This window comes from Cucumis melo, chromosome 9 (genome assembly GCF_025177605.1).
Source record: "Cucumis melo cultivar AY chromosome 9, USDA_Cmelo_AY_1.0, whole genome shotgun sequence".
NCBI lineage: Eukaryota > Viridiplantae > Streptophyta > Magnoliopsida > Cucurbitales > Cucurbitaceae > Cucumis > Cucumis melo.
Window position 1 is genome coordinate 550895 of NC_066865.1, and position 63316 is coordinate 614210.

At 33.1% G+C, this 63316-nt stretch overlaps 6 protein-coding genes across 25 annotated transcripts; 2 read left to right on the plus strand and 4 right to left on the minus strand.

The window, feature by feature from the left end:
- Positions 1–1735: 1735 nt before the first annotated feature.
- On the minus strand, positions 1736–3673 carry LOC103498689 (F-box/LRR-repeat protein At3g26922-like). 2 transcript variants are annotated; one of them, XM_008461396.3, is made up of 4 exons: positions 2830–3635; positions 2602–2739; positions 2261–2392; positions 1736–2149 (listed from the first exon to the last, which is right to left on the minus strand). In XM_008461396.3, the coding sequence occupies exons 1-4, from the start codon at positions 3553–3555 to the stop codon at positions 2135–2137; spliced, it is 1011 nt and encodes a 336-aa protein (XP_008459618.1). In that variant the 5' UTR covers positions 3556–3635; the 3' UTR covers positions 1736–2134. The 2 variants fall into 2 exon arrangements, with proteins under 2 accessions (XP_008459618.1, XP_008459617.1); XM_008461395.3 differs by having other exon boundaries at positions 2602–3673.
- Positions 3674–4720: 1047 nt separating this feature from the next.
- On the minus strand, positions 4721–13921 carry LOC103498688 (RNA polymerase II C-terminal domain phosphatase-like 4). Of its 12 annotated transcripts, XM_017046951.2 has the most exons (14): positions 13611–13913; positions 13447–13507; positions 13307–13360; positions 13128–13195; positions 12095–12167; positions 10396–10445; positions 10208–10281; positions 9442–9514; positions 9200–9315; positions 8557–8737; positions 7016–7308; positions 6175–6360; positions 6052–6090; positions 4721–5477 (listed from the first exon to the last, which is right to left on the minus strand). In XM_017046951.2, exons 9-14 carry the CDS (start codon positions 9263–9265, stop codon positions 5151–5153), a joined length of 1092 nt encoding a protein of 363 aa, XP_016902440.1. In that variant the 5' UTR covers positions 9266–9315; positions 9442–9514; positions 10208–10281; positions 10396–10445; positions 12095–12167; positions 13128–13195; positions 13307–13360; positions 13447–13507; positions 13611–13913; the 3' UTR covers positions 4721–5150. The 12 variants fall into 12 exon arrangements, with proteins under 12 accessions (XP_016902440.1, XP_050946062.1, XP_008459615.1 ...); XM_051090105.1 differs by lacking the exon at positions 10396–10445; XM_008461393.2 differs by lacking the exon at positions 9442–9514.
- An 815-nt stretch (positions 13922–14736) lies between these two features.
- Positions 14737–23714, minus strand: LOC103498687 (mediator of RNA polymerase II transcription subunit 17). Of its 4 annotated transcripts, none has more exons than XM_008461387.3 (11): positions 23273–23714; positions 20661–20790; positions 20514–20548; positions 19773–19917; positions 19263–19461; positions 18173–18286; positions 17895–17980; positions 16374–16758; positions 15818–16279; positions 15364–15687; positions 14737–15281 (listed from the first exon to the last, which is right to left on the minus strand). In XM_008461387.3, the coding sequence occupies exons 4-11, from the start codon at positions 19859–19861 to the stop codon at positions 14952–14954; spliced, it is 1989 nt and encodes a 662-aa protein (XP_008459609.1). In that variant the 5' UTR covers positions 19862–19917; positions 20514–20548; positions 20661–20790; positions 23273–23714; the 3' UTR covers positions 14737–14951. The 4 variants fall into 4 exon arrangements, with proteins under 4 accessions (XP_008459609.1, XP_050946064.1, XP_050946063.1 ...); XM_051090107.1 differs by having other exon boundaries at positions 20514–20539; positions 20657–20790; positions 23273–23697; XM_051090106.1 differs by lacking the exon at positions 20661–20790 and having other exon boundaries at positions 23273–23697.
- Positions 23715–24590: 876 nt separating this feature from the next.
- On the plus strand, positions 24591–28749 carry LOC103498686 (uncharacterized). Its single transcript, XM_008461386.2, has 4 exons — positions 24591–24774; positions 26849–27117; positions 27216–27427; positions 27979–28749. The coding sequence occupies exons 1-4, from the start codon at positions 24591–24593 to the stop codon at positions 28547–28549; spliced, it is 1236 nt and encodes a 411-aa protein (XP_008459608.2). The 3' UTR covers positions 28550–28749.
- Positions 28750–31181: 2432 nt separating this feature from the next.
- Positions 31182–34324, plus strand: LOC103498762 (uncharacterized). The gene is made up of 5 exons (XM_008461498.2): positions 31182–31238; positions 32263–32538; positions 32651–32862; positions 33071–33320; positions 33947–34324. Exons 1-5 carry the CDS (start codon positions 31182–31184, stop codon positions 34238–34240), a joined length of 1089 nt encoding a protein of 362 aa, XP_008459720.1. The 3' UTR covers positions 34241–34324.
- Positions 34325–36108: 1784 nt separating this feature from the next.
- On the minus strand, positions 36109–53492 carry LOC103498684 (1-(5-phosphoribosyl)-5-[(5-phosphoribosylamino)methylideneamino] imidazole-4-carboxamide isomerase, chloroplastic). 5 transcript variants are annotated; one of them, XM_051090109.1, is made up of 11 exons: positions 53335–53445; positions 52044–52104; positions 47046–47207; positions 46344–46402; positions 45155–45362; positions 44386–44471; positions 44054–44155; positions 40531–40664; positions 40403–40451; positions 40085–40246; positions 36109–36766 (listed from the first exon to the last, which is right to left on the minus strand). In XM_051090109.1, the coding sequence occupies exons 3-11, from the start codon at positions 47170–47172 to the stop codon at positions 36758–36760; spliced, it is 936 nt and encodes a 311-aa protein (XP_050946066.1). In that variant the 5' UTR covers positions 47173–47207; positions 52044–52104; positions 53335–53445; the 3' UTR covers positions 36109–36757. The 5 variants fall into 5 exon arrangements, 4 of the variants coding, with proteins under 4 accessions (XP_050946066.1, XP_008459605.1, XP_008459606.1 ...); XR_007823652.1 differs by lacking the exon at positions 52044–52104 and having other exon boundaries at positions 40085–40227; positions 53335–53492; XM_008461383.3 differs by lacking the exon at positions 52044–52104 and having other exon boundaries at positions 53335–53491.
- Positions 53493–63316: the final 9824 nt, after the last annotated feature.

Consider the following 63316-nt stretch of genomic DNA (forward strand, 5'->3'; position numbering starts at 1 on the left):
ACTCTATCCTCTTTGGACACAAAACAAGTTCAAACTTGTGTTTTATCAAAGCGATGGCAAACCCTGTGAACTCACATTCCCACACTCAACTTTGATTTCGACTCCTCCTAGATAGAGTGAAAATTGAAAACGCTCTTCAGAATGGTGAAGAGTTTGACGTCAAAAGAGTCATCTAGAATCCAAAGAAACATCGTTTAATTAAGCATTTTATCTCCCAAGTCTTATCTAGACATCATAGCAAATCTGTTACAAAATTGTGTTACTCTTTCCCCTGCCGTAATGAAGAGGGTTTTGTGACCAAATTCTTTTGCTATGAGCAATGCCAAGGGGCTCAACATCTTTACATTGCCACCTCCTAGCAGATGAATCCATTTTTTTGAGAATTTAATTTAGAGATTAAAACGGTATTCTTTGAGCTCAATGCCATCCTATTCTGACAACATGATTACAGTTACCATTCTATGATTGATAACATGCCTCATAAGTACTACATATGGAGAACTGAAATTGAATGAAAACACATTCGTCTCTGGTTGTCCAAATTAGGAATGTTTAGCTCTAATCGATTGTCTTTTATTTATGACAAACTACTGCGGTTTACCCTTCCTTTAATTGCTATTATCAGAAGCTTGAGTTTGGAGTAAGGTTTTGACATTGAAAAGTTAAATGTTCTGCGATGAGGATGAGATGCACAGAGAAAGATATTTACATTTTGAAATTATGCTTTCTTTATATTAAATTTCTTTCCATTACAACTTCAGAGTGGTACAAAACACCTTCCTCCCTGCTGTTTCCCTTTCATATACTACAAACTCAAGAGTCTATTTGTAATGAACAAGTGCGACGCAAATGAAAATGACAACTACAATTCCAGGCAGTCTTACTCTACGAGGAGCTAGGATTGAATCTAAGCACATCAAATTAATTTGGGATGTTTAATTTTGATTGACTGCATTTTTATATGATGATTGTATTTGTGTTCTAAAACTTAGAGAATTTTGGAGCCATTTTCTTTACTCTGTCCATTTACTTTTTCAGAAGTTGAGTTATGTAGACCAAATCTCTAAGTGTCAAGTTTGGTAGTTATACTATGTGAACTCAAGTCTTGTTTTGACCTTTTGAACATACAAAGTGAGTAGCATTTTTTTATGGCTGTGACCTTGAAAGTGAATTATGCAATAAAGAGTGGTGAAAGATATAGCTGTGAGCTGCTTAAAGTTTTTCATAACTAAAGTCTCTTATTCTGCCTCCAAGTTCAACACGGGTATTTATCTTACATCCATATATTTTCTTGTTTATCTTACATTGTTTAACTCCAGTCATCTTTTTGAATCTCTGCTTATAAGGCCGTCTTCAAATGGGCTGCTTCAAGTGAATTGTCATTTCAAATTTTGAGGCATTTGAAGGAGTTTCAAGCAAAATGGACTTGTAACTAAGCAGTATTGTCTCATTATTAATCTTATGACTAACCATTACTATATTACAAGATGTCTTGCACTGTGCTAGATGACGTTAGTATTGGTGATCACTATACTTATCATCTTCTTACTATATAGAATATGATTTGTTGGTTTGTCGTAGATGGTTTTAGAACACATGAGGCACCATTGTTAAGAAATAGGAACAGTTGAAGAAGGTAATTGGAACTAAATAGATTACTAATAATCTCAAGGATGTTGAAATGAGAGAGAAATCGAGGACAAAACGAAAATGAGATCGTGAAACGTGAAAACAGTGATCGAAAAAGAGAAAATTGAGTTGAGAATTAGAATTACACTCCATTACATACGTCCAAACTATGATAGTGAAGGAGTAAACACACACAAAACAGACACATGCATAGCCAATCCAATCCAACACGTAGTGTATAGATATTCACACACACACATACACAATGAAAGAAAGAGAGGAGAAGCCTTGGATTAGTTCTTTTGCCATATATATATATATATATATATATAAACCCATAGTTGAAAATAATTAAATATTAAAACAAACATAACATAAGCCTAAGTAGAAAATCACCAAAAATCCCACCAAAAGAAAGCGTAAAATTAAAGGGTATATTATCCTCCATGGCAAGCCATTTGACAACGTCTCAACAAAAAGAAGCATCCCACATGCAATAATGTTTCTACATATATATATCCTGAAAAATCATGTGAACACAAATGTAACGATTATAAGACTAAAATTGAGTTGAGCTAGATGCCCTTAATTTCATATATAACAAAAAGAAAAAAAGACATGATTTTATAACCTCATTGAGAACAACAATGGTCTCCAATTTGGGGGCTTTTAGTAAATGCTTCAATAGTAAGTCAGACTCCTTTGTTTTCAACCTCAAATGTCTCATATTGTGAAAAGATAGTTCTTTATACGACGAAATGACCTTGTCAAAAACAAACAAGTTCAAAGTTAACTAAGAAAGATGTTGGTCATGATCAGATAATATTAATCACTAAACACAGACCCAATCAATGGAAATAGAACCTCCTGGACCACATTATTAAATCAAATGGGTGAAGTAAACTTAATGTATTATATCATCTAAGAAATAATATGATAAATATGGAAAGAAGATAAAGTTTGAAGATGTACCTGTGTTGCCTTCATAGGTAATGTGAATGAGCTTGCATTATGCAACACACTGAGTAAATCTATGAATTTTGATTTTAACTCTTGTGTTTGTGAGCCATCCGTTGTAAAAACAGAATCTTTAAGTTGTATATCTACTTTCTGTATGCATGAAAATTCTGAATCAGACTCGAGAACAGGCAACACATTGACAAAATTGACAGCTTTGAGAGTGGGTGTAAGCAATTCAACTTGGGGAAAAGTTAATTCCATGTCATGAGAAGCACATAGTTTAAAGTTCTCAAGTCTAGGAGCAGAAATAGTAGCACTCTCGAAAAGATAGTCAACCAAAACCAAAGATTCCAAATTTGGACATCCAGAAAACATTGTAATTCCATCGTAATTTGCTCTCTCATCCCGTGCAGACCAATCACATTGGATTTCTAATATTTTCAAGGATGGTAAGGCCAAGACTCCCCAATCATCCACAAACCCACAGACCATCTTCAATTCAATGAGTGATGAACATATGGGAAAACAGTAATCCCACTCATAGATACCAATATTGTAAGTATTTACGCAAAGTTGTTGGACATTGTGGGAGCCAGCATAGCATATCAACAATTCAACTAAAACAGATTCATCTCCGTTTGGAGAGGAAGTGTAGGTGAGTTTTTGAATGTCAGTGGCGCAGTGTTTTGATAGAACTCGAAAGATGAAGAACTTGAAGGATCTTCGTTTGGATTCCTCGTCGTCATAATTGAATGATGACGAGGAGGAGAAAGAGTTGTAATCAAAGTTGAGAGTGGGGATGAGAGTCCAAAGGGTTTTCCATCGTTTGGAGAGAAGACAAGTTTGGACAACGAATTTTGTGTTGAAGGTGGAGAGAATGTGATGAAGAAGAGAGTCTGGAAGAAGGCTAATTCTGTCGTCTTCCATAATTCTTAAGTTCTTCAAGTTAGTATTGGAGATGACCATTGGAGAGGGTGGTTAAGATCGTCATCTAAGGATAGAAACCGCTTCCAATATCAACGAAATGGGCGGCGTTGAAAAGAAGTTCAGATTTCTATTCTCCTATTATATACATATTGTACGTGACATTGCGTTAGATTTACATGTTTTTTTCACGATTTAATTTATAGAAAAGAGTTAATTCAACCACGAGAGAAATATATAAATTAAATTACAAATTCTCTAAGTTTTAAATTATTCAAAATTCAAGATTTGTGTTGGCTGTGAATTTGAAAATGCTATAGATATACACACACACTTGTATCTCATGTTTACAATATTTTTGGAAACAAAATCTAAAAACAAAAAAAATGACAATTTATTGTTTTCAAAAATGAGTTTTTTTGGAAATCGTATTTAAAGATAAGTATACTAGACATTTTTTAATTATTTTCTTTGTAATTTTTATTTTTGAAAATATAAAAATAAACTATTTCAAAAGCAAAAATGAATCATAAACTAAGCAATTGGGCCCATAATTTCTAAAAATATAAGGATGGTTGCAAATGTAACAATTATATTCAAAATAATTAAGTATATAGCAACATTTTTAAAAAATTGCAAATATAGTAAAATTTGTCAAAATTTATCAATAATAAAAGTCTATCACCGATAGATCATGTGGCAAATGTTGGTCTATCAGTGATAAATCATAGGAGTCTATCGTCGATAGAAGTCTATCATCGATAGATTTTGCTATATTTGCAATTTTTTTAAAACGTTGCTACATAGTTAATAATTATTCTAACAATTGCTATCCACTCTAATTACCCTAATACAAAATGGAGAGGGTAGAAGTCGAACAGTCATCCAGTTACAAATATATAAAAGAAAAAGCATATAATTATCACACAAGAGATTTGATGTAGAACAACTACACCACACAACAGAGATATAAAATATCCTCCCACAAGGTATGAAAGTATAGCTTTTATCAGCAATATAGCTCTAATCGTTATCTATTCACATTCTGTAACAACTTTAGAGTTTTGAATTTTTTTTCCTGCTGTTTTTATAAACTAAGTTATTTGATATTTATTTTATTAGAAAAAGATTTGATGAGTGCTTATACAGACAGATGACACATTCAATTAATTGAGGAATGAGAATCAAAACAATATATGCACGATAGTGATAAAAATTCTAACACTGATCTTTCCGTCGTGAAACTTATCAACTAATGCTGTCTTTGATATGAGACAAATACATTAGCAGAATTACAAATACAGAATCATAGTTGTTAGGGCTTGAAATTTTTTTTTAAAATGAATTACAAGCCAAAAATAACACACCCTATGATTATAACCCAACCCAAAATGGTTACAAAGCAACGCATCTACACATCTACAGAGACCAAAAGAGCTTGAATTTCAATCAACCCTTGAAGTTGATTTTAAGGGTTACTTCAAAAATGAGACGCTGACCTACAAATAAGGTGAGAGAGTCCTAAGTAATATTTATGGGGGAAACACTAAGAGCACAGAATGCAAACCCCACCCCAACATGTCCATGATCCATTTAAGTGATATGTGGAACTACTACAGTAATAAACAGAAACGGTGTCATTGTTTCTTGGTTTGCTCGACTTTGGTTTGCTCAACGGTAAAGTTCTCTTCCACTTGTCGTTTCCAGAAGTAGTTTGATGCTTCTATCCACCGTGGATGGACCAGAAACTTCTTCTCCTTCAAAGCCCAACGTGACTTTTCAGTTCCAGCATCCGTCGAGACCACGTGTGTGACGGATTGGTCGAGTTCGGTTGAGCAAGTGCCTCCTAACTGCTCTACCATCTTCCAGAGATGATGGTTCTCAGCCTGAAATTTGGTAGGAAAAACACGGCTGAAGACGACTTTGCATCCCTCGAGAACTTTAGCACGAACAGTCTTTAGTACCTGTTTAGTTGAAGGGAATTTGAATATTAAGTCCATGCTATAATACCACGATGCCATTGAATTTCTATTTCATGCAAATTGTCAATTTTTATCTCTTAGTACTTTGATATATTAAAATAAAAATAAAAATTAATTAATCCATTAGACATAAATAAACTTTTCTAATAAATCCATGAACTTCTAATAATTTAGTAAAATGATTTTAAATGACAAAACTTCTAAAAATATTTAGAAATATAACAAAATATCACAAACTATTTACGATATAATAGATAGACCAATATAAACTACCATAAGATGCATCTAGCTTGGTCTATTGCAATCCATTATAGATAGACTATCATATTACTATATTTTGTAAATATTTTGGTTTATTTTGCTACATTTAAAAATAAACCGTATAAATTAATTAATGTTTAGTTCATGAACAAATGTAGGAATCAATTAGAAATGATAGTCATCACAAGAAGTATTATAGATTATCGACAAGATAGAACTGTAGGAATCAACTAGAAATGATAGTCATCACAAGAAGCATTAGATAACGAACTTCAAGTTGGGAACAAACTTTTACCTGTCTCACATCTCTATCAACCAAATCACCCGAGACTTCCTACAAAAGAAAGTCTAACGATGAGATTGAGGTTAAAAAGATGGAAAAACAAGAGTGTAACAATAGAGAGGGAGAGGAAAATACATTAAAGAATATATGATGGACTTGTTTCAGAACTTTCAGGATGGTTGTCAGTGCCCCATCAGTTTCGCTCTCATCATTCTTCAACTCAGATAGAGATTTACAGTTGAAGCCAAATTGACGACAACTTGAAGCAAAAAAGTGATATCTCTCCATCAATATTAAGTTTTCTTTATGTTTTGTCCATGCCTATCGTAAAAATTGATCATGTTTAGCTCCACATGTGTATAAAGAATAGGTAGTTCAGCAACCCAAAAATGAGAAAATCAATGTTCCAAGACGCAGAAAAAAATAACTAAAACTGAATCACAAAGAATATAAAACAAGGCTTATGGGATGTTTTTCTTGAGGAATAAAGACACTCACTAAGTATTCACAAGCAATCCCTTTGCAAGATTCTATTGTTTAATAAGAGGACCATGTTGCATTAAATAATCCACAGGAGTAACGGCGGGAGTTCCTTGAAAAGTTTAAAACACACACACACACACAAAAGAAAAGAAAGAGAAACTAAAGATTATAGAAAACATCCGTAACAATCATCAGCAATGAACTAAAAGTAAAATAAAATAAGTTTTGGAATTAGGGAACCAAACTGTTGAATTAAATTTTAGAATTTCAATCCTTCTTTTGCATTACATAGTCGTCTTAATCTTCTTATCCATCAAATGTATTTAACCTTCCTCTCAAATGTGGAAGAAAATTTTCCACCGAGTGAACTACGCAATTTATCAGCCTTTTCTTAATGCATGATGGGAATCACCGTTACCATTTAATTATGATAACTAGGTAGCAACAATAGATCAAGTATACGGAAGTATTATCTAATTCTAGATGCACTTACATTTTCAGTATCATCGAGGATCAGAACAGCACTTTCCTTACCCAGCACCACATCAAGACCTTTCTGATGCTTTTGAGTGCCATCATCCCGAGAAATAACTTTGGAACTGAAGTACTCCTTCTTGGGGTCCAACAACTTTGCCATTTCAAAGGCATATCTTCGCTCCCCCATAGTGTATATATACATCTCAAACAACTTACTAGCTTCTTTCAAAAATGAATGGACAAATGGCCTCAACTTTGTCATTGTATGAACGGAGTTCAATAGGAAAAGGCTTCCTCCTTTCGTGACATCTATTCAAAAATTTTACCACAGCATCAAAAACAAAACGTCACAAATTTTTAGGAAGCTTAGATAATTAAGCCAAATCTTCAAGGTTAATTACTTGACACTATATAAGAAGGCAAGCAAATTTTAAATTAAACACTACCGAACTGTTTAGACCCAAGAAAGGGTGCAATTCAGCTTCATGGTTCAACAGAGCGAGGAAAAAGATCGTCAGATGCAAATTCCAGAATTAATAAAAAGAAATATATGTCAGAACCCTCATCCCATAACGGCCCATTCAAACTCAAACTCTTGCAGATCTCTCAAGGGGTGTTTGGCAAGGGAGTAGGAGTTGAGGATAGTGAAGCTAAAAAACTCAACTCTTTGTTTTGGTCCAATGAATTTGTAAGCCCCACAACTAAAAAACATCAATTTAAAACTAAACTACCCCCAGGCTTGAGAACTCCACCCCTTGCCTCAAACCACCCCTCAGAGACCTTTGTAAGTCAAGTTGTGGAGATAGTTTCATGCATCATGCTTATGAAGTGCTTATACATAATAAAGTACTTATCTTTATTTTTCTAAAGAATATAAAATAAATTTGAGAAATTCTTATGGATAGCAAAAAAAAAAAAAAAAAAAAAAAAAAAAAAAGAAACTATTTACAAAATATAACAAAAATTTTAAGTGAACTATGGAGAATTTGATAGTTTTTCCTATAATTTGTAAATAGTTTCGACACCAATAAATTATAAAATAACATTCATTCATATAGTGAAAAGATCGGCAAAACCTACGTTTTTCACTTTTACTTTACTAGTCGAGCAAAAGAAATATCCCAACCTTTTTTTTCTACGTTTCTTGATATTCGGAAAGTTTCAAAGTAATTCCAACGTTCCAAAAGACTAAATTACCAACAAAGAGCCCCTCAACATAAATACACAAAAAAAAAAAATCCAAATTTGAATTAAGTTCACAAAAATATCGAACTCCATGTTTGCAACTTATCCAATCTGAATTTAAAGTATTTAGTTTTAAATAAGAGAAGACTGTCATAGCTGCTCAAAAAGCAACTAATCTAAAGCAGCAAATACAAAAGCTTAGGATTAGGGGAATGTACTTATTTGTGTCCTATATATAAAAGAAAAAAGAACACAGCAGACACAAAACAGCAATGGTGAAAGCAAAAACACAATGAGAATGAAATAACAGTCAATAACATACCGAAGTTACTTAAGAAAGTAGAACTATGTACAGATGAGAGGACAATCTACCTTCAAGAGAATCTGTTTGACTCCTTAAATACTCCTCTTCAACTGTCAAATACCGTAGCTCAGTTGAGTTCAATAGTGTGTGATCCAGATCAAGAACCAAGATAAGCTTTTTACGCTGCAACAACTCCTTCATTTCTTTGTTACGCATCCGGTTAATTTCATCATTATTAAGCCTCAGCTCCTACAAGATTATCAGATGGTCCATATTTTTATCCCATCATTTGATATACCAGCAAACTACTAGTTATTGGTACTTCTCCAGGCATGCTAAGTTAAAATCCAAAGCTAATGTAGTGTCTATTTTGCCAACAGTGAACAAATATAACTGAAGGGAAAATATATATATTAGCAACATCTCAAGCTTCATGGAGATTTTTTCACTTTTTCTTTTTTCTTTATTTTTTAAGAAACTGATAGCTTATTAAGAAATGGAGGGCCTCCATAGATTGAGATTATGTCTCCTTTTTTACCACTAGGTCAACTCAAGATCTCATTCCTTCTAATTACTGGTATGTCATTCTAACCACTGGTGCCCATTTTGTAAACTCCCACTCCTTCTAACCCACCCCCACTGCAACAAAACATTCTATAAATGACAACAAAGAATAGAAGACAAACAAATATTCATATAAAGAAAACATACCTTATGTATATACCCAAATGTCACGCCTGATTCCTCATCCAACCTCTGCCCACATATGATACACATATTTCCAAATGAACCAGGATGACTGCATAATTGTTGCTTTGATAATACTTCTGCATTAGATCAATATTTTCAAAACATAACAATTCAGAAATTAGAGAATTAAAAACCAACGCAAAGATACAAGGAGTCAGATGGTAATAAGTTATTTCAATGGTAATAAGTTACATTACACGAACCTGAATAGGTTACGTTGGTAGGGGAAGAAAGGAACCGAAATAAAGAATATATGAGGAGCAGAAGACCGCTAGACTGAAATAGTTCACAAAATCAGATGCCACAAAATTTCAGGTACATATCCATCAGGCTTCCCTATAACTATTAGTTTTAAAGGAAACTAAGAATGACTATTTTCATTTAGACCAAAGATTATGAATCATATATAAGAGCAAGTCCCATACTATGTACTTTATTTTTTATCCACTGGCATTTGGACCAATTTAAACATACAGCAGAGAAATGTTATTTCACTTTTGGTTGTACAAGGATGTAGTATGCTTCGTTCCCTGCCCTTTTGATTTCATAGTTTCTAGGGAATATTTTCTTACTCAATAACACTAATAGGGAGGTGTTTATATATAGACCATTTTGGGGCCAATTTGATATGGTTCTTAAAGTTCATATGATTCAAATAAAAGATGGATAAAAAGGATGGAAAACCTCCAATCAGATTCCCATATAAGAAGGATAGAGGAGGCAACCACCAAAAACAATATGTGACAGAAGATTAGCCAAGAGAAAAGCTCTATGAATATGCAGAGTGAGCGGGAAAAAGGACAAACACAGCAAGCACGTTGTATAGCTGTCTAAGAAGTAAGAAAGTCGTTCAGTATAGACTGTATAGTACAGCTCACAGCCACATATAGGCTACATTGAAAGTAAAGGGTTGAACAATAGTTTAAAATATGGACAACAAAAGGGATTAGTACCAAAAGTTTAACTCACCTAAACTTTGCTCTTCAACTTCATGCACAATATCCTCTGAGTTTTCCAGTTTCTCTACCTTACGACGCTTTATCCTAAAAAAATTGAACGAATTGAATAAAAAGTATTTGATATGTTAAATTGAGAAAACAAGGATGAACTACCACAATTTAGTTATATGGTTATAACTTATAACCAATCCTACAAACCCCTGTTATTATGCGCAGAAATCATAGTCGCCATTTGCCACAACTCAATGCTGTTATTCATGCAAAAGGAAAAATAATACAAATTACAAACATAGAAATCACCAAATGACTCTTATTGAATAGCAGCATCCTGTTTACGGTAGTCTTATACTTTTAATACAAAATAATAATTACACTTATGGTAGCCTAAAAACTTACATGAACTAGACCATTTGAAATATCTATAAAAGAAAATGATTAGATGAAAGTGAAACTAAATGACAGAAAAACTCATTACCTGTGAACTTAAATAATTATGACTGCTGTAAATGTCTAATTTTTTTTATTTTATATTAGTCTTTTTTGTGCTACTTTGCAGTTTGCTCTTATTCTTTCATTCAGCATGGAAATTTGGCTTTTCTTAAAAAAAATCATTTAAAAAGAATAACCAATAGTTTGAGATTAGAAGCTTAGAATCTATAAATTGCTATAAACTATCACAAGAAAGTGAGATGGGGAAATCTGAACTGTTAAACCAATCATGAAATCCTGTTTCAACAAGCATTTTCAAATGTCGTACAATACCAAACACAATCTATTTTTTAGAAAATACCGTCCAGAAATTGAAAAAGGAACCCATAATCTTAATCATGATAAAACTTATTTCATATTTTTATCCATAAGAAAATTCAAAAGAGAGCCAGAAACTACAAAATACTTTCCATTTTATTCTAAATTACGTAATAAAAACATTAATTTTTTTATGAGAACATCTTTCAAGGAGAAAAAATAAAGAATACACGAACATATAAAAGTCAAGCCCACAAAAAAAGGAGATTCCCTTTACAAGGGACTCCCATCTAATACCTATATAACAATGATAAAAAAAACTTCGGCATCCAAGCCACTGGAAAACATGAAAGCAAGTAAGGGACCATAACTCCATAGGATCTCTCTCAACACCCCAAAACACCCTAGTATTTGGTTTGCCCCACAATACCCATAAAACCGCACACAAACTAGCAAGACAATCAAACAGCCTTTCACCCTAAACGGAAAATTGAGGAGGAACTCCTCGATAATACCCTGACATCTCTACCACGAGCGCACATCAACCAAATGTCTAAACAAAAGAATCCCAGACTCCACTCACAAAGTCACAATGCCGGAGAATACAGTCCAACTCTTCCTCTGCCCTGTGACAAAAAATACAACAAAAATGCCCAACCAATGGAGGCAACTTCCTAACAAGCCTGTTCAATATGCTAGCTCAGTCGTGAAGAACCTGCCAAGTAAAGAATCTCACCTTTCTAGGGACCTTAATCCTCCAAAGCACCAAAAAGACTGAAACACCTAAAGGAGAAGGATCAACAAAACACTCAAAGAAAGATTTGCACCAGAACCCTTCCAAAGGATTACGGCTCCAAACTCTAATTTCCTTTCTCCTGATTCTAAAGGGTTGACACTCAGGTAAAGAAAGAAAGAGCTACCACTGCCATTGTTTCTCTATCGGACAGAAAATGACGAAACCCAAAGGAAAGGGAACAAGAACTCTCAGACTACACCAAAAAGTTGGCAAGAAAATGATTTTTGAGGGATGAAAAATAAAATAGCATAACGACATTAAATTAACAAAAATTAGAACCCTAAACCACTGTGTTTATGCATTACTAGCTTCAAAGAACAACGGAAGTTTATTGATCTTAAAAATTAACCGTACCTCTCGCTTTCAGCATTATTGTCACCCTCGGTCTCTTCATCAGGTGATGAGTCAGACGAATGGGAATCAAGATCTACAGCAAGAAATGCAGCAAAATCGTCACTACTTGATGAGTGAGCCGGAGAATTGGTTGCAAGGCTCATCTGAAAAATCCACAAAATAGAAAGGGGAAAGTAAATGACCTTAGTAGACTTTAGCATTAATATGCAATACCAAGATTAAAAACAATAGAGCCAAATTCAGAAGGGAAAAGATCTTATAAAAAATATTATGCATGTAATCTTATGAAACATTTAGAAGTGGAAAGAAAAAGATAAAATAAATGCTGTGTATAGCAGATGGACAAAGAATTCTAGGATAATATTAATTTCAACTCTTAAATAAGCCGACTTCAATAAGTAGGCCACGCTTCTTTATTTTTCTAATCATTTCCAAATAAACTCAGGCGTGACTTCAACTAATTTCACATACAAAACACCTACGGCTACAACATTTGGGGTTCAAAAATTCATAGAATATATAATATACTATAATTGTTACATGAACTTATAACCTCAAAACAATCCAAAATTTTTAGTACCAAACTCTCATACCTAATTAATCTCAGGTTCAACATCAAAACAATTAAAAGAAACTAACACTCTAATATTTGCTCGGAGCAACTAAACAACACTAGAAATTCAACACTTATAACATTAAATAGGTCACCTGAAAGAACCAATGTGATCCAAACTTAATTTATGAAACAATCACTTTGATAAACCACTAAGGACAACTTAACTTCAAAATAACATTAACAACTCCAACACTAAATTTCCAACCCCAAACTTAACAATAACAACCAGATAAATTAACAGCAAGCTTACAACACGAACTAAACTATAAAAGGTAAATAAGCTAGGCTAAGCACAATAGACGCTTGCATGAAAACATATCATGTAAGCTTTTCTAAAAACTATTTGGCAAAGCGAAAAACAACGTTTTAAACTTAGTTCGCCTGGCCCAAAAGTGTTCCAATAGGAATGATACTTACCTCAAAATTGAGCTGAATAACAAGCAATTATCTTCTTCTTGTTTTTGAGTAATCTTGGATCAAAGCCCCTAATACAAACCATAATCAAACCTAAACTTTAGGGGCCAAGTCCAAAACACAAATTTGACTAAAAAACTCAAAAAAAAAAAAAAAAAAAAAAAAAGGAAAGATAAACTTACCCAATACGTGGCTTAATCCAAAACCACCTCACAACATCAGCAAAAACTTCCTACCTATGCATAAACCACAAATAAGAATTATATACCCAGTTTACAACGATTATTCCTAATCCAAAATGGTTCCAAAATCTGATACTAACCAAAAAATCAAACAATACGGTCCTTAACACTTGCTGGACAGCAAGCTAACGTCTTCCAAATCTTGAATCGAAAATCCGAACATTATGGGAAATCAAATTTAGGCCAAAATCTTAGTGGGTACTCAAAGAATACTAAAAAAAAACCATAAAACACCAAATCTTACCCAAAACCAAGAATCCCGTAAAAGACCGATGGTAGCGGCAGTGTTCGACGAAGAATCGGCGGAAATGCTCGACTATGTCGGCGAGGACTGCTGGAACTCATAAAACAGAGGAGATGGATCGTTAGAGGGAGGGAGAGAACGGAAGAGAGAGAAAGCGGAAGATAGAAAGAGGCTTGGCGCTTTCAGACCATGCGGCAACGTAGGCGATGGGAAGGCGAGGTGGCAGTGGCCGGAGAGTGGGGGGGGCGGAGTTTCATTGTTGCGTGAGAGAAGGTGTGAGAGAGTTTGGGTAATGGTGGAATTTTGGTTTCGGTTTTCATTTTTGTTTACTATCTTCTCTATATATAAACTTATGGGCTAATCGCGGTAAATTGTAGATACCATCGTAACCACATTATACTAATTTATATCTCTAAATAATATTTCTAAATCTACTGTGAAATATTTTATTGAAAATTTGTCATTAATATTTTTTATAATATTTTAATTCAACTCGTTATATATTTTTTTTTTTTTAAAAAAAAGTAGTTTTTGTCGAGAATAATAAAAAAATCAATTATTTAGTAAAAAACCACTCAAGAAAAATATTGATTTTACTAGAGACTATAAATATTATATCTATTTTTCATCTTTTTAATAATTCTCGAATGTAACTTTCAAATGTAGCAAAATTTGGATAGTGGACAAAATTATATCTAAAAATATCTATCAAATGAATTCAAAAAACTCCTTATTCCTTCTAATTAACTCAAGTTTATTTTCAGTAAGAATTAAAGGAAGAAAAATCTAATTGTTGAAAATAAATTAAATTAAATTTTTGTGAAGCTTGAAATGTTACAAGAACAAAAAAGACTTGGTAAAAGTCTTTAAAAATAAAAATCAGATTTTATTGATATTAAATAAAAATAAATATTTACAAAATATAAGACTATTATTTGTGTATCATGATAATACAAATAGCAATTAATCTTGGTTTATTGTTGTCTATCACAAATAGATTCTAGTATTTTGCTATATTTACAAATATTTTCAACAGTTTTGATATTTAAAATAATTTTCCTAAACTTTTTTTTTTTTTTTTGCTTAATTTTCAAAAACAATAATAATTAAAATAAAAAACTAAATATCACTAAACAGTTTCTTCCTCTTGAAGTCAGCTTCCAGCCATCCGTTGCTTTAGATTCACTATTTTTGCATGGTCTATAAGTAATACATGATGTTGAGTAAGCAATGAGGACAAAAAACTGAAGATACCATTAGATTCAAAAATCTAGAGGCAGAATTACAATTACTAGACAACGATGCAATTTCTAATTGTAATTCCAGACAAGAAAATCATGGTTATAGGCTACCACCAACCCCACTGCACAAACTAACCAAATCCATTAATGTTGAATGCAAAACTTCTAGAGATAAATTCCCCAAAAACTTCCTGTATTCAGGCACAACATCTGAAGTCTCAAAGTTAAGTTTCCTGTCCTCCATCAACCCATCGTCCATTACCAACCACCATGAAAGACATCCTTGAGGATCTTCTGGGTCCACATGGGCTACCAGCCGGAGTGTTTCACCTTGTTCAAGCTCAAATGACAGACTTAGGAAGTCGCGGTTGGCCTTTATTCCCCAGGTTAGAGCCTCCTCATGAAGCCAAAGAATAATCTGGCTCGCAACCTGTGGAAACACAATGACGCTTATACTTCTACTTTCCAGTGATAAAGAAGCTCAAAAGCAAGGAAATCTACTTTGAATTCACCTGCAACAGAATTATAACAGGAAGATCGGCCAAGTCACAGCTGTATCTGTTCGTCAAATAGATATCCTTGGAATTTCCGTTGAACAAGCCAACAACATTTGGTGCACCTTCTCCTTCGATAGTAATGCAATCATCATTTACAACAACTTTAGTCAAAAACTGTGTTTTGGTTACATTATTCATTTGATAACTGTCTGATGTACGAGCCTGGATGCTATTAGGATGAAGTATGGACCGAGGAACTTCCATGAAAAACGTCCAAGATGATTTTCGAGAATTCCAAGTGGGATGAGATATCAATTGAAGAAATGGGACTTTCCAGACCTGAGAACAAACCAAAGTTAAACTTCAAGATTAATCTGCTAGCAACATCAAATGCATAAAGCATAATTCTTATGAAGAAAGTGTGCTCCCACCGAAAATTGATTAATTATCAAGTAAACTACGACTTTACCACATTTTCAAGCTCCATGAGAACATTGTTTGCGAACATTCTGTGAGCCAGAGACAAACAGAAATGACCAAGAAGTCCAGACCCATCATTAGAAACTTGACCCGATTGCCTGCTTAATGATGAAATGGGTCTATCATTTGATTTTACAAATACTAGCTCATGGAAAATTTGTTGCAGATATATCTCAAAAGTTATATGATTTGGATTCCGCAATTTCTTTTCAAGTGGATCACTTCTATCTGGTAATTCAATCCCATCAAGCGAATCAAAAGGCAAATTTGCATTATCCAGGATCTCGGAATTGGCACCTTCAACTGTTTGGCAACTTTGACCAGATGGCACTAGAGAGATAAAGACCGAGGTACCCTGATCTATACTTAATTGCAAGTAATTTTCTCGTATGCCAGTCACGTTGATACCTACGGATGGATTGAATGCTTCATGATTCACCAAATCAAACACCTGAAACCAGAAAACAAAAATGGCATATCATGTGATGGGGAACAAAAGTAGGAAGAACTTCAAATGAGCAAGATCAAAGTATTAAAGAAACTACCTGCTCGCAGAAAATGGCATGGTGAACTTGACGGAGAAGTGAGTTTGTTTCCTTAATGTACTCATCGTCATTTGTAAATTCCTTTTCCCTTTTTACCGAAGTCTGATTGGAAGGATTTGTAGTGTCATTTTTATCATGTTCCAAAGGATTTTCCACATTACATCCACTGAGAAATCCAAAACGAAGGGAGTGGCATGAATTTGGAGGCAAATTAATTGCCAGCATTCCAGACGAATCATGATCAACACGAATAGTAGATGAAGATGGTCGAAACACAGATGAAGGATCACATGATGAATTGTCAAATAAATCAATGGTAAAGCCTTCATTTGCAGGAGCTGGAGCAGCCACTCGCTGCCTTTTAACCTTCCAGTTTTGCTGCAATCTGATATACATCATCAGCAAATACTGAAAATATATGAAATTGGAAAGCATTGAGAGCATCAAAAGGTTCACGATTGCTTCAATATATATTGCACTATGATATATACTTGTATTTATGTGGTTCATTTGATTCCAAATAAAGTTAACCCTCAAAGTAAAAAAGATGCTAAATCTCAAACGGTGGACAATTTCCATTTCTAAATTAAACAATATGAAAGAATTTAAAAACAAGCTCATCATATTAAGAAGGCTAAACCTCAGATAATCCAAACGCTGTTTTATATTTGGCAAGGAATGAGGCATTATTACAAAAAGAAAGAGAAAAAAAAAAGAAAAAAAAAAAAAGAAGGAACCATATTTAAAAAAACAATAAAAAAAAAATAATATGAGAAGGTGCAGGGGAATAAACTAAGTTAGCAGGCTAAACAAAAAGCTACACAAAAGGAAAACTGGAGCAACCGCCCTAGAGGTTGTTTGGAGAGTCGGAATGTAAGATTACTAAGAATCAAAGTGTTGGAAAGCATGAGTAATCGAAGACGGAACAAAAATGAGATTGTGAAACGTAAAAACAGTGAGAAAGAGAGTTTGATTCAAAACTATCTAATAGAGTGAATTTTGTATTACAAATCAAGTCCAGAACATTCATTCCACACATAGGTTTTGGATTATGATACATTACACATCCATCCCCTTATGGGCCACCAAACACCCCTAAGCAATTTTATTTTCTAGATCAGGGCTAGGAATGCACAGAGGCATACAAATAACGAGCCCACAAAATGGGAATTAAACTCTATTCAGCAGACACACATAGAGAACCAGTCTGGCAATCTCATACAAACACAACATCATGCTCCACTTAGATGAAAATACTCATTCTCAGTGCTCACTGCTCACACACCCTTCCATGAGAAGTCTCTCTCATGAGCTTTTTTTGGTTATGGCAAAAAGAACGTAGAAAATATTAAAAATCAAAGCATATTTATCTTTTATGAGAAAAATATTTTAATTTAAGGATACTTCATGGATTCTAAAGAATATTACTGTGTACGTACTGCTAGATTTAACAATGGCATACAATTTTGAGCATAGATTCAGTGCACAAGGGTCGTTGGATAAATGAAGAGAATTGATTACCGAATTAAAGCACCATAAAATCTTGCTTCCCTTGCAACCTGTCGTTCCAAACCTTTAGCTGACTGCTTGAAATATTTACCAAGATGCTGTAGATGAAGGGGTAAATGAAAAAATCAGGCACTTTCAAAATGATAGTACAAATAATAACATAAAATTTGAATTACATAATACTGGCAATTGATCTGCCCAATCAAAGTAAGGTAATCAAATAAGGAAATAAGGGCGTAAGTCAAGCTCAAGCATCACTTCTGAGAAGAAAAGAAGGATAAAAATAGTACTCGAAAGCATTGTAGTTTCGTTGCTACAGAAACTCCAAGATCTGCTAGAACTTCATTAGGTAATGGTTTTGGCCTTGTCATTCCAGCCACAGTTACTGCATCATTAGCTTCCACCTACAGTTATATCAAGACAGATAATACTTATAATGGCACAATGTTTCTAAATATAATATTCCCAAGAAACCATTTTATTAGAACTAATTCACAACAACAAGCAAGCAGAGAAAAATAATCACAATTCTAAATCCTGACAATTAGGAGTTCAATCCTATCTACTCCCTAATGAAACCGACAGAACCTGGTTCTCCCAACCAATTCTTGGGGGAGAAGAATGAAAAAAGACATAAAGCATCAAAATCTTCCTCTAGGAGAGATGAAATGGTGATTTACAGAGACCTTAGTATAAGAGAACTCAAGTCAACATTATGATTTTGTCAGACACATTGTCAATGGATATCCACAAAGCTAATAAAAATTAAAAATCAGTTTGTAGGTTTATGAATCCTCCGTACATGACTGTGTATAGAAAACTACACCTACATGCACTTTCCAGAAAAGGCACCATTAATAAAGCGCACTTGAGATAAGCCCAATATTCTTTTTCTATTACTTTTAAAGAAGAAACTAAGAAATATTCTATTATAATGTTTATTTATTTTCCGACGGTCTTCAATAAAATCTCTATATTTTACACTTAATCATGTATAAAAAAATTATTACCATTTTCTCGACGATCTTCAATAAAATCTCTTCTTTTTTTTTTTTTTCTTTTTCGCTGTCTTTACTGCACCTTGCACTTAAGTTCAAAAGGACTATTGCACTTTATTGCCACGCTTTCCAAAAAAAAAAAAATATGCCAAGACATATATGTAATGTAAAATCGAAGGCAGTTTGCCTATACATTTGCATGCACCTTTTTTCTTTAGAACAAAGAAAAATTTGCATGCACATTTATTGATTGAAACTAATACAAGCAACGTTTTCCCATTATTTATTCAAAGAACGTTATGCTAAAAAATGTCTAGCAAGTTAAAGGCATTGTATGGTAAAAGAATCTAGCAAATTAGAGGCATATGATATATAAACTCACGGTGTTGATAAGGTCTATGATAACAGAGAGCTCTTGATGAGCCAACTGCAAGTTTTCTATCATGTTCTGCCATTGCCACGGTGTTGAACTCTCCTTGGAGCTCTTCTTCTGCTTCTTTTTTTCATCGTCCTTCTCTATTGCCCAAGCAAAGTCAATTCTCCGAATAAGCGACAACCGTTTCTCTTCATAACCAACATCTCTAACAATATAACACAAATCAATCTCAATTAATTAAAGAAATTGAGCATAAACTTTCACCAAGAAAATTAAAAAATACATTTAAAGATCAGATGCAAGTCAATTTAGCAGAATGGGATCAATTATGTAGAGTTCACTCCAAGCAATCACCAACATACAGACACAAATGTAAACAAAATTAACAATGTTGAAGCACAAGCAGATATTCATCAACTAAGACATATCTTCTTCTACCGTAACGCACATACAAACTAATTAATGTTTCATCTCAGGATTTAAAATGGGGAGAAAACCAGGGAAGAAGGAACATACGTTGGAAATCGTTCGAGACCATTCTCTTCTATGGCCTCCAAGCGCTTGATGGGAAGCTTGTCAAGAGAAACTTTCAGGTCTTCATCCATATTCACACCTTACTTTCCCAGAATAACCTTGGGAGGGAAAAGGTTTGGAGCAAGCCCTAGAATGGAAGACAAGTCCGTGATTAGTGAGAGTCCAACAGAAGGCAAATCTGTATCTGATGACCACAAAAAAACAAAAATTACAGAATTGTCCCTGAAATTTTGTATATACATAAAGGGGTTTATATGGGTTGAGTTGAGGAGTTTTTTGGACCACTCAACATTTTCAGTCATCTACCATAAAGACCCAAACAAGGTCTCCAACCTAACCAAATCCTTTAAATTTAGGTAAGCTTGGGAGGGAAAAGGTTTGAAGCAAGCCCTAGAATGGAAGACAAGTCCGTGATCAACATGAGAGTCCAACCGAGGGCAAATCAGTCTCAGCTGATGACCACAAAAAAACAAAAATAACAAAATTGTCCCTGAAATTTTTGGATATGCATAAGGGGTGTATATAGGTTGAGTTGAGGAATTTTTTGGACTGCTCAAAATTTGGAGTCATCTATCTACCATAAAGACCCAAACAAGGTCTCCAACCTAACCCAACCCTTTAAATTTGGGTACCACTTCAAAACACAATTGACAATACAAACACAACACTACATCAAAACCCATATATATATATATATAAAGAAAGAAATTTAAGCGTACATACCTCACACTAAATAATAGTTGAGAGGCCTGAATGTGCTGAGAGAGAAATTGAGTTATGAGAAATTTAATGTAAGAGTATGTATTTTCCAATACAACTATTGTGAAAAAAATGCAAAAAACATTACAGTTAGAAACATTTATAACTTACACAATTCAGCAGAAGAAACTTATTACAAACAATTTCTAAGTCAAGCTATCAAATCTTAAGAGATATCCTTTGATGTCCTGCACCAAAATGACCAACTTCACTTCCTTCCGAACTATCACCTGATCCTTATCTGAAAGGATTTCGGAGAGACAAAAATGAGTACCAAAGGTAATTCCCATATAAAACTATGAAATTTTCTTAGAAAACTTTCTTAACTAAAAGCATATAAATCATTGTAGAACTTTCGGTCAAAACAAAATGTTGAAAGCTGAAACTTTCTACTAGTCTTTCAACAATACCAAAACCTTCAAATACTTTCAACACCTTTAATAAACAAAACTTTCATACTTTTTAAAATAATAATCTTTCAATACTGATTACAAAGCTTTCAATCGGTCAAAACTTTCATACAATAGAGCTTTGAGTCAATATAGAGCTTTCAATCGGTCAATACTTTCGTACAACAGTGCTTTGATTCATTCAATACTATCAACTACAGGATAGAAAAGATGCATATTTGCACCATCCTAATATATATGGTTCCCCGTTGATAAAGCTAGTTATTTATTTAGTCAGTCAGAGATGTCGATTAACAATTAAATTGACAAAATAACACTCAAATAACTAATTGTGAGGGTAACACACACATGAATCTTCATTCCGAAGGAATGCAAACCACTATATTGTGTCGTCTCATAGATGTGGCTACACAAAAATAAGCATACAATATCCAAGAACAGAGACTTGATAAATCAAGATACCTTATCGAATTGTTAATAAGCATTTGCAACAACACATGCAGTCATGTAGTTTAAATAGCAATTTTAATAAAAGAAATCATCAAATCAACCATTCAAACTTCCAAGAGTTTACAAGTAACAAAACCAAAACAGAAACACATTAAGTTCAAAATCAATGAAATACTTGCATCTATCATTCAAAACAGTCACATACTTTCATTTGACAAAATGAACAAAAAATATACAAAACACTTCAGTCAATCCTCAAACCAATTTTTCATTTTTTAATGAAAACAACAACTTTCATTGAAAAAGAATGAAAGAATACAAGGGCATACATAAAAATCAGCCCACAAAACCACTCTTTTAAAGGAAAGGGGACCAACTAAGTAAAATGTTGCCTACAGAATAGTTGCAAAAGTTCTTCGAAATCAAAGTCCAAAGAGACAAGTGAAATCTAACCAAAGACCAAATCTCACTATACCCCCTCTCTCTACCCTTAAACACTCTGCCATTCCATAAAAAGTCAAATAATTGTGCACACCCCAACATGCCATAAAGAGCATCTCTTATCATTGAAGGGCGGAGGGAGAAGAATCTCCTCAATCGTCGCTCTAACATACCTCAAGCCAGCAAAGCTAACAGAGAACTTCTGGGGAAGGAGCACCACACGACACTCCCAAATTGGCAATTCCAAAAAGGTGATCAAGATCTTCCTCTGCCATCTAACACAACATACAACAGAAAGGCCCGACAGTCATCCTCTTGACAAGCCTATCAACAGAGTTAACCCAGCCAAGCAAGACTTGCCAAATAAGAACCTAACTTTCTTGGGAACCTTAGTCCTCCACACCACATCAAAGACCGACTCCTTAGGGGAGCAGGATCCAACAACAAACAAAACAGAGATTTACAAGAAAACCCCTGACTAGGATTAGGATTCCAAACACGAGCATCTCTCCTCTCCTCTCTAATAGTGCACTTCTCGAGTAAGGAAAGAAAAGAGGCCACTTCTGTCATTTCCCTATTGGTCATGTTACAACAAAACCCGAAAGAGAAAAACACAGAATTATCATATCTCACCAAAAGATCTGGGATAGTACAATTTTTGGACGAGGAACGATGATACAAATGTGTAAAATCAGTACAAAGGGAATTCTCCCCCACCCATCTATCCTCCCAGAAAAAAGTGTCCTTACCATCCCAACAAAACAAGAAACAAACCAAGAAAAAGTAGGGAGCTCGAATAAAATATCCTTCCAAGGATTTCGGAAAGTGCCTTAGATCCCTCTCATAGTCCACTCAAAAGGATGGGAACAAAATAGAACATACTTTCAAAAATCCAAAACAAACTTTCAACCATTTGTCCAATAACAATAGTCAAAACCTAAATTTATCAAAAGTTTTAGAGTGGAAGGGATTAAGAAAATACAATTCTCAACCCAAAAATTCATTTCCTTGAACAGACATCAATATTTAGAAACCCAGGCAGTAAACACAACGTTAAAGTGTTAAAACTCAGTTCAAAAACGTCAATTCGAACGAGCTAAAACTCAGTTCAAAAACCTCAATCCGAAGCAGCAGATCTTTCAACGGGAACATTCTTATCCAAAAATCCACCATAAACATTAGTTAGTCATATCCCAATTAGTCCAAAACTACAACCAACAAACTTTCACAGGTAAAAAACTGCTCTAGCATACTTCAGTCGACTCCCAACTAGTCCAAATGTGTTCAAACTTGCTGAACCTTAATCAAACACTTAAAATTTACCCAAACATAATATCAGATGAGTTCCAAGAATTCAGAATAACATTTGGACACTTAAATCCCATTCAAAAGGAAATTAAAGCAATTAATGATGATCCTTACCGAATCTTACTGAAAGGATTCCAAACCATGCTGGCCTTGCTGTTTGGTGTTTGAAAGCATCCAAACTTGCAGATTTGAACCTTATAAGTTGTGAGTAAACTGATTTAAGGCCAATGGAAGTGTGGGTCAATGCCGAAACTAGTCTAAAAGGAGAGGAACCCGATGTGTTCAAGAACCGCGCATGAATGCGTGGATGTGATACGCAACGACAGGTCGTTGGGGCTGCTTGTTGGTGAGGTTGTGTAAAAATGATTCACAAAAGCTCACATTCGCGGGTGTTCAGAGGCTGCTAAAGAAAAGGATGACCACGTTGTCGTCTATACACCGTCGCCGTCGGACACTCGTCGCCCCCGTTGGAGAAGAACAGCCCGAGAAGGTTGATGGTAGACAATGGGAGAAGGGTGTGAGGAAATGACGCTTTTAGGTTTTCTTTTCTTTTCTTTTCTTGCCAAATTATAAAAATGTTAGTGTAATTTCTCCACTTAAATTTTTCTAATTAATCTATAAATCATAAAAATGTATATATTTCAAGTCTCGGATTTAAATCTTCCAAGCTATAAATTATATTTTGAAAAAAATTAGTAATAACCCTCGGCCAAACGGCCCCTAAGTTATATCAAAATACAAAAACTTCGAAAATAGTTTAAGTTTTACGAGAAGTTAAAAGAAATATTTTATTGTTAGTTTTGAATGTAATTGTTGAAATTTTGTTTCTATATGAATTTAGAGTTTGAAAAATATTCTAATTTTAGAGAATTAAAATTTTTGATATTTTTAAATATAGTAAACTAAACTAAAATATTTACAAAAGGTAACAAAAATTTAGATTCTATTGATAGACTTCTACGTATTAATATACATCTAAAATTTTGCTATATTTTATAAATATTTTGTCAATTCTATCATTTTTTAAATTTTCCTTAAAAAATACTATTATCATTTAATATAGCAACATAAATCATTTAAATACTTCGTTGTAAAAATAATTCAAAATTAAAAAAAAAAAAATCTAGTATTAATATGGTGATAATTTGTTTTTTAAAATGTGAAGCATTTTATGGAATAATATTATTATTTCAGAAGATGGAAGTATTTTTTTTAAAAAGGAAACACATATGTGACCCAAGTCTCTCATGATATACAATTAGGACATGGTTGGGATTATCACAAGTCCAAGTAATTAATCTCCGAGGGTGTGTATAAATTCAAAGAAACCAAGAAATTAAAAAGAGAGATAAAACACACCTATAAGCTTGTTAGGACGAGGACTTCGCTTGGACCTTTTTGTGGCCTACTTTGTTAATATTAGAAAACGTAGATGACCTTGATCATCTTTTTTGGGATTGTTAGTATGCGTGGGTTATTTGGGGTTTTTTTGTTGTTGTTGGGGTTTGGTGTTAGCTATGCTGTCCTTTGGAGCGTTCGTGCAAAGATCAACGAGTTCCTACTCCATTTGCCCTTCGAGAAACGAAAAAGAGGGTTTTATGGTTTGGCAAGATGTGGTATGTGGGACTCCCACATTGGTTATTTTCTAGGAAGAAAATTTGAGTGGCTCCAAGCCTATAGATCATTGTGCTCACCTTCTTTGTTATAATTGTCTCAATCCAATACACACTTTAAGCTTTTGTGTATTGATTCAAACTAAATTCTTTTTCGTATTTTCTAATTTGAGAGTAAAACCCGTATGGGTAGTTATAAGTTTTGAAGTGAGTAGTTTTGTAATTGGGGATAGGGAGTGAAAAATATTGTGTGTGTGATTGTAATAATTTTTCACAAAATGGTATTTCATTAGTTAGTTGTAGATTTCTTTAATTTCATTGTTATTTTTTTGTTTGAAAGGTTTTGTCCCAACAAAAGACCCTAGGAAGGTAAAAATTTGACTTAGGTTTGTTTAGATTTGAAAAAAGTATCCTATCATATATGGCACCTAGCTCAACATTTCAACTAACTAGAGATAGAACTTTGGACACGACTAACATGTTTAGTTTGTTATTCAATAATGTATATGCACAAAGGTGATACACGAGTAATAATAGATACCAATGATAAAAAGAGGAAGTACTAAACATTGCATCTAATTGATTGCATTGTAAGAAATATAATTGATCGTTAGGAGTTGGAAATTGTTCAACTTTGAAAGGGAAAATACTTGGATATTAAAACTTCTAGGTCTATAGTTGACATTGAATATCTAAGTGTTAAAAAGTTAATATTCAATTAATCCATTGACAAAGTCATTATCCCTATGATGAGTTTCTATCTCTAGCTTTGCCTTATTTGTGGTCGTAGTTTATTTGCTTTCTTAGGTTATATTGATTAGTTTTTATCACAAGTTAATCACATAAATAAAATTAATACGTCTTTTTAGTAGCTAAAAAAATTGAAAACCTATTCTATGAAAATAGTATTGATGATTATACTCAACCAAGTTGCTGTTTTAATTAACTTTACTGTACTCACATATTACAAAGAGTGAGAAAGAGAGAAAACCAAGAGTGAGTTTGAGAGAGGAGATCAAGAAAGTGATAATTTTATGTGAAGCAAAAAGAAAAAAGAAAATCTAAATTCCAAAAAGAGTAGGTCAACACATTTCATTTTCTCCCTAAATTTTGGCTCATCCATCTAATAGATCCATTGAGGAATAAGATGTAAGAGAGAAGATCGAGGTTGAAAACAAAGAATGGATGTTATATATATGCATGCAAGAGAGAGAATAGAAGAATGTGTAAAAAGATAAAAGATGATGATATAAGAGAGAGAGAGAGAGCTGTAAAATAATATCATAATATATGTTGAGTCATGGCTGCATGTGAGAGAGAGAACTACACAAGACTTGGCTTTACATGATGCTTAAAAAATGAGACAAACAAGAAGTAGAAAAACAAGAAAAATGAAAATTATAACGTAAAAAGAAAGTAATCCTTTTCTTCAAAATTGTGAGTTTTGACTCAGTATATTACGTGAGCTCAAACTAACTTTGATTTGAGTATCTTCAAAATTAATTAATGCATATTTTTATACGTTACATACACACAATTTTCTCACTCCACATGGAAGCTAGACTAGATGCCATCCTCCTCTTTGTCTACTGCTATAAATTCTTAGCACACTCTCTTCACCATAGTTTCTTATGCAAAATATAATTGCTTTGGGTATATTTGTTGCATACAGTTGATCTCCACACAAAAAACACTTTTTGAGAAACTGATCAAGGTATATATTCATTCTACTAAACTAAAGAAAAGCTTTTAATTTGTACATGCCTTATAATGAAGTTCTGCCAAAATAATCTTGTGTCTTCTTCAATCCTATATATATCTTAATTCCTATGTTTTTAATAATGCCTTACTGATCTTTTACCTTTTATATGTATATATACACCATTAGTTAACGACGACAATAATATAATCTCTACTTGCAGCACTTTCACATTGTCTTTGCTTGTCAATCGATTTTGTTTTCTGTCAGTAAACATTTGGTCATCATTGAGGATAAGTTAAGCAATTACATGGCCTCTAATAATGAAGTTTTATTTAATTTTATTTATAATTTTTAACTTTTTTTTTTTTTTGGCAGAAAACAATAATATGATTACAGTAATAGGAGCAACAATTTTATTGGGTATTATTGGATGGATTTATCAAAGACTTATGAAGGCTCCACCTCCAAAAACAATATATGGATTAGCAAATGGTCCTCCACTGACTTCCCCAAGAGTAAAGCTGCATGATGGAAGACATTTGGCCTATAAAGAATTAGGAGTTCCTAAGGAAGAGGCTCAACACAAAATTATTGTTTGTCATGGCTATGAGAACTGCAAAGATATGGACTTGCCTATCTCTCAAGTACTACTACCCTGCATCATATTCTTTGTTAATAATATGTCTCTAATCAATTTTCGTACTATTTCCACTAAAATGTGTATGCAATATTTGATTTATAGGAAGTTTTGGAGGAGCTTAAGGTGTACTTATTATTGTACGATAGAGCTGGTTATTATGAAAGTGATCCAAATCCATCACGTTCTGTGAAGACAGAGGCATTTGACATTCAAGAATTAGCCGACAGATTAGAGCTTGGTTCAAAATTTTATGTGATTGGATGTTCAATTGGAACATACCCTATTTGGGCTTGTCTCAAATATATTCCACACAGGCACTTCTATCTTCCTCCTTTATTTCATTATCTTTTCAACAATGCTTCTTTTACTTTGAGTTGATGAAGGTTGCTACTTTCATTTATTATATATAGGTTTAAAATGCTATATATATTAGCCCTCCAATAACATCTCTATAGTTTTAAATGTCTAATTTTATATAATATACAAAATTTAAGATTGATTGAAAGTACATAGACCTAAAATTAAGCAAATCCTAAAGCGTGTAATGTTTTATCAACTGATTGATGTGCATGTGTGATCAAATATTGAATGAAAAGGAATATGCATGTATGGTGTGAGTACTAGAATTTTCTTTTTCATTTTTGAACTCTTATGAAAAATTGCACAAATCGCTCTTGAACTATGAAATTTGTTACCATTACACTTCGACCCTAAATTTTTAATTTGATCAACGACCACTCATGAATTTTGTGGTTTGTTATATTTTTATATCCACTCTTGTTTGTTTGTGAGTTAATTCGTTTCTTTTTAATGATCATGCGAATATATAGCGATCAAGGACTAACATAGGGTTTTGTTTTTGCAGACTCCTAGGAGCTTCACTAGTTGTACCAATTGTGAATTTTTGGTGGCCTTCCTTTCCTTCAGCTTTATCGCAACATTCATTTGAGAAACTTCCTAAATCTTACAAACGTACATATACGATTGCATATTACACACCTTGGTTGATCAACTGGTGGATGACCCAGAAATGGTTCCCAGTATTGGAGCGTGAAGGCATGTCTCTTATTTCTGATTTAACCATATCAACCAGGATGCTCGAACTCCCAGGACTAAAAAATGCATTGCGACAAGGTGAACATGAATCTATACATAGAGACTTAGTTTGTACTTATGGAAAATGGGAGTTTGATCCAATGGAGTTGACAAATCCATTTCCTGATAATAAGGGAAGTGTTCATATGTGGCAAGGAAGTCAAGACCGTGTAGTTCCTATTGAATTGAATCGTTTTATAGCACAAAAGCTTCCATGGATTCAATACCATGAGCTTCCTAATTATGGTCATCTATTAATTCATGAACCTCCAAACTTTGAACTCATACTCAGGGCACTTCTCGTTGTCGACCCCAACTGCGCCGCCGATATTCACCAATAATGTATTGTTGTTGTTGTTGTGTTAAATAAGCAGTTGTATTTTGTGGTACAATGTAATGGACCAGTTGGACTTGATTTGCTTATAAATTGTTGAGAAATTTGAGGACATTTAGTTTTCGACAATATGTTTGTTCTGTGGTTGATGTGGGCGGACAGCTAAACAATGCTGAACAGTTTTAGGAACAAGCATATAGATATGAACCGACCAAAGTATCAAATTACCAATTAGATGTTATTTAATAATTGTGATTTAATTTTAGTATTTTCTAGTCTTATCTTTTTAATGACATTTAGTAGTAATAATTTAGTCTTTTTGCAATAAATTAGGGTTTTATATATTGTGAGGCTATTGCGGTTGTTTTAATGAGTTTTTGTCAATGAAATAAGTTTTAGCATTTGTGCTAATTGTCCTTATGTTTAGCCGAGAGCTTCTTGAGTTTTTCAAAAACATTCAATTGGGATATTGATAATCCTATATTTGTGGAGTTTTTGAATCTTGAGACAAAGAGCTCATGTTCTTGTTTAAAGATATTAAATTCTAAGAGCAACTCATGTCTAACTCAATCCTTTAGAGAGTTGAAATCAAATTGATTTGGAAGTTTTAGTAATTGAGAATTAGTTATTTTCATCCAAAAAAGGGTTTCTAATTTTAATTACTAGGGTTTTTATATCACATACACTAATCAAGTATATATAAAAAAAAAAAAAAAAAGATGAAAAGAAAGGCTCCATATCAAAACCAAAGGAAATATATAGTTTTAAGAGAGTTAGTTTCAACCAAAAATCTCCTCAAGACAGATAATTGCAATAATCAAAGTAACAAAAAAATAAGTACAGAAGTTGTTGAGATTTCAAATGTTCAAAATACGTAAACAATGAAAAGGGAAAACAAGTTAGAAAAGTTGGTTTAACTCATGAGAAAGATATATAATAAAGAGAGGGATCCAAAGGTAGTTTCAAACCCGGCCGGTGCTCAGCCTAGTCAGAGGGCATGCTGCCTATATATACTACGCGTTATGCTCTAATTAAATTGAAGCTGTTTTCTCTCATGGAATTATAAGCACACCTGAGTTGCAATATTTGAAGATAAAGAGTACGTGACAAACTTGTAGTGGTTGGATTTTTGAATAAATATTAAAAGCGCACTACTTTGTCCCACATTGGTTAAATCGAATAATAGGGATCGGCTCTAAGCCAAATAAAAGAAAAGTTTAGGCCTATATCTTTTAAGTTTTATCCAAGTTAAAAACACTACTTTAAACTTAGTGTGCTAACTTTAATTGAATTCTTTTTGTACTCTTTGGTTGCATAGTGGGTAAAAGGTGTGAGTAGAAAAAAGAATTTTGCAAAAATGCTCTTGTAATTGAGGTCGGAAAAAAGTTTTTCTGTTTTTAATTTCTTGTGTAGAAGAAGTGAGAACCAAGTTTACAGTTTCTTGAATTTCCAGTTTTCTAAATATGTATGTGTTTGCAACATATTAGAAAAGGAAAGAAAACATATTGCAGATGTGTGCACCAAGCTTTATCAGTTCAATAAAGCTGGATGTGAACAAAATTGACGGAAGGATCAACTTTAGCATGAAGCAAGAATAAGTCAAGGATGTGTTAGTACGATCTTGGTTATACAAACGCAAGTTAAGCGGTGATAGTGTTTCTAGTGCAATCCTAGAGTATGATTTGAGCAGAGATTATGAAAGAAGATAGTCTTTTCGTGTAGAATTAGATAGGCTGCTTGGAATGTGTAGACGATTTGAGCACATGGAAGTCAAAGGACTTTGGATCTGATGCTATAATATAATTAACAATGGTGTCTTTCTTGTCGGGAGAGACGGTAACTTCCTCTGCAAAAGACGAAATTCTTCTTTATGGTGTGTCCAACTTTACCATAATAGAGGATATGATGTTAGCGGTTTCACCAAGTTTGCACACGACATTGACTTGGCGGTTATGCAAGCTATGTGGTGGAATTAGTTTGTAGGCTCGTGGCTAAAGGACTTCCAAGCGGTCAGCCAACAGTAGTAGGTGGAAGTTGCACCATATATATAAATTAAATATTAGCAAAAGGTTTGATAGTACGGGACAAAAAGGAAAATCTTGGAAGGTGGTATTCCAAGTGGACCATAAAGAGTTTACAATTGGATGTTACAGAAGCGGAGGAATCTCAAATATTTTTCAAGGTGGAATTTGTTGGGTTTTTGGGCAAACTATTAAAGGTGCATTTTGTCCCACACATTGGTTAAATTGAAGAATAGGGATGGACTTCAAGCCTATGAATTGGCCTTATGCCTCTAGTTTCAAGTCATCCTTATTAGAAGCATTTTAAAATTAATTTCCTTTTGTATGCTAACACTCTAAAATTAATTAACTTTTGTATTCTCTAGTTAGAGAGCTGAAGAAGATGAGAAGTTAAAAACTTTGAGAGAGTACTCTTGTAAGGTCAACAAAATTATTCGGTCAATTGTTCACATAATTATAAATTTCTTTTTTGTACGTGGTTTTCTTTGAAAATTTTCTAAACTTTGTGTTTTTAGTTTTTACTATTTTCTTTTAATTTCTCAATTATCTTTCTGGTTTTTTTAGTAGTGGGAGATTTTTTCGAACAGTGATATCGTTCACAACATTTAGTCGGAGAGGATGGCTGCATTAGGAGCATCAAATCCTTGGTCACACAGGAGAGATGGATTGATTGAGGTATAAGATGTAAGAGAAGAGATTGAGAATGGAGGATGGATGTTCTGCATGCAAGAGAGAGAATAGAAGAATGAGTGAGATAAAAGATGATGAACATAATAAGAGAGCTAGAGAGTGATATCATAATATGTTGGGTCATGGCTGCATGTAAGAGAGAGAATACAAGACTTGGCCTTACATGATAATGCTACCAAAAGAGACGAACGACCAAAACAAACATAACATGAAAAGAGAGCCGTTTTTCTTCACAATCGTGAGACTACGTGAGCTCAAACTGATTTTGTTTCGAGTATCTTCAAAAGTAATAATGCATATTAGACGTTTTATGAACACAGTACTCCCCTCACTTCTAATGGAACAAATAATTGAGAGCTTAGAGCAAATTGCTTTTCCTCTTTGTTTAATGCTATAAATTCTTGCTCTTCTCCATGCTTTCTTATGCAAAATACAATATAATTGCTTCTACTTGTTTTAGTCGATCTCCACAGAAAAGCATTTTTTGAAAAGTGAAGGTATTGATCAGTCTACTAAACTAAGAAGCTTTTAATTTGTACACAATAATTCAACTGAGTTTAGAATATAATTGGATCGATCATAATCCCATCTGTGAAAACTTCATATATTTTATGCCTTATATGCTGTAGTTCTGCCAAAATCTTATGTCTTCTTCTTAAATATATATTTCCTTTGTTTTCAATAATACTTTACTGATTTTATCATTTTTTTTACGGTTTTGGGTTATTATAATACCTTGGATTTGTTAGTTGACTCTCGGAATGAACCAAATATAAAGAACATCTTTGCATCTGTAATATACGGTATTTCTCTAATAACCTTCTGCTTATAGATATAACTAACACACGTTTAATTAGTTAATTGCATCAAGCTATTTGGTCGAGTTTTACTATTTGCAACACTTTCATGTTGTCTTGTTGATTTTGTTTTTCTGTCATAACATTTGGTCTTCATTATATTGTAGGTAAGCTAAGCAATTACATGACCTCTAATAATGAAGTTTTATTAGGTTTTTGCAGAGTACAACAATATGATTAGAGTAATAGGAGCAACAATTTTACTGGGTATTATTGGATGGATTTATCAAAGACTTAAAAAGGCTCCACCTCCAAGAATATGCGGATCAGCAAATGGTCCTCCACTGAGTTCCCCAAGAGTAAAATTGAATGATGGAAGGCATTTGGCTTATAGAGAATTAGGAGTTCCCAAGGAAAAGGCTCAATACAAAATTATTCTTTGTCATGGCCTTGATAGCTGCAAAGATATGGACTTGCCTATCTCTCAAGTACACAAACTCTACTACATTATATTATTATTATTCTTCTCTTACTCATTAATAATGTCTTTAAATTTTTGTGTTATTTCCACTAAAATGTATTAAATAATTTGATTTGTAGGAACTTATGGAGGAACTTAAGTTGTACTTATTAGTGTACGATAGAGCTGGTTACTGTGAGAGTGATCCAAATCCATCACGTTCAGTAAAGACAGAAGCATTTGACATTCAAGAATTAGCTGACAAATTGGAGATTGGCACAAAATTTTATGTGATTGGATGCTCAATGGGAACATACCCCGTTTGGGCTTGTCTCAAATTTATTCCACACAGGCACTTCTATCTTTCTTCATCTCACTATATAATCTTCAATGCAAGCTTTTTTTTTTTATACTAACAATCATTTATTACGTGTTATACAAAAAGTATATAAGAACAAAAATATATAATATAGGTTTAATATACCATATTAGTCAACCCTTTAATTCCAGGACGAATATATACAGATCAAAATACTAACATAGGGTTTCTTTTTTTGCAGACTTCTAGGAGCTTCACTAGTTGTACCAATTGTGAATTTTTGGTGGCCTTCTCTTCCTTCAGCTTTATCACATCATTCATTTGAGAAATTTCCTAAATCTTACAAACGTACGTATAAGATTGCATATTACAGTCCTTGGTTATTCTGCTGGTGGATGACTCAAAAATGGTTCAAAGTATTGGGTAGTGAAGGCATGTTTCTTGATTCTGATTTAACCATATTAAACAGAATACTCAAACGTCCAGAACAGGTACCTATCTTCCCTTACAATTTATGTTATCATATACATACTTTTGAACCTAATTCTTTTCCATATATATAATCAAAATTGATTTTGCTTCCGCTTGATCATTTAAAAGCATGTGGATTTATATATGTTCAAAATCATTATAAAACTTCTTTTATGGATCGATCATTCCAAATCTGTCATAATTATATGAAAATTTGTGTTTATCTAACAACATAACAACAAACGTTTAATTAAGTTGATTTTGAATTATTAAAAGCAAGTCTCAACTCTCGTAGCGTACTTTTGTTTTGAATTTGATTTCAAGTTTATTAGCACAAAAAATGAAAAGCGTGAAAAATCAACGTTAATAACGTAGATCTTGAAAAATACCGTTCTTACCTTCTCAAAGTTAAAAGAACTAACTTGAAATGAAACTCAAAATTCAAGGATAAACTGTGTAATACTTTAAAATCTAAGAGTCAAATAGAAACTAGATTCAAAATTTGGAGAACGAAATGTACAATATTGTGATATCTATTTGAGAATTGAGTCTGTTTCAGACTATCGACGATAGAAAATAAAATTTTACTATATTCGAAAACATCCGGTGTTGTCTTATGACATTTTTCATATGCAATAAAAATCAGAAAAAAGTACTGCAACAAGGTGAACATGAATCTCTACACAGAGACATACTGTGTGCTTTTGGAAAATGGGAGTTTGATCCAATGGAGTTAACAAATCCATTTGCTGATGACAAGGGAAGTGTTGTTCATATGTGGCAAGGAAGTCAAGACCGTATAGTTCCTATTGAATTGAATCGTTTTATAGCACAAAAGCTTCCATGGATTCAATATCATGAGCTTCCTAATTATGGTCATCTATTAGTTCACGAACCTCAAAACTTTGAAGCCATACTCAGAGCACTTCTCATCCAATAACTTCATTTTGATGTTGGTATCATATCAAGGAAGCCAGGCGACCTGTCGACCCATCCATATTCCTCAAAAATGTGTTGTTGTGTTGAATATAATTACTTGTATTGTATTTTACAATTAATGTATTATGGAGGACTTAGTTATTGGACTTGCCTTATAAAGCTATGTTAAAGGATAATTAGGTAATGTGGTATTCATCGTATTCACGAAAAAACCATCAAATATTAGTCGAATTTCAAAAACAAAAGCAAGTTCTTAAAAGCTACTATTTTTTATAAAAAAAGATTATTTGGTTTCTTAAAATTTTGATAATAAGTAGATAACAAATGAAGAAATTTGAAGGTACGAGTAGTGTCCATATATAGACTTCATTTTTAAAAATAAAAGGAAAAATAAAAAGATTATCAAACGGACCTAAATGATTTCAAACGAAACATAGATAATTGCATATATGTTTAATTAAAAGCTGGTTATCAGACACAGGCAGTCACTCTAATCAAGTTATTCAGTTTTTTAGTACTTTCCTAACCATCTTTAAGAGTCTCAATCAACTAATTAATACTTAGATAGATAAAGTAGTTAAGTACATAATTTTGGTGATTCTATAAAGGCCTTGTGGATCTACAAAAGGTTTTTATATTTGATTGCAACATGATGGATGAGATACTTTGTATGGATAGTGAAGACTCAACAATTGCAGCTGAAGGCAATGCTGCAAGTTCCATAACAATTGCAAACTTCATAACATACATATATCTTGTTTATATTTGATTTTTTTATTCTGTTTCCTTTTTAAATTTACATTTAAATACAATTTTGGTTCTTCTACTTTGGATCATGTCATGGTCCCTAGGTTTTTGTGGGCCTAGTTCACATTTAGTCTTTATGTCTAAAACGTTGTGCATTTAGTTTGTTAGTTTTGAGTTTGGTTTCAACTAAGTCCATTTGTTTCAAATTGTTTAGTCTCTCGAAATTTGAATATTATTTTTATTTCAATTTGGTCCCTAAGATTCAAAACTCACTCTCCTAGCTTCAATTTTGCACTAAATACTCAATTCTTATTTTAAGGGAAAAAAACTTTAGGTGTTTTTTTTTCTTATTTAAAAAAGAAAATCTTCAACCATATACGGTTACATTGTAGGCTGCATGTCCTCAATTGAAGGATTTGAGAATAATTGGAGCACATAATTTGAAGATGTTATGGCATAAAAATGGGTTGGCTCCAAATTTCTTCAGCAAATTCCAACGGATAAGTAAGATACATTTTTCCTTCCAGTGCTGTGGAAGCACTTGTTTCTTTAAACACTTTGGTAGTTGAGCCTTGCTATTTTATTGATGGGATATTTGAAATGAAAGAGAAGTTCAAAGCAAAAAGGTGATGATGATGATGATGAAGAAGAAGAAGAAGAAGAAGAAGAAGCACAAGCAATTCCATTGGTAGAGGTAAATTTAAAGCATCTACCAAATTTGAAGTATGTGTGGAACAGAGATGTTAGCAAAGTTTTTGAAGTTTCCAAGGTTAAGAGATGCCATTGCTATAAATTGTCCTCAGCTTCAAACTCTTTTTCTAGCTTCCTTAATCAAACATGTTCAACAACTCCAAAATCTAGTCATTCTTGGGATTCATCAAATGTTTTCTGAAGCTGAAACATCAAATTCAATGTTTCAAGAGGTAATGAGTATTCTTTATCATTTTATATTTCTTGTTTTTTGACCTTTATTTTCCTCAAACTTTAATGTGTCAAATAGATCATGGAATTAACAGTTTCTCTTTTTGACAGATTTTATTCCCAAGCTTGTCTGGTTTGTCAATGGACACCAAGACAATGACAAGAAATTTTTGGCTTGCTCAATTTTCAAAACCAGAGTCATTTCCCAATCTCAGAAATCTCTCATTAATGGGTTCTTGTGGTGATGACATAACCACTTTGCCCCTAGAAATGACTCGAGTATCATACAACATCAAAGTTCTCAATGTAAGCTTTGCCTCTCAACTTGTACAAATCTTCTGAAATGAAGAGAAAACAAATCCTATTCAAAAATGTGCAAATTTGAAGAAATTAACATTATCTCATCTTTCCAACCTTACACGTGCGGAAGGACAACACTCAAATGACTATATTGTTCGATAATTTGGAACCCTTCCATGTGGAGGAATGTGGTAAAGTAAAGTGTATGGTTCCACCATCATCAACAATCACATTCTCAAACCTCAAGTATCTTTCAGTTGATCATTGTCATGAGTTGACAAATTTACTCCACTTCTCAATCGAAAAAGGTCTTGCGAAACTCGAGAAATTGAGCATATGTGATTGCCAAGGAATGACTTCAATAGTTGCAAAAGGAGAGGGACAAGAAGGAAATGAGGAAATTGTTTCCAGCAAATTGGTTAAGTTGAAAGTTGATGATTTGCCAGACTAGAGAGCTTCCACTTTGGGAAATGCACAATTAAGTTCCTATGCTTGAAAGAATTGATGATAAATAAATGTCCTGAATTGAAGCTGTTTTCCCATGCAATTATCAGTACACCTGAGTAGCAACATTTGAAGATAAGACAACACGACAAAGTTGTAACATCACTAAAACATGATCTAAATTTCATAATTCACAAAATTTGGTTGGAGGAAGACTGTATTAGGAGCATTAAATCCTTGTTCACACAAGAGGTATATACAATCCACTTGGTTCTTTTCTATATTAAAAATCCTTATTGTTCACTTTTCTTTTTTATTTTAAATTGACATACAACGATCATAATTATAGTAAAAAAATTGAACCATACAAGCTTAAATTATGGAAAAGAAAAATAATAATCATTATACATGTTATATTGATTCATTGATTTCAGATTATGTTTTGTGTTCTTTTCTTTGTTATTCAGAATGGAGAGGATTAGGCAGATTCTATAGTTCAATGATCGGATGTGCATGTTTCTATAGCCCAAAAGGTAATAATTAAGTCGCTGCTTAAATTAGAATTTATAAGCTTTTCGTTGTGCGGTTCAAAATTAAACATAGTAGTTTTCATAGATTTAAGCATGAATTAATACATGAGGATGACTATATTAGGAATTAATTTAAAGAAAAGTTCGCCTCCAAAAATTGAAAGCAAGAAGTGTTTTTCAAAAGAATCTTTCAAGAGCAATGAGACCACTGAGCTAGTTCACACTCAAACTAAGTTCTTTCAATAAAAATAATTATTTTGTATCGTTCGTTGACAATTTCAGCTGAAAACATTTTGTCAAGGAGAAATCATTAGTATTTGACGTGTTAAGAGATTTAAAACACTGGTTTAAAAAAAAGGGTTTATGACGTAAAAGCCTTGAGATCAGATCGAGAATAAGAATCTACTTCAAATGAATTCAAAGATTTTGCAGGAAAAAAAAAACGATATTGTCACCTAAAGCCAGTTCCATGGACTCCTCAACAAATTGACGCTGTTGAGAGGAAGAACCGAAGAAGGTGCATGTGGACACTAGATCTTTGACTTTAGTGTTCTTTAGCAATTATTTTTGTGTTTTTTCCTATCTTTTTTGGAAGTTAGATTGAAATCTATTTGTTTGTTTTTTTTTTTTCAATTTGATTCAAATATTTATTTACATGGAGGAACGATCAAGGAAGATGATATCATTTAGACTCCTGTAAAGATAGCTCGTTAAAATGGCACATGAGAAACATGGTCTATCCCTATCGTTTCTGTTATTTTGTTATTTGAGAAACGTAGTCCTCCGCTTTTGATGTATTTTTGTTGTGTGAGTTCAGAAGTTTTCTTCCCTTCTTCTCTACCTATATATTTGGGCTTATCATAGCGGATTTATTCATGAAAAAATCAATGGAATCACAAATGATTTCTCCTAGTTTTATAATTTTTCTCTTGTTATTTTTCTTTAACTTAGCAATTTCAAACGAATAATGCGTAAAAGCTTCATTTTGATACCTATGCACGCTTATCAGTCTCTTGCAATTTAAGTGAAGAAATTCTCAACACAATTAATTTCTGCCAATGACAAACAATACTAAACATAGGAGTTCATCTACTACAAGAGGAGAGTGATGAAAATTACCGTTAAACTAGATTCTAGCTTTAACAATATGTTGGGATATTTTGTTTCATATTCTCTCTTTCATATAATTTACAGGTTTTCCTATTATATTTGTTTCTGAATTGGTACTAATTGCAGGCTGGGGCTGAGGTAAACGAGATTGCACAGTTTATTCAAGGTAATCATTTTCCCTATTCTCCCTACGTCGGTTGTCTCAGGTAGTTGACAGTGGAATTCCATATCCATACAGATAACTAAAAAATTTCAGGTTTCTGCAGCTAAAATCTTGATTTTTTTTGGAGCTTTAAAATGTAACATATAGGGGAAAAAGGTCATAACAATAGTTCTGACAAGGCTATGTTTTGTATTTGGGATAAACTTTTCAACATGCATAGTAAATCTCACTTTTGTGGAGTGTTGTATGTGTAAAGTTTTCTACTTGGCTGCCAACTTATAAACGAGGTTTTTCATGGAGTTATATTCTAAATAACCAATACTTATTTCATTATCAGGTTTAATTAGCCTTATGTGTTGAGCTTGAGAGAGGGAGCTTTGTTCATACTAAAATAACTTGGGGGTCGTTTGGGCCCCAATAAAATGTTGGTTGATGTTCGGGCCACCAACTATTAAAACCACTCATTTCTACGGTAAATACTCATGTAATCCCCATTCAACTACAATCAACGGTCAACATTGTTTCAAAACCGTCTTTGCTACAATATTTACTATTTGGTATAGTTTTTACTCTCTTACATCCATCCTCTTTTTATTCTTTGCTACAGTGTTCACTACTTCCCACTCAAACTAAAATATTTTACACCTCAAATACATACTACTATAATCCGAACTAGAATAATCTGCACTCCAAACACAAACTATTATAACCTACTGACTATAATAACCAACTTAGTGCTCCAAATGTCCTCTTTAAGTCAAGACATTCATGAGATTCATGTTACTCAAAACCTGAATTCACGATGGATCCTATGCCATAGCATTAACCAAATTTGGTTTGCCTATTCAATTTTCCCCAACAGTCCACCATCTTCTCTTCCCTTGAAGAGACACAAATTAGATACCATTTCATCAAAGAGGCCTTGAAATGGCAAATTACAAGCTGAATATGGTTATGGCTATGGTAGGGGCTAGTGCCTCAATGATCAAAAGAACTTCCTCAAGTATGGTGGAGTTGGCGGTTTCTCTGGCATTGGCAATGGTGGACTCCCCTTCGGAAGTGTTGGTGGTATTGGCAAGGGAGGACTCGGATGGGTGGTGGCTTAGGTGGGCTTAGCAGTGACATCGGCAGATACCGTGGGGTTGGAATAGTGGCATTGGTGGCGGCGTTGAACGCTGATCAGCAGAATTGGCAGGACTGATGGTGGTAGTAGACTTGTTAAACTTCCTTGTAGTATTAAAAGTTGAGGAGGGTGGGTTTATAAACTTACAACTGTAAACTTCAAACGTAGTTTAATCTATCTATCCTGCAAACTTAAGTATCACTCAACTAATTAAGTTACTAATAAACTCTTTAATAGATCAAAAATTCAAATCAACACCCTCACCAATATGTAATTCTATGTTCTATTCTTGGTTTTTTGAAGAAAAATAGACCTGCCCACACTTGTCATCAGATCTCATTCACGAATGACTTAGAAAATTAGATTAACTAGAAATTGGGTGAATAAACGATACCCAAGGCACTCAGTCCTATGGGTTATAACTAACAGGGCCCCTGCCATGTGATAGTTAAAACAGTAAACAAAATTATGCAGCAAACAAGAGGGAGGGTACTAAACTATTGATACCTTCTGCCTGGCATGCCATGCAACGACATCCTTGTATGCCATATTTCCTCCAAAAATATCCAAAGCACTTCCCACGGTAACATCCACACGCCCCATGCCTGCATCTTTTATCCTTTCTAAGTCAGCCATCGTCGTGACCCCGCCTGCATATGTGACAGGAATCTGTCATTTTTAAAGAGCAAGATCAGTATTTTGGTGCAATACAAGGGACAGGAAATTGAGGAATGTGAAGGTAATATTAGCATCTTTTGTCTTTTGAGGAGACAGACAAACAAGGAAAGAAGTTTGAAGGAAATGTGAAGGAGTAGACAAACTAACCGATGAATACTTGCCGAGCAATGTCACTAGCTCTTCATCAATGCCAAGCCTATATTCATCAAACAACATATTTCAAGATATGTAAATTAATACAACCACAAAAACATAATATCAGCACTATGACCTACTTTTTCCCTTCAACATCCACACCGTGGACCAAAAACTCATCTGCATAGTCAGCCAGGAACGCCAGGACTTCTTCATCAAGAAATACATCGCTGAACTTCTGCCATCTATCTGTCACAATTGCATATTTACCTTCCTACATAAAAACTAAATGTTAATCGATACAAAAGTTCAAACAAATGTTAGTGAAGCCCCAAACTAACAAGGCAGTGTTAAATCTAAAATGGAGCAAGAAGGTGCTATAAATTTAAGAGATTTTTTGGTTCATGAGTTTAATAGGAATGGTATTAGAGGGATATTAGGAGTAGATTAGTAATTAGTCAAGTAGTTTGTTAGCAAAGTTGATTATAAATACAGTGAGTTGGGAAGGGAGGAGATGGGCAATATTTGGCAAGTGAATTAGGGTTGAGAGTTATCTCAAGATTGGAAGGGTCAAAGTACCTCGAACACTTGGTTTATCTTGTATCATCGTGATGTAACTCAAATGAGAGAGTTTTACCTATGTTTTTTAAGGTGCAAATACAAGAAGACAACTACTCTATTTATAGCAAAAGTAAACTAGTCCTGATCCTGATCCTAATCCTAATCCTAATCCTAATTAATAAGAGAAACTTAACCAAAGTAAACTAATCCTAATTAATAAAAGAAACATAATTCTAATCCTAACTAGTAAAAGAAACTAATTTTAATCCTAATAAACCAAAGAAACTAATCCTAATCCTAATAAATTAAGGATTTGACCATAATACCCAGTTCATACTAAATCACATCATTTTTTTTAAACAGAGACAAACTTCTTTATTAATGATAGAACTCAAAGTACAAGAGAATTATACAATGAGTGTAATAAAGAAGCCTAAAGAGCAAACCTGAAGGGATCAGGAGGCACACCCAGACATCTCAACTAGATTGACACCCCCTACTACATCACATTGTTATCTTTTATATTTCAATATATCTGGATTTTATCAGAGTTGTTGATGTAGCCTAAGTAGTATCCTAGGAGAAATCCTCTCAGAACCAAGATTGTGAATCTTTTATTAGATTGAGTCATATGTTTCTTACAAGAGAGAAATAATCCTATTTATAGAGTTCTATTACAAGTGGAGTAAAAAGGAAATTAACTTGGAATATGCCTAATTACCCAATTAACCCCTATTCTTACATCATTCTATCCCTCAAAAAAGAAAACTTGTCCTCAAGTTTTAAAAAGCAAAAATGTTATGAAGCAAACGATGAATGAAATAAACTTGTTCAATAAGAGTATGACCAGACCAACCTCCTACATTTTGAACAAAAATATTATGATCAAAGGAATAAATTCAAGACAAAACATCCAATATTGCCACCAAAAGATGAACCTCTCCATCGGCAGTAAACCCAAAAAAGATGTTTCCTTCAAGCTCATTCAAAACCGTATTCAAAGGAACAATCACAAAAAATTAGCTTCCAAACAGGACCCTTCAAGAATCACATTTTCTTCAAGTTTTTTTTTGACATTATGGTAATTGATTTCCAACACATTGGTGTGTCATTCTTGGTCAATTCTTTGATTTCCACCTCGACGTTTAGAGTTTTGATGTTCAATACCACTTTTCTATTTTCTTTGTTGGATTTTTCTTTTTCACTTGAGACTACTTCCAAATTAACATTTTCAATTTCTTTTTGATCTTCTACTTCAAACGAGTGAATTTTTCCCATCACCTTTGTCAACTACCGGAGGTCTCATTTAGATTTTCTCTTAATTTATCTTCAAAATTTTCTATTTGAAAGGTTTCTAACTAAGGTTCCTTTGTTTATTTTTTAGTATACAAAGCCGATTCTTGCTTGAACTCTTCAATATGTTGAGTCATTTTCTCTGATGAATGTTGGATTTCTTTGTTCTTTTCTTTATTTTCTTCAATGCTATGGGATCAAAGTCGTCATTTTGTTGGATTCTTGAATATGTTTTAATCTCATAGTGAGTATAGGATATCCATTGATTTTCTTGAATCAACCTTTCTTGATCGTGTTTCATAACCAAAAGAGTAATCTTGAGTCTCAAACATTCTTCTTGGGTAGTGAAAATTCATTCTTGATGATTTTTTATTTCATCCAACTCCAAATCTTTACGTTGATTTCTTGAAAAATGGGTTTTATTACATCGTTGGGCCGTTTTCCAATATTGTTGCCTTCTTTCTTTGTTCCAAACTACCTTAGAAATGTCGTCGGAGTCACAAGAATCACTAGAATCAAATTTCTAATGTGGACAATGATAGGTTCTTTGAGCAATTCGAACATGGGCAAAATTAACATGTTTTTGGAATTGCTCACAAAAGCATGCTAATTTTGCCCATGTTCGAATTTGGAAATTTGGAAATTCCTGTTTCTCTCCAATTCATGAAAAGTGGCCTGAAGTTAGTTGGCACTTGGCAGTGATTGTGAGCACAAATAAGAAGTTGGTCCAAAATGAAGAATATTTCATGGACTACAAGAGAACTTGAAGATCAGTCAAGCATTTGGCTCTTAAACAACTCTTTAAGAATACAAACCAGGATTTGGAGTTAATATAAGAAACAAAGAGAGATTCCTTTGACATTGAGTTTATCAAAGCATTATGGAAAATCTTGGCTGAAACTTGAAGAATTGGCAGTGTTCAAAATTGGAAATGGTTATACAACAGCCTTTTGGACTGATCCATGGATAGATAAAACTCACTTGAGCTCTTGGTTTCCCGGCTTTACAAAGTGGCCACCAATCCCAATGGTTCTGTTTCTGATCATTGGGATTCCTCCACCTCTTCATGGTCTATAGTCTTTCGGAGATTGATAAAAAAAGGAAGAAATCAATGACTTTCAGAACTTTATGGGCTGAATTGCACAAAAAATACCTCAGATATCCCGGATAAAAGATTTTGGTCATTGGAAGCTAGTGGAGTATTCTCGGTCAAATCACTTGTTAATCACCTTTCCTTGGCATCTCCCATTGGAAACCAATTGGAAAATGGCCTTTGGAAATCCAAAATCCCCCAGAGGGTGAATATCACGGTCTGGATCATGTTATTTTGAATTTAAACAATACTTCAGTTGTGCAAAGGAAGCTTCCACCCCACTGCCTCTCCTCATTTTTGTCCTCTTTGTTTGGCAGCACATGAAAGACTTGCAGCATTTAATTTCTTATTGTTGTTGTGCTAAAAAGCGCTTGTTCTGTTTTTCTTTTTTTTTTATTTGTTTAACTTAGTTTGGATATTCAGAGCGACTTTAGTGACAATGCTTTGCAGATTTTGGTTGGACTTGCTTGGCTAAAAGTGCCATCCTGATGCTCTCTCTCAAGATCCATCGAAGCTTACTCTATACAAAATCTAAACATAGGATACTAAAGAGATGTCAACCTAGTTGACCTGAGATGCCTAATTGTACCTACCGATCCTTAGATCTCTCTTTTCATTATGGCTTGTAAATTGCACATTAGTCTTATTTCATTATCTTAATGAAAAAGCTTGTTTTCCGTTTAAAAAAAAATCAGCAACAATAGCATAAAAAGTACCTTTTTTCTACAACTAAGATCCAGCACAAGCCTCTGTTTCCCAACAATGCGAACAAGATCTTTAAGCCTTGTAAGATCCATTTGTCCATTGTTGAACACATACTGTGATAGAACCAAGAAAAATACAACATCAAAGCCATTGTGGGCAATTCCAAAACAGTTCACTTAAGATCAATTAACCTTTTTAATGAAATCTTAAGTATATTTGATATTCTTGTACTACAATAGCTCAAAAAGTTTCGTGTTGCAAAATTCATAATCGTGTTATACTGCCCTCCATTTCAGCCAATACATTGACCAATATCATAAATAGATAAAAGAAAAAAGCTTACTGAAGTAACAATGACATGGCTAGCTCCTTCTTCAATATAGCTAGAAGCATTTTCTGGATTTATCCCACCCCCAACTTGTAAGCCACCTATACGTTTCATCACCTTTTGCATTAGATTAAGCTGAGGTACACTCTATAAGGGGCCATTTGGGGGAAGGGTTGGGTTATGGAGGGTTAGTGTTGTGATAAAACTAGGTTTTAGTGTTATGATAAACCTAGTTTTATTATAACATGTGTATGGGGGAAGAGTTTAAAAAGATAGTTTTATGATAAAGATGTGTTTGGGGGAAGGGTTTAAAAAGGTAGTTTTATGAGAGAGTTGAAGAGATTGAGTTATGAGGAGTTCAAAAATGTTTAAGAAGAAGGAGAGAGAGAGAAGAGGGGTTATGATAACCCTTCCCCCAAACAAGGGTTGGGTTACCATAACCCAACTCCACGTTGATAATCCTTGGACCAAACGGCCCCTAAGTTTTTAAATCTTTCAGAACCATAGAGTATGAGCACAGGAATAACCTCAAAAACTATCACAACTATAAGAAATCAAGGAAATTACCAATATCCAGAAGAAGACCAAAAACAAATGCTGATGTTCACTCGATGCCAAGTTGAACACATTTATAAATATGCAAAAGTAGATACAACATCTAACATCACACTAGAAATAAATAGAACTAACATTGACCACCCAAGAGGAACTATATCATCAATATAATTGTATCAAGCATGATAAGGTAAAATAATAATAATAATAAAATAAAAAAGGACCAAACCAGGATAGGCATGCAATGCTTCAAGGGCAGCAACTACGCTCAAAGGATCTGCTCCAAGCATGATGGCATGACCACCGGCAAGCCCATCTTGTTTGTACAAGTTTGCATAGTCTGCAGCCGATTTATCCGTCTCAAAATTGGTGAGAAGAGTTGATCCATCCTGCTCTGAATCTCGAAGAGTTGATCCAACAATTTGTTTCACTTTCCCCTAATATTCATTGTTGACCCAATGAATATTAAACAGTGCTGATAACTTCTCCACATTTCCAAATATATTGGCAATCAAATAAAATATGTTGACAATCTTCATTATTCTTTTTCCGAAAAGGATAGGGAAGTTTTCATTAGAATAATGAAAAGAGACTAATGTTTAAAAAACAAAGAAAGAAAAGCAAAAAATACAAATACATAGAAATAAACAACTAGACGACAAAGACAGAGGTTTTCCTAAATAACCATAAATCATGGATGAGAAAGTCAAACAAAAACCTAATGAGAGAACACCAAATGGAAGAATTAATCCATGTGACAAGAAAACTCTCTCTAACTCTTGAACTGATTTCATCAAAGGAAGACTTTTACTTTGGCTTAGGCACTTCCAACCTCAAACAAGAGAGGAAAGAGATATCAAACGAAGCTTCCGGCTGAATCTCTTGAACAACTTTCATTTCTGAAATAGACTTTCAAGATCTGCACCAAATTGATCAGATCAAACTTCCTCGCAAATTATCTTGAAATCATATCTATCCTCATAAAAATCCGAGCATCCTTCTATAATAATTAGTAGAGATGAAGATCCCATCTTTCGTGTGCTAGAGGCATTCTGGCTTCTTTCATGGTGAGGCATCCTTTTCATTGCTTTAGAAAGGAGCTTTCGTTGGCCACTTTGCATGCCTACTTCTAAACTTTATGGGGAAAACGCAACAAACGTCTCTTTAGAGACACTTTTCTGATTTTGTTCTATTATGAATTTCGTTCCCTCTACTGCTTTTTATTGGTGCAAAAATAAGCATCCTTTTAAGTACTTTAGTCTGTCTTAGTTTCCCATTGAAAATATTTTCTGTAGTCACCTATAGGTGCTTTATGTTCCTCATTATTTCATTTGTTTAATGAAATGTTCTTCACTAAAAAAAGAAGAAAAATAACTTTCTCAAAGTTGAGGAATGTAGCCAAACAAAAGATCAAATACCTGGTGTATATCAATACAAGGGCGGAAACTAACTGCACAAACAGTCATTCTTGAGGATCCTGCCCAGGATAAAAACAAGTTAAAATTTTTACAAGATACAATAATGCACAATACATCAGTGGCAGATCCACGATTTTATGTAGGGAGGGCACAAATTCATATCAATGTAATTTTAGATGTGCCGATATAATATTCAAATCATAGAATGTCATCAAAGTAAGAATAACTCAAGTGACATACAAACATGTTAGCAACCAATACGTTTGTTATTCAAATACCCCCACCTCCTACTGTATTAAAAAAACATTATATGATATTAATTTGTTTAATATGAAGACAAAAAAGCGACTTTATATATTCATAAATTTAAATTAAAAAGAGAATATATTGAATTATAAAAAAACAAGCATAATAAAGAATACGAAACTTGAAAAATAGGCATTAAAATCTCTTTTTTGACAATTTACCAAAACTTCAAAAATATTTTTTAACTATCTCTATTTCGTATCAAAAGCCCGTTCCATATTTTTTAAGTTAAAATACCATTTTCGTCTTTGTACTTTGATACTTGGTCTATTTTAGCCCACATGCTTTCAAATGTTAAAACATAAATCTAACAAGTTTAATAGTTTTGAAATTAGTCTCTATTGTTACTTTATGTCAATGGGGGGTTGGGGGCACGCACAATGATTCCAAGCTTACTGGAAGATAGTGAAGTCGTCACTCCAATGATTCCAAGCTTCATAGCTCCAAAATTCGATGAGCTCGAAGCTCCGGAAAATGCACATAGACTGGAACTTTTTGTAGAACAAAAGCTTTGGAACATCATTTCAAACTAATAAAACTGATTTCTCGACTTACAAGCTGTAAAGGGCAATATCATTCCATCAAAAATAGATTGAAATATCGTTCAACAAGAAATGAAGTTGAGGAGATATACAGTGTGAAAAGTGAAAAAAAAGCAAACAGAGACCTGAAAAAAGAAAGGAACCTAAATTTACAGAAACCTCAAAGTCAGCATAAAACATTACATATAACTAATATTTTCACCAAACACTTACTACCAAATATAACTCTTGAACTCAGGTATTCTTCCAAAAAATCTAACAGAAGTAACCACTACAAGAAAACTTCTGAAACGAAATAACTCTCGCATAATTGTTACCTCCTCCAAATAACATTGATCAACTATGTTTGAGAAGGCTTAAAGATAAGTTTAATACTTTAAACTCACCCAAAAAAAGACATGAACCTTGCTGGAAGCTGCTTGAATGGATCCGAAAAGTGTTCAAACAAGTGTGAACTAGCCCAAGTCCATTGACAAAAACGTCAAAATAATAGGAACAGTGATAAAATTGACCATTGATAATATTGCTACTCCTACAATAGTGCCATTTGAGAATTGTCTTATGAATGAAGCTATATCTAAGACCATTGAAGTGAATACATCAGTTGTTTACCCATCGGTTGAAGTAAACACCAACTCCAGTAATGAAGCGAATGTTGAGACTACAACTAACACGTCTTCTCCTCAAAAGCAAAGAATGGAATTTTCAAGCCTAAAGTATTTTGGTTAGACTACAAAGAAGGTGAACCGCCAAATGCTAAAGAAGCATTGAAACATGATCACTGGAGAGCTGCTATGAAGGAAGAAGATGAGCTTTAATCAAAAATGAAACTTTTGAATCTTATACCTTGACCTACAGATAGTAAGATGGTAGGCTACAAATGGGTATACAAAATACAGATGGTTCTACTTTGAGGTAGAAGGCTCGTTTAGTAGCCAAAGACTTTCATCAAACAGTTGATATGGATTATACTGAAACCTTAAGCGCTATTGTGAAATTTTTAACCATAAAAGTACTTTTTACATTTGCTTTATACAACGGATGGAAGTTGAGGCAAGTAAACATCAATAACACATTCCTTCATGGTTTATTACCAGAAATAGTGTATATGGAACACCCAACTTCTTTTTATGAAATAGACAACTTTCGTTGAGAAAGAATGAAAGAATACAAGGGGCATACAAAAAATGAGCCCACCAAAAATAAAAATAAACTCCGGACGGTTCAAAGAATATTGACATTCGTCAAGATCAATTGTACGGGGGCTTTCACTGTCTTTTCTTGTTTCAAACTGCTCCTTCTAAACCTACTTAAACATAAAGAAGAAAGAAGAATCACTTCGCGCTCTTCTGATTTTAAGCCAATTTGCCTAAAGATCTCATACGAGAACTGGTGACAATTATAGATCTCCTCGATCTTTCTACTAAGCTATGAATCCTGCAATTATTCCAGATGCTCGCCACAACTGAAAAAACCCAGAGGTTATTTGTATTCCTCGAAAAACCCCGCCTACATCGCCTTTCAATATTTCATGGCCCACTATTGGCCAAACCACTTGGACACTAGGGCCAATGTGAGTAGGTCAAGCAAGACCTTATAAAGAGTGAAAAGGGCCTGTCAAGTCTTTCTTTTATAGAGCTCTAGTCTTATAAGGAAATCGAAGATGATCGACTATGGGTTGAAAAATGGAGTCCATACTAAGACTTAAAGGGAAGAAAACTAGGCTTGGGAGAACATATGCAATGAGTTCAACAATCAAGATAGTTACAACATCGAGATCGATGTAACCAAGTGTGACTTAGAAAGCACCTACCAACAAAACCGAAGCCCAAAGAGAAACTGTCAAATATGTTTGTAAGCTGAATAAAGCTATGGCCTTAAACGAACACCACGGGCTTGGTTTATAAAACTTAGCTCATTTCTTTTCTCTTTGCGATTTTCTTGTTCAAAGGTTGATCCTTCATTGTCATGTAGGTTCACCAAAACAGAAGCAGGCTATAAGTTGATCGATGTTGATGATATTGTAATAATTGGCAGCTCAAAAATACACTCAGAAAATTATAAACTTGCTAATGGAAAGTTCTCTCCAAAGGATTTTGGAAGTTTGACTTATTATCAGGGCATTGAAGTATCCTATTCTACGATTGGAGGTTTATTTTTGCCACAAAGGAAAATCACTATTGATCTTCTTCACAGAGATCAAATATTTGAAGCTAACGGTATTTCAACCCCAACTACGAGCTCTCTTACAGTATTAGCTACTCAAGGTGACAAAAGATCCCTTTCTATATAGAACTATTGTAGAAGCCCTCAAATGCATTACTTTGGGAAGACCTGAAATTTCTTTCTGTGTGAATAAAGCATGCTCCAACAACTCTCCATTGGCAATATGTTAAAGAGGATACTAAGATATCTAAAGGAACACTAGGCTCTAGACTATACTTGTAGAGACCAACTAGTCTCAACATCGTTGGTTTTACAAATGTTGATTAGGCATCAAATCCAGGTATTTGTATTTGGTTGGAAATAATCTAGTTGTGTAGAGATCTAGAAAACAATCCATTATCTCAAGATCAAGCACACAAGCCGAATATAGAGCCTTCGCTCTTGGAGCGGCAAAAAACTTATGGTTGAAATCTTTGTGAATCAAGCTCCAATAATCTGGTATGATAACCTTAACGATAAGCAAATAATTGGCATTGATTAGCTTAAACATAGAACTTGTAATTTTTAAGCTAAGCTTTCCAATAAAGAGTTGCGACGGGTGGAACTTCAAAAGTTATTTGGACCCCAAAAGTCATAATGAATCTAGAAATTTAGATTCATTAAATTATTTACTTATGTAATGTTGTGTTTTCATTAATTATAGTAGTTGAAATGGCATAAAATTAAATGTTGTGTACTTTCATTTAAAACATTTTTAATTAGTATATTTTTTTAATAAGAAACAGATATATTCAAATAAATAGCCTAAGGCCAAGGGACAAGAGGGTCATCCCTAAGAGAAACTAAAGAATAAGGGCCTTCCAATTTTTGAAGATCATAGCCTTTTCTATAATTTTCAAAAATTGAAAGGCCCTTAATCTTTAGTTTCTCTTGGGGAGGGCCCTCTTGTCCCTTGGCCTTAGGCTATTTATTTGAATATATCTGTTTCTTATTAAAAAAATATACTAATTAAAAATGTTAAATGAAAGGACACAACATTTAATTTTATGCCCTTTCAACTACTATAATTAATGAAAACACAACATTAAATAAGTAAATAATTCAGTAAAGATGTGAATGAATCTGAATTTCTAGATACATTATGACTTTTGGGGTCCAAATAACTTTTGAAGTTCCAAGCGTCGCAACTCTTTAAGATTATTGGGAAGCTTAACTTGAAAATTACTCGTTCTATGCTTAAGCTAATCAATGCCAATTATTTGCTTATTGCTAAGGTATCATACCAGATTATTGGAGCTTGATTCACAAAAATTTCAAACAAAGATTTCAACCATAAGATTTTTGCAGCTCCATGAGCGAAGGCTCTATATTTGGCTTGTGTGCTTGATCTTGAGATAATTGATTGTTTTCTAGATCTCCACACAACTAGATTATTTCCAACCAAATACAAATACCTGGATTCGATGCCTAATCAACATTTGTAAAACCAACAATGTTGAGACTAGTGGGTCTCTACAAGTATAGTCTAGAGTCTAGTGTTCCTTTAGATACCTTAGTATCCTATTTAACATATTGCCAATGGAGAGTTGTTGGAGCATGCATAAACTGACATGCTTTATTCACACACAAAGAAATTTCAGGTCTTCTCAAAGTAATGCATTTGAGGGCTTCTACAATAGTTCTATATAGAAAGGGATCTTTTATCACCTTGAGTAGCTAATACTGTAAGAGAACTCAGTAGTTGGGGTTGAAATACCGTTAGCTTCAAACATTTGATCTCTGTCAAGAAGATCAATAGTGATTTTCCTTTGTGGCAAAAATAAACCACCACTTGTAGAGTATAACTTGCCACTAAGAGTTGTCTTCTTATAACTTGCCATTATGTATAAAGGTTTGGCTTCTTATAACTTGCTACTAAGAGTTGTCTCGAATTGCATATGCAACCAGTAAAGATGCACTTCTAAAACCTATAAAACTCTTCAAATGTATCAATATCTCTTTAGAACATGATAGAATTGACTTGAACATAAAATAGTCACAAGAATAATCAAGGAGAGCATAACTTGCCTAGGGACTCATTATCTCTTGTATGTGTGTGTGTAAAGCACTCTTTCTCAAATGTGTGTACATATGTATATATTAAAACAAAAAATATGATTCTCATTATGGTGATTAAATCTCTTATTACAATATTCTTTACCGAAGGCTATGTTAAGATTTTCCACCTGAAACTCAATAAAACCATACAAAGAAAGAAACAGAGGCAGCACTCTATGCAAATATATTGATATTCAAAGATAATGTTCACAAATAGGCCAAGAGTAACTAAGGTACTTTATTCAAAAAGAGCAAAAGTAGAGCATAACCACTTGCCATTCCAATTTCATAATATAGTAACTAGGAAGCAACAAGGTTACCAAGCAACTCAATTACAGACTAGGATTTATGACTTCGTGCAATCAAGAATCCGACTCCAATGAGATACTTTCAAATAAAGGTCTAAAAAGTCAAATGGTCCTACTCCTACTATTATCATAACATACACTAGAATGAATCTAAACTACTTCCTTGATAGCAAATAGTAAACAAACTCAAATGAACAAATTCTCCTAATAACCAACAAGCAAAGATCAAAAGTAAGGAGAAGAAGAGGATAACAGTAAGTCGTTAAAAAAGCGTAACTAACTAGTTGACGAAACATCCGGATTAAATACTCATGCTTGACTCAAGTCTCTAAACATCAAAACCTGCCGACAACTAAAACATTAATATACCACCAAAGGAAGTTTACTTAAAGGTACTTTATTCAAAAAGAGCAGAAATAGAACGTAACCACTTGCCATTCTAGAAAAGTAAATGGTCCGACTCCTACTATTATCATAAACATCCACTAGAATGAATATAAACTACTTCCTTGATAGGAAATAACAAACAAACTCAAATGAACAAATCATGCAGCAATAATGATCAGCAAACAGATGGAAGCAACATGGCCTGTTGCAACATCTAGATTAAAGAAATTGGCTTCAACGACAACAACTAAATATTTAAAAAAAATAGACTCCCAAATAAATATTTGATAAAAGAAAACAGCCCTTTAACTGAAACAATATATATATATATATTAAAAAAGAGTTATTGAGGATGAGAAGAGAAGAAAATTGTGTGGCTCTCGTAACTGTCTCATGAAGAAACTGAGTCCCTATTCCAATCCCAATCCCAATTATGTGATTCTGTCTTTACCATGAAACTCATAAATAAGTGGTACAAGAAGTGATTTGTATTCAATTTCGGTTCTGAGTACCTTAGATCTTGTGTTTAAACCTTTGCAAAGTTATTTCTATTTCAGAATAAAAGATAAGAAGAGTGTTAGCCAGAAATCAATGGTTTAAAAGAACCAACCATCATTTCATCCCATGTTGTATTTTTTGTTTTTTTTTCTTTTAATTGACAATGATTTGTGAGATTATACTATTTGTTCACAGGTGCTAAAGTTGAAGTAGAATGCAGAGATAAAAAATCCCCAATGCCAGTTTCAAATAGCAAGTTAAAACCAACAAAAATAGGAAATTCAAAGTTGTTTTGCCATTCTCAATTGCTAAACATATCAAAAAAAAATTGAAAGATGTTCTGTTAAATAGATCAAATCCAGTGAACCCTTCTGCTCGGTGGCCTCCTCTGCATCTTTAATCTAGATACTTAAAGAAACCCAGCCTTTTCCCCTCTCATTGTTCAGATTCGATTTGATATGCCAACAACTATTGATAATTTTTTTATTTTAATACATATATACATATAGAAACCACAAGCAATCCAATTATTGTGTTTAAGATTAGTGAGAAAAAAAAGAAAGTAACAGGAGAGGTTATTTATAAAAGCCTAAACCCCAAACTTGTGTCCACAGCATGATTTAGACTCGCAAACAACACTTTCATTGGGGTATTAAGCTAAAGAAAGAATGAAATGGAGAACGTTACTTGTCGGGAGAGACGTCGTCGTCGTCGTCGTCGTCGTCGAGAACCGCCGTCGGCTGGGTCGACTTTCGTTCGGCCCCTTTCGCTTGAGCTTCCCCTTTTTTTCCCTCTTTTTCTTTCTTTCTTTTGGCGGGGTTTTCCCCCCATTTTTTTCCTTTTAACAGCCCATTGTAAAAGCCCATATTGTTGTAGTGAACACACCAAACAACACTTGTATATAAAAAGTAATTTTTAAAACTATTTCTCAACTTAAAAGATTAAAATGTTGGAAAAAATTTATTGAACGAATAAAAATAATTCAAATTTAAATTCTATGATTACTTTTATTCCTCGAATATAATTTGGTAAAAAACTTAATATTTTCTAATAATTAAATTTAAGATTAAAATGGTAATTTGTTTCAATTTAAAGTCAGTAGTCTTTTTTTTTTAAGAGAAACTTATGAAGAGAGAACGTCAGTAAATTATAGTTAAAACTCCGATCTTTTTTAAACTAGTTAAAGTGCCAAACGTGTGTGAAATTATATTTCAAACCCTAATAAAATCAAACCTGTCAAATTAATAAAGATTAAATCAAATAAAAGTTATAATTTTAGCTAAATATCTACTAAAAAAACAAAACTCAAGATTCAAAGGTCTCTACTTCATTCCCAAGGTTTCTAAGTTTGTATTGGAAACATAGTTTTCTTAAATTCAAACAACTCAAATCTACTTTCTTAAATTTAGGATTGTAACCATTTCAAACTTGCAAACTAAAAGGAGGCCACGAGGGTATGGTATGTGGGTGGTTGCACACAAAAAAGATATAAAGACTTTAGACTTTGGAGTTTTGGGCCTTAGTTTTGATTCCTTGAAAACTAAGCTATATATATATATATATATATATTAAAAGAGAAGAAGAAATTAAAATCTATTGCTTCTTTTTGTCCCAATCTTTGTCGGATTCAAACCAAAGGGATAGCAGCTGGTTGACCACCGTCATCCACACACACACACACTTGGTGTTGGTCCCACAGAATCTTAAGGATTTCATGCCTCAACATTTGTCTTTGTCCTATTGGTTATAAGTTTCAAGTCAAAAAGTAAAATAATGTGGTGTGTCATTCCTCTCTTTACAAAGTCAAACGTAGGATATCTTTGTAGACAAAAGTTACTCATATATATTGTGTGTGTGTTGTTGCTGCTGCTGCTGCTGCTGCTTTGCAGCTGTTTTCCTCTCTTGGTCACATACTCTTTTCATTCATAATTCCCTTATCACCTTAACTCCCCTCATTAACTCTTTCAATTCAAATGGGATTACATCTAAACCCCATTAGTTCTTACTTAAGAAACAAAACAAAATATCTCTTATTAGACACCCACCCTTTTCAAGAAGTTTTATGTTAACTATATAATCAATTGAAATGGAAAGAGACTTCAACGTGAGAGTATAGCTCAATCAATATTCCGAGAGGGATTCTCCAAAGGATTCTACATTGTTTTAACTATGCATCTACCTATTTCATTGAAGCCTTTTAAAGTTGGTTAAGGCTTTGTGTTTGTGATTGAATTTGAAAGGGTAGAACAAAAATTCTAAGAAATCTTAATTGCTCTTGTTATTTGGCAAATCAAATTGTTAAATAATCTAACATAGTCGATGTGTGAAAGTTAATATTATGATAATTGGTAGCTTGATTTTTCAAAAAAAATATTTTAATTTCTTGATGGAGGTTTAGGGACGACACCCCCAAAACCTAAGTTATTTACATATTTATCATATTGATGTAATTTATATTTACAACCCTAGCTAGGGTTTACATTTGATTCTACATTATATAACATTCATTCTAATAAAGTAACTATCATTTTGTCGTCTCGTGAACATACAGTTAATACACACTATCACTGTTAGTAAATCACGTAGTTAGATCTACGAGGCGATTCTTCTCCTTTTACATTTTTCGTATTTCTTATTTATAGACTTGAGTGACCACTTTTTATATATATATATATATAGCTCTCAAATTAATATAATGTTCATATAGATTTGAGAAAGAAAGGAAAAACCAAAAAGAAGCGCGTTATTAGTAGTCGGTAAGTGGAAATTTGAAAATTAATCAGCCATCATTAATATTTCCAAACTTCGACATCATTAATACAATCACTTAATACTCTTTTTTTTTTCTTCTTAAGACTTTCTTTGTCCTTATTTTAATTAAATGGATATCATTCAAGTTCTTAATTATTCTAATTGGTATATATGGTTTGAGTGTTGATGATAGCTTGGAGAGCTGTAAAGCACATAACGTAGGAGCAACCAAAACAGAATCATTGATTATTAAAGTAACTTTATGTAGTTTATTTATTTTTTCTAAACAATATATATATTTACATAGTTCTTATCAATATGTTTCTTCTTATTTATCACTGTCACAATGATTTTGAATCAAAAAACACAAACAAGAACGTATGAGAACGTTATAAGCAACGAAAATTTGAAGAGATATCACGATTCAAAATAAAAATAACAACTTAAGACTAAGATAGACCTAAGAAAAACATGATTGACCTAGATCTTATCCACCTTTTATCATTTTGTTGTATTTGTATTTAAGTTGGTCATTGTATTTTATATAAAAAAAGTCATCCTAACTATCGTTATCAAATATTAAATGATATATTGATATATTGGTCTAATAACAAATGGCACCGTATTATTATTGAATTATGAATTATGGACTTGTTTCCTATTTTTTAACAATATATATATATATATATTCAATAATAAAAATTTATCTTCTACCTTTGAGTTTTCCATACATATTTACCTTTTGTTGGATTGATGGAAATATTTGGTATTTAATTTGCTTATATGATTACAAAAATTGAATGACAAGGAGGGGTTGAAAAAGCAAATCGAGCTCAATAGAAAAGATTTAGATTTCACGTGAAAGATTTACCATTTAAATTAAATATAAAGAGAAATATGCACATTGACAAATTAAAATTTTTATTCACACAAATCAGATTTTTTTCTTAAAAAAAATAATGTATTTTTTATTATCGAATTGAATCTCTAATCTTGAAAGTTGTGCCAAAACCAATAAATCAAGTCTACTTTGTTGCAAAGACACGAGCGTTTTGTTGACATCGACATTTGCATCATAATTAATAAATAAGAATACATTATTTTGTAAAATACTATATATATATATATTATATAACCTTTTCACATTGTGAAGAAGGTGTTGGGAAAACGAATGAAGCGACAGGACAATTTGGTACTATATGTTTCCTGCCTGTACGAAGCCAAGCATTTCTTGATTCTCTATACGTTTTTAGCTTTGCTATATGAATCTTTTTCTTTATTTATTTTAAATCATTTCTTTTATAATAACTCGAGACTTAAATTGTTGTCTTTTAATACTTTATTTTCATTACAAAAATATATCATATATTGTTTTTCTTTATGTTACAAACATCTTTTTTAAGTTTAAAAATATTTTATAAGTTATTTAGCTTTTTGATTTTGTGTCTAAAGGTTTTGATGTGTTTAATAAGTATGTGATATATTATTCAAAAGATTTAAAAATTAATGAATACATATACATATACATAGATCTAGTGGGTTTGTGATTTTTAAGAAATTAACCATTTGGGACACCAATTATAAGTTGGTTGAGTATGTTATAATCCCGAACTAAAGTAATCTACACACTCCAAATACTAACGGTTATAATTCACCAACTACATAATAACTACAGACTACAATAACCAACTCAATGTCCCAAACCCTAAACCTAAAAAACCCTAATTATATATACAAAGTTAAGATTACAGACACTTACTTGATATAATAATATTAAAAGCTTAAAGAACAACTTATATTATAGTTTTATTAAATTTTCAGAGACTAGATAGATTGCAAACCTATATCTTTGAATACCAAATATACACAAACTTAGAAACTCATGAACTTAAGGTTAGGAAACTGTTATATACTTTTTAGGGTTTAGTGATCAAATACAGAAACTTAAATGTTGATCAACTAAACATAATTATCATTTAACCTCTTAAATATTTAATAATATCACTAGTAAGTTCAATGTTAAGAGACTAAAAATTATAATAACATAATTATCTTAAACATTAATCTATTTTGTATCAAACATTAAATTAAACTTCAAACTTCAAATCAATTTTTAGAATCTATCTCATTTAGGTTAAAACATTATAGTAATTTAATTAAAATATAAGAGCTTTAGAATTTTCACCTCACGTATTGAAAAAAAATTTATTAAAAAGATAAAAAAAAAGTTAATATTAATTTGTGAATTTTTTATTGGTATTCAAATTGAGACATCTACTCTTTTAGTAAATGTATAAAAGCATTTGTGTATTTATACTAAATATATAGTTTACAAGAAATTAACAAGAGTGGCTAAACTGAAATGTTATTTTATTCAAAATTGAACAACTAAATAAAAATTAATTAGTAGCAAATAGAGAATAAAAGTATTATCAAATGAGGCTTAAGTGATGTAATCTCACATTTCAAATGTCACCTAACACATATATTATATGATTGATCAAATTAGGCTCTATTGTATATATCCATTGCATAACTATACATATTGTCATTTATTATTATAATTATTTTAAAAATACAACCTAGATAGTTTTAAAATATGAATGTTGGCTCATGCCAAAACAACATTCAAATCCATATGATTACAATGGAAGCATTAAGAAAGACACAAAGGAAATAATAGTTATTATTATAAAAGCATTTAGTAGTGGTGGCTTGAAGATGTGTGTGTATATATATAATATATATATATATATGTAGTTGGAGCTTAGCATAAAACAGCTGTTTGTTTGACCTTTTAATATCATTTTCTTATTTTAAAACATTAATGAAGCAGATTAAGATGTGGGTACTAATTAGTACCCATATAAATAAAAAGTGATTAATGATAGAATTAGGAATTGGAATCCAGAAGAGAAGAAAACTTAATTTGCTATATGAAAATTTATGAAAGGTTCATTCTCTTCTCTTGTGTGCTTTATCCACTAACTCCAAGAAGAGTGATTAATTAGTTCCATAAACTTTTCAACCCCACTTAATGCACCTTACCAACCACATATATATCCTCTCTCTTAATTACACTCTTTTTTTTTTCTTTTTCTTTTTGTGTGTGTGTTTGTAATTTAATTAATACAAAAGCCCAATTAATTACTTGCTCTAGTAGTCATGAGATATATATACTTTGTAAAAAAATGTATATAAAAGCTAGAGAGTCTGAGAGTAGAATTCAAGTTCTCTCGTTAAAAGTTACAGTGAAATGTATTTATGAAATAGTTGACCTAGATCATCTTCGAAAGTTTAATCTACATTTTGCTGTCAGTATGTCTCTTATGTTATTCGACTTAATTGAGACTAAGGAGGTATTGGCCATGAAGACAAGAGTGAGCTAAGAGGTTGGGGGTTGACTCAAAGCTCCAACTCCCCTCCACTCAATTCTTCTTGACTTAATTCGGTTTGATTTTTTTCTTCTCTTTATATATTGAATTTATTCTCTTGGTTCAAAATTACGTCAATATATATTTGGAATACCAAAAAAAATCGATCGGTTAACTATATCTCTTTCTTAAACTTAAAAGATAATTTGTTGGTGTAATTTTTTTTTCTTAAAAACCCTCTTCTACCTCTATATTCTTGAAACATATATTAATGAAATTCAAATTATAGTTTATGATGTAGATGAACATCAAAATTGTAAAGGTTAAAATAATTTACCCGCACACACCTAGGTAAATATAAAAGGTAAAAAGATATATGTATATGTATATGTAAGAGGTAAATGAACAAAAGAAAAGGTATTAATTATATATGTAATTGGATAGAGAAGTTGAGTTTGAGAAGTTCACTTTTAGTTTGACCAATTCTTTTGGTGAGGGACAATGAAAAGGAAACCAAACACTTTCTTTTTGAAATAAAAAAGGAATAATGAAAACATATATTTGTAGGGTCAAATAGTTTCTGTCCCCTTGAATTTTTGTCTCTCTTAATGGTGAGTTGAACCTTTTTTTCTTCTTCTTAAATTTTGAATTTTTTAATATTTTCAATTTTGAAAATGCCCAAAAAAATTTCTCCCATATAAAAAAAAGGTACCTTCCCTTCCCTTCCCTAACATATATATATATAGTCGGTTACATGTGGGTCATATAAGCCTTTTTCATTTTTCCCCCTTTGTCTTATCTTAATAAGATCTTTAGTAATATAAAAGGATCATAGATTATTGACAAGATATGATCATCATATGCTTTATTGGTAGGGTTTTAGGTGAGATTCTCTAGTGTTTCTCCAAATATATAATAAGGTCCAAATTTCATACTTTTACTTCTCCTACCCTTTATTTATCATGTAATCCTGTGCACGGACAATTTTAGTCGTTTATTTTGATAACCTGACATTTATATAAATACATGCATGCGTAAAAATTGACGAATGAACGATTTTTAAAGATAAATTGTAATAATATATAATTGAATCTAAATTGGTTTACTAAATGTGACCGAAAAATTTGATTGATAATTATAAATAATTCATACAATATTTTGAATATAAACTTTAAAAAGAGTCCACTTGATCATTAAAACTATCTATTTTATGTCCAATAAAGTTTTATATTTTAGATTTTATACACCAATAGGTCATTTAATCTATCCAACATTTTTTTTAAAAGAAATTCACAAATCTATTAGATACATAATCGAAATTTGGTCCATTTGATATCAAACTTTTTATGTATATCTATTATTTATTTCTAATAAATTTATAATACTTCAATGACTTGGTAAATACAAATTGAAAGTTAATAGTGCTAAAATATTTGAATTTAGAAATCTATTAGACAAGAAATTAAATAAACAAAAACTCACAACTTTAGCAACTAAACTAATTGTAATAACTTTAACAATTATTTTAATTGAACAACTGTTTAGGGCATGAAAAATAAAAGCTGAGATTTCACACGTCAGACCTTGATTCCCGACGTACTATACAAAACAGTGGACTAATGGTCATTGGTGAAAGTGATGCAAGTGGGAAGTGGTGCCAATAATTTTTACGGTGTTCTGGACAAAGTGTTGCACGTTTAATATCCATTGGAAAGAAATATTTGGCTATTTAAGCGTCAGTGGTATGACACAGACGTCAACAAAAGTAAAAGAACACACGTTGAACTATGATACAAATCTCTCAACATGTCCCATTTTTTATTCACGGAGGAACCTGTAATTCTTGCAACGCAAGCACATCAAGTTTTTTACCTAGATGACCCAAAAAATGGTAGAAATTGGAAAGTTGTACAAGTTGTCCAGAATAATACGTATATGGGACGTGCAGAAGTGGACGATATTGAGAGTGATGACTTGAATGTACTAGAAATTGTTGTGAGTCATCGAGTGGATGAGCACATCGAGGATGACACTCTGTGCAGGACTAACGTTGATCCCACAATCGTTGAAAGATCGGTTGTGCTTCATGTCACTGACGGCTACATCGACAATGTGGATGAACACTTGTCACATGCAAGCGGAACAAGCGACAACGACGAATTATAGTGACAAACCACCTACCCACATATTTATGTAGTTTATATATTTCGATTCTAATTATGTGTTCGTATTTGCTTATTGAATGTTTATTTTCTATGTCCACGATACTATGTCATTCCTAGGCACTAATTTTCTCGAGACGGATACTATGTTCCTCGAGTTTATAGATGATTTAGATAACCTTATGGGATGGTTGTCATCTGTGGGTGACAATCCGAGTGAGGCTAATAATGGTATTTTAACTTAGGATTATTTAAAGTTTCTTTTCTAACATTATATGTTCTTATAATTTATTGAGCAGGGTTGTCTTCTCAACCATCTGCGACTCTGACTCTTAGGAGACGGTGCGCAGTCTCGACTCTTAGAGTGGAGCATTACGTTGCAGCTAATGGGCGGATTCCAATGACGATTGCCCTTGGTGCGATAAAGCCTATTTGCCCACATGCCATTCGCTTCAGCCAAGTGATAGACGTGTGTGTGTGAAAGACATTTTTCGTTTGCTGCCTTAAGTGCACGAACGTAGGCAGAAAATACATCGAGGTCGTTAAGGATGACCTCCATGTAAGTCCACAACACATTATGATTTCATTTAAAACATATTTAAGTTAACCAAGCTAATGTGTTGTTTTTGTAATGTGTTGCGGTTTTTTGTGCTTGATTTCAATGATCAAGCGATGAATAGGTTCTTTAAGCATCAGATGCTCATCACCTTTAAAGAGTTTCGGGGCGACTGTCACAGACCCTTCAAAAAGTACAGCGACCTCAAAGAGGCTCATGCCAACCCACCACACCTATTGGTAGGACGTGATGAGGATTGACACTTCCTCTATGAACACTACATGAGCCATGCATTCCAAGTGAGCAACTAAACTCTTTGTCATGGTTAATTATTATTTCAACTTTTAATATGTATAAGAAATAAACAATATAATTGTTTTCATGCAAGAGCAATCAAGGACGAACAAGGCTGCTATACAGAAGCAGCCTTATAATCTTAGTAACAGGTCAAAGTCATTTCTACAACAACAACACAAGCTCTGAGCAAAGAGGGGAGCTGGTCGATCGTGTGGAGTTGTTCCGACAAACACACGTTCATGTCTCAGGCTGCGGAGGATGCGCTTAAGTTATCCGACCAACACTTCTGCTTTCATTTGTCATCTTTAATATATAATATATTTTTTACTTACTAAGATAATTTCTAAATTTGTTGCAAAATAAAATGTTAGAACTCTAGTCTCAACCTACCCCAGGTAATTAGCCACTCTTTAGAGATGAGATATGTGAGACGGTGTTGGGTAGATGATCGAGCTACTCAAAAGGCCTTGTTTGGGGACCCAAGTCGAAGGCCCGCAAGATGACGAATACGAGCAGTTCCACAACGTCATGTCTGCAATCCACAGTAGGGCTTCAATTACAGGCTAAGCTTGATCGAGCTATGCAACAAATTGAAGAGCAGACAAGAAATCACGAAGCGTTAGTTTCAGAAGTGAAACGAATGCAGAAGCTAATAGAAGACATGACTAGGGCACAACAAGGATCACCTCATGATGATCCCTAGCTTTTGTGGTACGTATATATGTTTTTATTATTCTTAAGTTTTTGAAATTACAGTATACAGTGATGATATGCACTAAACTTAGCCACTTTTATATCATTGTAGGACCCACAATGTAGAATGACGTACGAGGCTCGTTAGGAGACGTATGACTTTCTTTGCGCTTTTTTGTATTATGAGCATTAAATTTTTTTTATTATGAACACTAACTTCTTTGTATTATGAACATCAAATTTTTTTTGTTGAATTTGTGTTTGTATTTCGTAATTTACTAATTTATTTTGAATTTTGTTTAATTTAATCAAAAACGAATTTGAATGTTTAGGAAATAGAGACTCGATTGAAAAACATTACAGAAAAATATTTTAGGAAAAAAAAATAAAAATTACATATTTAAAATATAAAAAATACATATTAAAAATATTTCCCGATGCACTACACACGTCAGGAATATGCTGCAACCGTCGCGTCGAGGATAGTTTTTCCTGACGCATGGCCAAGGTCGAATATATACACGTCGGGAGTGGTTATTCCCAACGCACCAATGACATCAGAAATGTTGACGTCGGGGATTACTTACTTTGTTGGTGAAGAAAACGTCGAGAGAAGGTTATTCCCAATGCTTTGTTGGTGACGCGTCGGGAAAAGGTCTCCCAATGCGTTTCTTCCGACGGTCTTTTCGACGTTCCCTTCTATGTCGGAAATTGATTTCCCGACGTCTTTTCCACTTCCATCGACGTTTTTGTGCATCGAGAATCTCCTCACTTCTTGTAGTGGAAATAGAGAAACACATATATAGATACAGAAACAACATGATGTATTGATAGGA

Bases quoted from the DNA above. Each gene is read 5' to 3' on its own strand.
- LOC103498689 (XM_008461395.3), bottom strand. From the start codon at position 3,555: ATGGTCATCTCCAATACTAACTTGAAGAACTTAAGAATTATGGAAGAC. The intron at 2,393-2,601 runs GTACATCTTCAA...GTTTTTGACAAG, and splicing joins TACCTATGAAGGCAACACAG to GTCATTTCGTCGTATAAAGA.
- LOC103498688 (XM_008461391.3), bottom strand. From the start codon at position 12,237: ATGAGCCTTGCAACCAATTCTCCGGCTCACTCATCAAGTAGTGACGAT. The intron at 8,738-9,199 runs GTATGTTTTCTT...ATAATCTTGTAG, and splicing joins CATTTGGGTATATACATAAG to GAGCTGAGGCTTAATAATGA. The intron at 7,309-8,556 runs GTAGATTGTCCT...ATTTTTGAATAG, and splicing joins TCAAACAGATTCTCTTGAAG to ATGTCACGAAAGGAGGAAGC.
- LOC103498687 (XM_008461387.3), bottom strand. From the start codon at position 19,861: ATGGATGAAGACCTGAAAGTTTCTCTTGACAAGCTTCCCATCAAGCGC. The intron at 16,759-17,894 runs GTAATCAATTCT...GATGTATATCAG, and splicing joins TTTTATGGTGCTTTAATTCG to ATTGCAGCAAAACTGGAAGG. The intron at 16,280-16,373 runs GTAGTTTCTTTA...TTCTGGTTTCAG, and splicing joins ATGCCATTTTCTGCGAGCAG to GTGTTTGATTTGGTGAATCA.
- LOC103498686 (XM_008461386.2), top strand. From the start codon at position 24,591: ATGACCTTGATCATCTTTTTTGGGATTGTTAGTATGCGTGGGTTATTT. The intron at 24,775-26,848 runs GTATGTGGGACT...TTTTTTTGGCAG, and splicing joins TTATGGTTTGGCAAGATGTG to AAAACAATAATATGATTACA. The intron at 27,428-27,978 runs GCACTTCTATCT...TTGTTTTTGCAG, and splicing joins CTCAAATATATTCCACACAG to ACTCCTAGGAGCTTCACTAG.
- LOC103498762 (XM_008461498.2), top strand. From the start codon at position 31,182: ATGGCTGCATTAGGAGCATCAAATCCTTGGTCACACAGGAGAGATGGA. The intron at 32,539-32,650 runs GTACACAAACTC...TTTGATTTGTAG, and splicing joins TGGACTTGCCTATCTCTCAA to GAACTTATGGAGGAACTTAA. The intron at 32,863-33,070 runs GCACTTCTATCT...CTTTTTTTGCAG, and splicing joins CTCAAATTTATTCCACACAG to ACTTCTAGGAGCTTCACTAG.
- LOC103498684 (XM_008461383.3), bottom strand. From the start codon at position 47,172: ATGATGTTCCAAAGCTTTTGTTCTACAAAAAGTTCCAGTCTATGTGCA. The intron at 45,363-46,343 runs GTATTTGATCTT...AATGAATATTAG, and splicing joins CTTGTATTGATATACACCAG to GGGAAAGTGAAACAAATTGT. The intron at 44,472-45,154 runs GTTTGGTCCTTT...TGAAACGTATAG, and splicing joins AGCATTGCATGCCTATCCTG to GTGGCTTACAAGTTGGGGGT.